At 40.6% G+C, this 72089-nt stretch overlaps 2 protein-coding genes across 3 annotated transcripts; one reads left to right on the top strand and one right to left on the bottom strand.

Moving 5' to 3' along the window:
• The first annotated feature begins 14606 nt into the window (after positions 1-14606).
• LOC148027107 (pentatricopeptide repeat-containing protein DOT4, chloroplastic-like) lies at positions 14607-29667 on the top strand. The gene is made up of 2 exons (XM_087691642.1): positions 14607-16881; positions 29142-29667. Exon 1 carries the CDS (start codon positions 14954-14956, stop codon positions 16679-16681), a length of 1728 nt encoding a protein of 575 aa, XP_087547768.1. The 5' UTR covers positions 14607-14953; the 3' UTR covers positions 16682-16881; positions 29142-29667.
• Positions 29668-29807: 140 nt separating this feature from the next.
• Positions 29808-38915, bottom strand: LOC148027106 (protein CELLULOSE SYNTHASE INTERACTIVE 1-like). Of its 2 annotated transcripts, none has more exons than XM_087691640.1 (7): positions 38455-38915; positions 38266-38330; positions 34043-37142; positions 31346-33896; positions 30647-31101; positions 30341-30457; positions 29808-30257 (listed from the first exon to the last, which is right to left on the bottom strand). In XM_087691640.1, exons 1-7 carry the CDS (start codon positions 38512-38514, stop codon positions 30114-30116), a joined length of 6492 nt encoding a protein of 2163 aa, XP_087547766.1. In that variant the 5' UTR covers positions 38515-38915; the 3' UTR covers positions 29808-30113. The 2 variants fall into 2 exon arrangements, with proteins under 2 accessions (XP_087547766.1, XP_087547767.1); XM_087691641.1 differs by having other exon boundaries at positions 34043-37136.
• Positions 38916-72089: the final 33174 nt, after the last annotated feature.

Raw genomic sequence — 72089 nt, 5'->3', positions numbered from 1 at the left:
TTTGCTCGATTCTTGCGATTTAATCAATCATAGCAAGCATAAACCTCCAGATCCTATCTAGGGGGATAGAAAAAGGGATTCATATACATGAATATAGCGATAGGCTTGTCGATGGCGTGTTCGGAGTGAATCATGCAATGGCTCTCTCTCTCTCTCTCTCTCTCTCTCTCTCTCTCTCTCTCTCTCTCTCTCTCTCTCTCTCACTGAAATGGTCACAAATGAGCTCTCCCTTGGCCTCTTGGCCCTTATATCCCTTCCCGAGTATGATGTTATGCCCCCAATCACTCACTTGTCGATCTTTGGCATCACAAGCAAGCTTTTTACCATTTTTTGCACAATTTTTGCCCTGTTTTTCCCTGCTTTGCAACAGTAAACCCTACCCTTCTCCGGTGCGATTTCCTAATCCCAACCTACGCTAAATGCAATAAGAATCGAAAGCAAAAAATTGAAATAATTTCTCCATGTTTCCCAATCATCAAACAAACAAAATATCCCAAAATACTTACTTGTTTTGAAGATCAAAAGCACCCAAACTTTCTACCTATCTCAAGCTCTGTTTCGGGGATGAATCCCTTACTTCAATGCTCGATATGAGGCGCGCAAGTGCTCAAGCTTGAATCTGTTGGTCCCGGCAACGAAACCAAAATGTAGTGGGAGCCCAAGCTCAACCGCCAAGACCCACGGACCGCTTATTTCTTCAAGCATTTCAAGCTGAATGCTAATGGCTACCTCTCACATAGCCTATGCGCTCTCATGCCTACCGGGTGTAGTGAGCTTACCTCCATGCCGATGGAGTCACCTCCTCTCCCGTGCACTCCGGTAGCTCCATGATCCAAGTGCAAGCTTCAAGCGAGCTCGATCCTCCCGCTCCAAGCTCCAAGCTCCATAGCCGCGAGCAAGATAAGAGAAGAGAAGACGAGAGGAGAAGATGGAGAGCTTCTCCACCCTACGGTCCCTCACCCTCACAAACTCACTCCCTCACACGCTCACACTCCCTCTCTCAAGCACAAGCTCAAGCAAGCAAGAAGAAGAAGAAGAAGAAGAAGAAGAAGAGAGCTACTTTTGGCCACACACAAGAATGAGCTTCTCATTCACTTTTTAACTTTATATACAAAACCCTAAATCCCTTTTGGGCGGTTATCCCCTTTTCCCCTTTTTTACATGGCCGGCCGTAGCCTAGGCCCTTTTTTCCCATTGTCCTTCTATCTTCCTAGCTTCCTTTCCACCGCCCGTCTACATTTACAAATTGCACGGGTGAGAGCCTGGCGCTCCTTGAATTAAACCATGATACGCTTGCGCTCTTTAACAAAAGTTTTGACTTGCACTTTTCCTTGTGCGTGTTTCTCCCTTATTTAGGACTCTTCTCCTTGTGCGTCTTTGTCTTCCGTTTGTCTTTGCCTTGGCCTTTGTCTTTGTCTTTTGCTTTAGTTTTTCCAGATTTTCCACCTTTGTTCATTTGAGGGTTAACACACAGTATGTGGTTCCCTCTAGAGAAGGTAGATATAAACATATCGAGGATTTGCCATTGCCAAGTCTTTCATCTCTAAATCTGGAGGTTCCTAATAAGGCAATGATGCATAAGTTTATATTCAGAATATGTCAAGACATTCAAAAGTCCATGATAGCTAGAAGGATCTCAAGATAAATACATTTGTCATGGTTTATACCCTTGCATATCTTTGTGGCCTACTTCAAAATATCAAATTTACAAAGGAAAAAGGTATCTTGGCTAAGTGAAAATTTTATAGAAGAGGAACCAGACAACATTATAGGAAGGCTTTGGAAATCTAGAGAGTATAACCATAAGGGCGATACCATGAGGTCTATTATATGCCCCCTATCCTTGTCTTTGTGTTATAACATCACCTGAAAGGCCATGAACTAAGGGGAACGGGAAGCCCAAGTGTAGGACTTCTAAAATGGAGCTTGATGGACAGTCAAGCAATATAGGCATGTAGAGTGCCAATACCACTAATAGGCACCAAAAAAATGTCACCATTAATGAAATGGAATGCTAATTCTAGTGGATCCAAACTGGCGCCCTATTTTGAAAATACAACTAACGAGGGTTCACTTTTGCACATTGCATTGTTTGGTTAGAATAATTGAGAAGCTAATATATGAATATATATGCTTTGCATATAAGATGCAGCCTGTGTCAGAAGTTGATGCTACATGCAAGAAGGTAGAACCAGTCCTCTCTAAAGTTGGATTGCATGAGGACCAAGTAGAAATAAAAAATGACGATAAAAAATCGAAAAAGTGTGGAAATATCCCTTGTAAACCATGCTTTCGTGGACCCAAGACTAGGAAGTTTATATCTCCACCTCAAGATGAGGAAGGAAATATACTTGTAAAACAACCAGAGAAGTATGAAGCATGGAAAAAGTTGCACCTTGTTGTTTCGGATTGGAGCAATGGGGGATGAACGAGGATTGCAAAGGCAGAAGTGTGAATACACCTAGATAGATTAGCAGCTCTCTTACAAAAGTTGAGGTTTAGGGATGGTGATGCCAATATATTTAAAGAGATAGTTGCTAAATTTCATAAGTCCATGGTGGAGGCATGGACTACAAATAGTATAACACATTACATGATCAGTATTGTCACCATTACAAAAAAATATCATCATTTCTAATTATTTTGTGTTTCTAATATCTCTTCTTGTGTTTCTAATCTCTCTTCTTGTGCAGCATATACTTGAAGCACATGGTCCATACTTTGCAGATCAAGGAAGTTTTGCAGTATGGTCAACTCAAGGCATGGAACAATCTCATTGGCAAGCTTGCTGTGCTTTTCAAAAAGGCAATTGATCATGGAGGTAGCATCAATGATTCCAATTCTATAAGGCAATTATTACAATGGTGTAGGAGATTAGAGATACGATACGAGGAAAAAGAAAAGAAGTCCAAAACCTCTCAAGCAGAATTTATAAGTAGGGCAATATATGAAGTGAGAAAAGCAAGACATGAAAACAACATAGCTAGACAACGCCACACAGAATGGTTGGCAACCCAAGAGAGAGATGGCAAGAAATGGAGACCTAGATAAGATAATAATTTTGATGCATTTAAAGTCCACAAGAGAGCATAGGTACCCAGGATATGACACATCAATACTCCTATCTTTAACATGAGATGTCTTGCAAATTTTGTTTAAATTTTGAAGGTTTGTCACTCTGTTTTTCAAAGTTGATTTTAAATTATGTTTTTTAATTTTAAAGTTCATTTACTCACAGTAAGTTTAAAAGTTTCATACTTAAGTCAAGTCTCTCATTTCATTTTTTCCCATTACTCTTCACTCTACCCTACACCTTTCTATCCTTCATTATCACAACCATGGCACATTCCAAGCTTCCTTGTGAGCCTTTCTCCCTTATTTAGGACTCTTCTCCTTGTACGTCTTTGTCTTCCATTTGTCTTTGCCTTGGCCTTTGTCTTTATCTTCTACTTTAGTTTTTCCGGATTTTCCACCTTCATTCATTTGAGGGTTAACATTACCCCCCTCCTAGGCGAGTGCTAGTCCCATGGCACTCACCGTCGTAGGTAGCAGGCGTTAGCATGGACCGAAGACATGGGTGGCAAGGGTGTCTGTGGTGGCCATGGCGGAGTGTTGGTAGTGGTGGGGAGGAAGGTCATTGGGGGCATGTTGGTGGGTTAAGTGGTAGGTGGTAGGGTAATGGGAGGTGGTGGTAGGGCTATTCTTTGGGGGGGGGGTCTGCACTGGTGGAGTGCAAGTGGCGGTTTGTTGGGGAGTCTGTACATGATGATTCTTGGTAGGCTGACAGGGTGATAAGGATAGGAATTCAGAGTTAAGTGTTGATGAAAAGCGAATGACACCTTCGTTTAGTCTTCAATACCTGCAATTGAAAACCTCTCATAGGTGGTTTCTCCCTAGGGGTAGTGCTAGTCTTCTTTATCGTGCATAAGACATAGTTGAATTAGTTTGGGAGATAGGTTGAACTCTAAGCAAGCAAGCTGAGAGTATTGTCCTGCACTTGAGGACCCAAACGGTGTATATACTTCCGTGCAGATATTATGTGAGTGCTCGTGCATACATAGATATTACGTAGGTAGAAGATCGCAGGCTGGTTTCTCATAACGACGTGTGGATGAAGCAAAGTCGTCCATGGTGGAAATAAGTACACGTGAAGATGTATGCGACATCCTATGCATTGTGATTGCACGGCGTAACATAATAGAACACAGGGATACTGCACTATCAGTAGTGGATAGACATTGGGCCTGTGCGATGAGGACAATGTACTTTTCATGGCCATTTGTGCAGTGCTTACCACAATTGATTGCAATGGTATTGAGGCAGAGTGCAAGAGGGAGTTGTGTGAATGGGTCAGGGTGACAGGTCTAACCATAGGCGAGACAAGCTCCCTAGGTCTGTCCTATCCTTGAGGTGCCCTGAACTATTATGGGTGATGCTAGGGGGCTAGGGACTAGGGACGGAGCCAGCCAACCAAGGTCACTAGGTGCACCTAATTTGAGGACCCCTAGGTGCGAGTTCTATTGTCGGTGGATTGAGTGTCGAAAGCAACTGTTGATAGCAACGGCTGCTTTGATTTTTCAGAGCACACGGATGTGTCTGAGGTTTCACTGCTATTAGGAGAGACATCAATGTGTTCATTGGTGGATGGACTTGATGCTTTATTCCCAGCTCTCCAGGGCTCTTGGTCTCAATGCTCTTGGGGTCCACAACCACATGTAGCTGCTGTTGTTTTCGTTGTTTTCTCCTCTTTTTCTTGGTCAGTGAAGGTGCATAACTTAATGACTCAAGACCCTGAACTAGGTTAGCCGTTGATGTGCTTGGTTGGGCCTCAACTTTCCCTTGCTCCGGTGTGTCCTCATGGGACATAGCCATGGTCTACTGAATAGCCTTGCTAGGTTGTGAGGGTACAACTACCTCCCTTTTTGGAGAGTCTAGCTCTTCCCTTCTATTTAACTCCTCCAGTCTAGGCTTTAGGCGCTTTGGAAGTGCTGGAGTTGTTAATGAAGTTGGTTACGACACCTCCACAAGTAAACTACTAAGGACACATTCCGCAAGGGGCATTGTCACGGCCAAGGGCTGTGACTGCTATGATCCCTGATTTAAAGTAGTAGTAGCTAGTTCAGTGGACTTGCTACTATTGGTGGATTGCAGTGTCAAGTCCTTAGGGCACTTGGAAGTGGTCGTGTCTTTTGTTGCCCTTAGAGCATTCACTTGCGTAGATCGAGTATCAGTTGAGTTAGCCACGGTGGATTGCACAGGCACATCCTTAGGTTGAGAGTTAAGGGTGGTGTCGTGTCCTACCTCTTGGACATTTGGAAGCTCTGATGTAGGTAGAGATTGGGATTGAGTAGCTGCACTTGACGAGTGTTGTGCTTCCTATGTCCGTTTAGGGGAAGAGGGTGTAGGAGACTTGGGACTCCTAAGTGGCTTTGACACTGGCTGGGAGATTTGCTCGTGGCTGTTAGATGATTGTGCCATTTGCTTTGTTGAGAGATCAGCCTTGCCATGAGCAATGTTGTGCCTATGATGCCTGTTATCCTCTTGGAAAATCAAAGTCTCTTTGGGCACTAATGGTTTTTGTGTACGCTCAATGGCTACATATGACATATGCTTATTAAGCATGCTAGGCTGAGGCTCTTTCTTTTGAACACTCATGTCTGGTTTCTTGCCTCGAGACCTAGAGTTTCTCTTAGATTTCCTCCTGTGCTTCGTTGCTTTTGATGCAATCTTGCCTTCAGCTGATAGAGATGGTTTAGCAGGGGATTTTGGTACCCAAATCCATCGGTTACCTGTGTAATACCCCTGAGCACGTAGCAACGCTTTGGATATCCATCATGGCATTGTGCTGACCCTCCATCGATGCCTTCATCTATAAGGCTTGGGCTTCTTTTGGGGTCTTCTACGATATTTGTAAGTCCAAAGCCCATCCTTGGCATTGTCTCTTGACCTTCTTGTTTCAAGCATGGCCTCACTCACTGGTTCTCGTTGTTCGACCTGTGCTTGTATCAATTCTTCCAACAAGTTTTTGCTCTCGTTAGTAGGCTCAACTGTTACGTCAGCACCTTCCTTGCCTTTCCCTCACGGTTTGATGAGGTCACCCTTGCTAAAGGTTGTGACTATCCTCACACCCAATAGTGTCAGGCGTATCCTCTGTGCTACATAGTCAGCCTCACATTTGGTTGCCCTTTTGAAGGGTCTTCCCAGGAGGGTTTCCTTACCATATTTAGCACTATTCGGAGGAACACGGAATAGGATGGGCAAGCTTCCAGTTTCAATTGTTGCAAGGACATTGCACTTCCCTATGAGTGCTTGTGGAGGTCCCCCATAAGGGCTAAGAGTTGCATTAGTCGGTGTCAAATCTGGTTGGCCTAGTAGGGTTCATGCCTCATAGGTCAAGACATTAAAATCTGCTCCTTCATCAATCAGAGCATCGATAGTATGCTCTCTTTTCGCGGTGAGTTTGACCCTAAGATAAGCAGGTGGTACTATGTCTTCATCTTCTGGGTCTTGGCTTGTAAATTTAAGCCTTCTGACAAGTACCCTTGAGTCCCCAACTGCACGACCAGATGTGGATTCTCCACTGATGTCTTGGCTCGTTAATGTAGTGCTATTCAGGGAGCCTCTATTGTCAGGATTGTCATATCTAGTCATTCCCGCTATTGTAGCTTGATATTGTTGCTTTCCGCTTTGACTAGATGCAGTTCGAATGCAACACGTATGTGTTTTTGCAGTGTGACCTTTTTGCCCTTATTGGCTAGATTGGCCCATTGAGGTCCCAGGGTCTCTGTTTCTCTCGGTTCGGGTATGGGCTTTTGGTTGCTCTTTTGTCAGTGAGAATCCATGTTCGTGTAGAGCCATTACTACACTAGGGTCTAATTTGGAGGACCTGTCACGGCACGCGTTTTCTCTCCAACCTACTTGGGGGAGGTGTGGAGGGGGCAGAGCCCCCTCTAAGGGGGTCCGGGGGGGGAGGGCAGTCCCCCCCCGGCCCGAAGGGCCGTTACGGTAAACACCATGCGCAATTTGGAGGACCGTTTAGCCAAATTTTGAATTACTTGCCCTAAGTTTCAGCCCAGTGACGGATCTGTGATGTGCCTTTAGCTCTATGTAGCCCTTGGGGTCAATTTCGAGGTTCAGGGTTTTTCTAATATGTTGCCTCATTTGTTTTTGGCCAATCAGGTCTTAACTGCTCAGCGCTCTGCGTCTAGGTCTCTGGGTCTTGCTGCTGCCTACTTCAAGCTGCTAAGCGGCTGCTCCCTACGATTTCGTCTATTCCGTGTGCCAGAATCAAGTTCTGAGCGTCAAAAGGACTTTCGACCGTTCGCGCTGCTGAGATCTAGCAGGGTCACGCCAAATTTCTGAGAATTTGATAAAAATTTACACTTGGCCTAGCTAGTCCGAATTGCAGGGTTTGAGTGGGTCACTCGGACGGGCCAAGGTTCATGGGCCGAGGGCCGAATTGGTGACTCGGATAGGTTAGCTCAGATGGGCCGAATGGTCAATTCGAACGAGGTCACTCGGACGGGCACTTGGGCACTTGGGCCAAGGGCCGAATATGACATGTGGCCGAGGGCCAAATTAGTCGATGGTCTGAATGGTTGACTCGGACGGGCCGAGTAGGTCAGGGCCGAGCGCCGAATAGGGTTTTGGGCCGAGTGGGCCGAATGAAAGAGAACCAAGGTCCAATTCTAGGACTCGGCCCAGAAGCGACTGCTCGGACGGGCCGAACGCGGCACGACGATGACAGCGCGAGGTCAATTTTGCTCGATTCTTGCGATTTAATCAATCATAGCAAGCATAAACCTCCAGATCCTATCTAGGGGGATAGGGAAAGGGATTCATATACATGAATAGAGCGATAGGCTTGTCGATGGCGCGTTCGGAGTGAATCGTGCGATGGCTCTCTCTCTCTCTCTCTCTCTCTCTCTCTCTCTCTCACTGAAATGGTCACAAATGAGCTCTCCCTTGGCCTCTTGGCCCTTATATCCCTTCCCGAGTATGTTGTTGATGCCCCCAATCACTCACTTGTCGATCTTAGGCATCACAAGCAAGCTTTTTACCATTTTTTGCACGATTTTTGCCCTGCTTTGCAACAGTAAACCCTACCCTTCTCCGGTGCGATTTCCTAATCCCAACCTACACTAAATGCAACAAGAATCGAAAGCAAAAAATTGAAATAATTTCTCCATGTTTCCCAATCGTCAAACAAACAAAATATCCTAAAATACTTACTTATTTTAAAGATCAAAAGCACCCAAACTTTCTACCTATCTCAAGCTCTGTTTCGGGGATGAATTCCTTACTTCAATGCTCGATATGAGGCGTGCAAGTGCTCAAGCTTGAATCCGTTGGTCCCGGCAACGAAACCAAAATGTAGTGGGAGCCCAAGCTCAACTGCCAAGACCCACGGACCGCTTATTGCTTCAAGCATTTCAAGCTGAATGCTAATGGCTACCTCTCACATAGCCTACGCGCTCTCATGCCTACCGGGTGTAGTGAGCTTATCTCCATGCCGATCGAGTCACCTCCTCTCCCGCGCACTCCGGTAGCTTCATGATCCAAGTGCAAGCTTCAAGCGAGCTCGATCCTCCCGCTCCAAGCTCCAAGCTCCATAGCCGCGAGCAAGATAAGAGAAGAGAAGACAAGAGGAGAAGATGGAGAGCTTCTCCACCCCACGGTCCCTCACCCTCACAAACTCATTCCCTCACACTCTCACACTCCCTCTCTCAAGCGCAAGCTTAAGCAAGCAAGCAAGAAGAAGAAGAAGAAGAAGAAGAAGAAGAAGAAGAAGAAGAAGAGAGCTAATTTTGGCCACACACAAGAATGAGCTTTTCATTCACTTTTTAACTTTATATACAAAACCCTAAATCCCTTTTGGGCGGTTATCCCCTTTTTCCCTTTTTACATGGCCGGCCATAGCCTAGGCCCTTTTTTCCCATTGTCCTTCTATCTTCCTAGCTTCCTTTCCACCGCCCATCTACATTTACAAATTGCACGGGTGAGAGCCCGGCACTCCTTGAATTAAACCATGATGCGCTTGTGTTCTTTTACAAAAGTTTTGACTTGCACTTTTCCTTGTGCGCCTTTCTCCCTTATTTAGGACTCTTCTCCTTGTGCGTCTTTGTCTTCCGTTTGTCTTTGCCTTGGCCTTTGTCTTTGTCTTCTACTTTAGTTTTTCCGGATTTTCCACCTTTGTTCATTTGAGGGTTAACACACAGTATGTGGTTCCCTCTAGAGAAGGTACATATAAACATATCGAGGATTTGCTCATCTCTAAATCTGGAGGTTCCTAATAAGGCAATGATGCATAAGTTTATATTCAGAATATGTCAAGACATTCAAAAGTCCATGATAGCTAGAAGGATCTCAAGATAAATACACTTGTCATGGTTTATACCCTTGCATATCTTTGTGGCCTACTTCAAAATATCAAATTTACAAAGGAAAAATGTATATTGGCTAAGTGAAAATTTTATAGAAGAGGAACCAGACAACATTATAGGAAGGCTTTGGAAATCTAGAGAGTATGACCATAAGGGCGATACCATGAGGTGTATTATATGCCCCCTATCCTTGTCTTTGTGTTATAACATCACCTGAAAGGCCATGAACTAAGGGGAATGGGAAGCCCAAGTGTAGGACTTCTAAAATGGAGCTTGATGGACAGTCAAGCAATATAGGCATGTAGAGTGCCAATACCACTAATAGGCACCAAAAAAATGTCACCATTAATGAAATGGAATGCTAGTTCTAGTGGATCCAAACTGGCGCCCTATTTTGAAAATACAACTAACGAGGGTTCACTTTTGCACATTGCATTGTTTGGTTAGAATAATTGAGAAGCTAATATATGAATATATATGCTTTGCATATAAGATGCAGCCTGTGTCAGAAGTTGATGCTACATGCAAGAAGGTAGAACCAGTCCTCTCTAAAGTTGGATTGCATGAGGACCAAGTAGAAATAAAAAAGGACGATAAAAAATCGAAAAAGAGTGGAAACATCCCTTGTAAACCATGCTTTGGTGGACCCAAGACTAGGAAGTTTATATCTCCACCTCAAGATGATGAAGGAAATATACTTGTAAAACAACCAGAGAAGTATGAAGGATGGAAAAAGTTGCACCTTGTTGTTTCGGATTGGAGCAATGGGGGATGAACGAGGATTGCAAAGACAGAAGTGTGAATACACCTAGATAGATTAGCAGCTCTCTTACAAAAGTTGAGGTTTAGGGATGGTGATGCCAATATATTTAAAGAGATAGTTGCTAAATTTCATAAGTCCATGGTGGAGGCATGGACTGCAAATAGTATAACACATTACATGGTCAGTATTATGGAGTGTGGTAAATATATATACATCGGATTTGTATCAAAATTTACTAGTAGGGCCTCTAGGGCATCGAAAGTGTGCACATCAAATTTTTCCGGGATCAGGCCCCCAGATGCGAGTCTCCGGCGAGGGCAGCTCTGGGGGCCCGATCCTAGCAAAATTTGATGTGCACACTCCCGATGCCCTAGAGGCCCTACTGGTAAATTTTGATGCAAATCCGATAACGTTACCTTCTCTGCATCATCTATCTATTGTTGTAATGGAGCATCCATGTCTGCTCCTGCAAACTGGGCCACCCTCGTCTCTCTCTTGGGAAGGTACTGCGTAGTCGAGTTGAGGTCCAAAAATACTTTCTTGCAACCGCTCGGACTCCTAATCTAAGATCTCATACTTAGGCGCATGGCTTGATCCAACATGTAAACTGTATATGAAATCTATGGAGACCCATCTGAGAGCAGAGTTCGGAATAGAGTAGGTGAGAGGGTTTGCCGCAACACAAAACCATGCCAGTATACTAGAGCTAGGGTTTATAGCGGAAAGTGAGCTCTCTAGACTCAAGGTCACGCAAAACCTAGGGTATATCTAGTCTCCTATGTGTGCGTAGCATGTGGAGCTAATCCATACAGCGAAGGTAGGAGTGGTAGCCATGGCACACAAAGAGAAAAGGGAGGAGAGCACAAGTGTAGGGAAGTAGAGAATGAAAGTGAAAATGAATTTGGAGTTATAGCTTTTATGTATCTAGGGTTTTAAATAAAGGTTCTTTTTTAACCCTTAAGTTTCAAATTAAAAATCTTACCTTAGTTTCTTTATTTCAATACTTTAAAGTAACTGTTAAAATTACTCATACAGACAAATGCTTCGTTCTACATTATTATATCCTCGAATATACTTGGATCATTGAGTATATTCAAGTCCAACTACATATAATACACAAAATTTTTAAGAAAAGAAAACTAAAAGACCTTCAAAATCCCTTGGATCCAATTTAATATTTAATTTTAAGAAATAAGTAGAAGAGATGAGCTATAATATATCATTATGCAAAGACAATATTGCATAGATTATAGAACTCCAGCCTGCAATTTAATTATGATTTTAGCCAGCACGATTGACTAATTATAGTATGTATTTTTACACGCTTGGATCATAGTAAACTAAGATTATCTAAATCGAAAGTATTCAAAAGTTTAAAAAAACTTTATATTCATTCTTTATTTAAAAAAATTTACAAGGGTTCCACTATCTCAAGGATATGTGGAGAAGCACATTGTTTACATGTCATGGATTGCTCACTACGAATCCTGACTTTTCTATTATCTAACTTGAAATAGAAGTTGTAGAGGGGCTCATTGGACATTAACTGGATTTCTTGTCTCAGAAAAGAAATGGGCCAATGGCTCTTTGCACTAACCACAAAAGGATTATGACCATTCCACAAGATAATCACATCTATAAGAGCTGTATGTGTCTCATCTCGGGTATCTTGATCCAAGCTGATCCACTCCCCTCGCAAAAGTCGCCATCTTCTATATCAAAAGCGAATGCATAGAGTTTGTCTAATGATGAAATACCTGTAATAAAAACAAAAATAATGGTAAGTAAATGTGAATAACACAACAATTAATCTAAGCAAGACCTATATCAATTAAATCAAGGCATTCAAAGTAGTAAAAATGATTTACTTGAATGTGAGATCAGATTGGTTGACCATGCATTCAATCGTCTCATCAAAATGTGTTCTTTTGACTTGCCAATAGCTAACTTATCCATTCCTCGAATGGACACTTGCATTAATAAGTAATCTTTGTTTTCTTTAGAACGTCACATGAACCAAACAAATGTGCAAACAATGAGAATGGAATAAACCAACTAAGATGCACATCTTTGGAGCCTATGGTGGATTTCATAGCACTATTGATGCCAGATTTTATCTTGGACTCCAAGCTACCAATCAACCATTCACCACTAGATAGTGGCGGCAATGGGACATGCTGCAATCTTTGGCTTTCTACTATATACAATGAATTATAAAAATATATATTTTGAGTTGCAAGTTGACTTGCAGAGTTATTATCATAGATCAAAGAACCTATGTCTTCATGCCAAACATGTATCTTGCTGCTAAAAAATTCCACATTTTTCCATTCATGCAAAGTTGATGGATATGAAGCTGTCAGTAAAACAAGATTGAATTAGAACACCGCAAAGATTTTTAAAAACAATTCTGATGCAAAAGAATAAACAATGATAAAAATTAAAAACTTAATGTTTTGTTTACAATTTGCAATGTAGTTCTTGTCATGTACAAAGATTTGTTTGTGGGTATGAACATGTTGGATCAACACTTCTGTTACTGTACTTGTTTCATTGAACACTTTTCTGAACTCTAAAATTCTACCTTTCCAATGTTTGCTAGGGTTTGCAACATCCTTATGCCTGACCTTGAAACTCCCTCGAGTACTTGGGTGCATCAAAATCCAATCTAACTTATAGTACTTATCACAAATCCAATTACCGCTACTATCTTTCCTATTGAAGACCTCCACTACAAGTATGTTATTGATATTTTTCCTCCATGACGACATCTATGATAGCCAAATAGAAACGTTACCTATCAGCATGTGTATAATTTGCAAATGTTCTCTCCAAATGAAATGAAATTTAAATGGAGCAATTAAAAAAAAACATTGTACTTGCAATTCTTTTCACAAAGAAGCCCAGAGATGTTGAACAATAAGTTGACTTATAACAAGACCATTGTTCCTTCACTGACAAATTCCTAGAGTATAAAAATAAAAGAAATATTGAGCCAAAGCATACATATGACTTACATAGACTTTGTCCAAATGAGTTGAAACTTAACCATGGAGCAACAGAAAAAAGTGGCAATATACATGTGACTCTCTTTGCAAAGAAGCCCAAAGATGTTGACGAAGTTGAATTTTAAAAAATCATTGTTCTCCACCCTCGAAGGCTCTATGAGTAAAAAAACAAAGGAAAACTCAATATGCATATAGCTTGCATATATTTTGTCCAAACGAGATAAAATTTAACCATGGAGCAGCAAAAAAACAAGACAACATAACTCTAACTTTGTTTACAAAGAAACAGTAAGATGTTGAAGAAGAAGTTGAGTGTTCCAAAAGATCATTGTTTTTGACTGTAAGAGACTCCTAGAGTACCAAAACAAAAGAAATTACATGTCAGAGAATGCACATAACTTGCACAGGTTTTGTCCAAACGAGATAAAACTTTACCATAGAATATCCATGGAAGAGAACAATATACCTATAAAGTTTTGTGAAGAAAATCATAGGGCTTTGGTAGAACAAGCTTTGCTCTCATAAAACGTGTGAAACTCACTCTGTGTTTGTGTAGAGGAAATGAAATTTCACAGGGTTATAGATAGGGCAAGCAACAATGAGGCTGTAAGATTTCGTCAAGAAAGAAGAAGCGGGGAAAGATATATGATAAATTTGAGATCCGCCTAAGAAAGAGGGGGAAACTGAAAAGGGGAGAAATGAAAAGTCAAACATAAAAAAATAAGAAAATGAAAATTCGAGTCACAAACTTCTAGGAAGTGTCAGCATTGTATTCCTCATATTTCCCCTTATTTTATTGCTGAGGGAAGATTTGGGCCAAGATATGGCTAGAAGATTCATGTTACATGAATCTAAAATCTCAGCTCTCTCATTGGTTAGGCCTATGTTTCTTTATTCACTCCTTAAGGGGCAAAAAAGAGAGTCCATATGTCTCCTAATGGTGTATACACTCTCCAAGTAACTAGCATACCATAAATGATACAGACCATAACAAAGAAATTGCAAGCTCCTTGATGATGGTTTTTTTGGTATTCAAATAGTAATTATTGTGCTATATAAGAAGAGTAGATGTAAGGCTCATGCGTTTAAGGTACTTCACGAAAGCTATTGAAGTGAGTTTAGTTCTCTTGTGGAGCAAGTGACTTGACCTTTACGAGACAAATTTTCTATGAACATACCTTCGATTATTCTACTACAATTGTGTATGAGAGTTTCCACTGTGCTTTTCACTGATATACGTGCCTAGATTAGAAAAAAGGCATCAAACTTATTGTTAGATATATTTTCATGGGGGTTTTGAAAAACCCCCATGTGATCTAACATGTTTTTTGGAAATAGTTTTCGTGATGAGAACGATTTCCCCCTCGAAGCCATGGTAGGAACAACTCCTATGTAAGCTCAAGAAAAATGTTTCATACACCTTCTTCCTATCCTTGCAATTATATAGTTCACTTTAAAGAAACCAACTGACTATCCACCCTCAAGGACACAAGCTGCACTCGACACCCGATTACGTTCAAGCTTCTACCTTACAATCTCTCTCTCTTCTTCTACATGTCATCAACTTCCATATTGGAATCTCTCTCTGGGTCATTGATTTTTGCAAGATACAGTCTCTGTTAATCGAGCTTTTGCTTTACTTTCGGGATTACCTTCTTCGCTTGGATACCGAACTCAATCAGTCTCGCGGATGCTCCCAATTCTGGTTGTGTTGCTGTGTCAGTTGACGCCACGTGAATCAATTCACCATTGCTTAATCAAGTCATGGCTGGTCGCCTGAGGACGAGCTCCAGCTCCCCATGATGCCTGCTGTTTTTGCTTATCAGGTGCCATTGCAGTGTGGCTTATCGTCTGAAATCTCCAGTCAGAGCAGGAGATATGAAAATGACATCTCAGTTTCTGATGAACCCAGAAGGAAACTGAAGGCCAAGGTCTCTGGGCTCTCTCTCACTCAAGAGGCTCTGGAGAAAGCAGACAGACAGGGCATCATCGACTTCTTGCAGGACTACCCCAGCCTGTCGCAAGGGGAGCGCATTCATAACCATATTGATAAGATAGGGCTCGCGGATGACACCCTCCTTGGGAATCTCCTCCTGCGCATGTACGACAGCCATGGCTTGCTTGATATGGTCCACAGTGTCTTCGACCGTATCCTGCAACCCTCCACTGTCTCGTGGAATTCTATCATTGGTGCGTACTCAAAACGAGCGCTCCACTCTGAGACTTACGAGTTGTACTGTAGGATGCTACAGTGTGGCATGCAGCCCAATGAAGTTACCTTCCTGTCCTTGCTCTCTGCCTGCATGTCACCCTCGGACTTAGAACATGGTAAGATGATCCATGCCTCTATTTTTGGCAGTGGATATAGATTGGAGGTCCGTCTAGGGAATGCTCTCATTAACATGTATGCGAAATGTGGGCAAATGGACATGGCACGCTCCTCTTTTGATAAGATGCAGCAGCGCAGCACTGTGTCGTGGAATGCCATGATTTCTAGATACAGTGAATGTGGTTATACTGGGGAGGCCCATAAAATATACAAAGAAATGCAGCAGCGTGGTGTTCAACCATCGAAATCTACCTTCATTAGCATACTTGGTGCTTGCTCCACTTCATTTGCTTTAGTAGAGGGCAGAGCAATCCATGCTAGCATAATTGAGAGTGGATTTGAGTCAGATGTTGTCATTGGAACTGCCCTTGTGAATCTGTATGCTAAATGTGGATGCCCATTAGATGCATGGTTAGTTTTTGACAAAGTGCAGGAGCAAGATGTGGCCTTGTGGAGTGCCATAATTTCTGCATTTTCTCAGCAAGCGGAGGAGGCGCTTTATCTTTTTGTTGAAATGCAGAAGCAAGGGATAGAGCCTGACAAGGTCTCTTTTATCAATGTGCTGAATGCTTGCGAATGTTCAACAGCACTAGAAGAGGGGAAGTTGGTGCATGCACACATTACTCACTGTGGGTTTGAGTCGGACATTATCATAGGGAATGCTCTCGTGAATATGTATGGAAAATGTGGAGCTTTGGAGAAGGCATCTTTTGTGTTTGGGAAGATGAAGCAGCACAATGCTGTATCATGGAACGCTCTGGTGGCTGCTCACTCCCTGTATGGAGATGCCATCAAAGTTTTCCAACTTGTTCAGGAGATGCAGCAAGGGACTGTGGAACTAGATGCTCTGACATTTGTTTCTCTGCTCTCTGCATATAGCCGTGCAGGTTTAGTGGAGGAAGGCCAACAACTTTTTTGCGACATGTGTCTCAGAGAGCAGAAAATTAAACCAGAGCTGGAACACTACAACTGTATAGTTGATCTGTTGGGACGGGCTGGTAATCTGGATGCAGCAGAGGGTGTTATACATAAAATGCCAGTTGAACCTGATATACAGATTTGGATGACATTGCTTGGGGCTTGCAGGTTGCATGGGGATTCAGATCATGGTGAACAGGCTGCCAAACAATTGCTCTACTTGACTCCTGACAGCTCAGCAGCCCATATGCTTCTTTTTAACATCCATGCAGCAACATGAGATATAAATTGAGAATTGAACGTATGAGCAAATGTGTGGACACAGATTTTCTTCTACATGACTCTATCACTTCTGCCGTTTTCAGTGAGCTTTCCAGCTGTATTCATGGGGGCAACTATAAAATGAATGAAGTTCTCCAAGTCATGGCCCATTCCTTCTCACCACTTAGTGGAGGATCGGAGCTGGTTAAATTGAATATGGTAGGCACTTCTCTTCCTGCTTAACTTTGAGAAGTGGTTCCAAGTCTCTTACTTCAGTTGAGAAACTCTGATGTCAATTTGTGAAGCAGGAAAGATTACTGAGACATAACAAGTGACTGATTTGCTTAAGTGTGACAACTGTCTCGTTTGTGCAAAAGAGTAGTTTGCTGGCTTGTTGCTAATCAATCTGTACAGAAAGTCAAACATGAGTGAGTTGATGGTCCCTGTTGAGCTAGATGATTTTCTAGTGCAGTCTGTAATAGTGAAAGACAGGCAAATTTACTTAGTCAATTGACATTGAATATCTTGTAGTTTCTCGGGACCATAGTGACATGGAATGGCCATTTTCTAGCTTCCCATCCTGTCCCTGTTCCATCCCACTCCCATCCCCATGTTACAGTCCCTTCTCATCATGACAGGGGATGGCAATTCCTGTCCCCAGTCCTATTCTTGTCCCCATTCCCAAAACCTGTCCCATGTTACTATGCCTGGGAGATCTCATTTCTCGTTTGGATATGCTCAACTTGCTCAAGCTGAAAAGAACCATGGAAAGCCTACTGTAAACAGCAGCTTATTTGTTGCCTGCATATAACAAAAGGAGTGCACAATGGTATGTTTGTGAGCCTGTGGTTTGAGGAGTGCAAGCTGGTTTGTTTGTGCTAAGCAAGAACCTAGCAAAGGCTGACCATGGCTGATTGAGGTACTGTCTCGGGGATTGGTCAGGGACATGGTTTGCATATACAGAGTCCAGTAGTGTGCCAGAAGCATATGGGGCTAGAGCACAGTGTAGATACACTGTCAGTGCCTATACTTTGTATACACCCATATTACTGCTGTAATATAAGTTCTGAGCATTGTCTTTGCCTTTGGATTCTCTTGTCTTTTCTTGATTATGTATTTAGAATCTTGTGGCTAACAGTTGATACCCAGCCAATTCTCGACTGAAGTTGAAGGATTTCAGAAAATTTGCTTCGTCTTCACAGCAGTAGCACAAGGATTTCTTTTTCTGACCACAGAGGCTTTCCTGGAAGAGCTCACAATGCGAGTGGAGGTAGCATGCATGGAGGTGATAGTGCTTTGGTAGGAGCTTACTATTCTTCAAAGCTAGATGAATTCTTCTTAATTGATGGTCTCCCCACTTCGAGGGGAGGTCAGTAGCATGAGCTGACAAAATGAAGCTAAGGTTGGATTGATTGGAGTGACTGGTGGTCCTAGATTCAATAGATGAGGACTTCAGTGCTGTAGGCACTCATCCCCACACTAGGCAACCCGATAGTAAGAAGGCTAGCACTACTCACTAAGCATTCGTGGGAGAGTGAGTGCTTTCCTATCCCTTCTCATGTGTTGACTTTCTCATTTTTCTCCTCTCTGCAGGGTGCCTTGGGCCACTCCAAGCCCTGTATGTCTTTGTACAACCACTCTAACCTTCTTGCTGAGAAAGAAAAAGCAACGATGTTGAAAATACTAATCGTTACGAACTACAATGGCAAGCAGGATGGGAAGCTTGTCTACACTTGGGTGAAGGAGGTGGAACCATGGATAGTGCTCTGTTCTCCATGCGGCAAATAGAGGGTTTCAAGATTCTTCATGCGAAGAAGAGTCTTTAGGATGAAGGGTGTCTATGCGTGGGAGTAGTATCTCATGGTCCATACAGTGAGTCCGAGATGTGTTTGACTATTCTTCAACACTTTCACTTTGATGGACTACAAGTTGCAGCAATGGACAGGTGCAAATCCTTACTGTAGACACACATGGAGGATGTGGACACTTCATGTGTTTTGCCAAATTTGTACTCTTATATCCTCTCTCTCTCTCTCTCTCTCATGGTGAGGTGGTTTCTAAACTATTGTGGAGGCATAGTGTCTGGATTCCTTGAAGCGGGCCATATCGTTGGCCACCATCTTTGAGAGGTGAGAGAAGCATAGAGGCCGTGCAGGCTAATGAGTGTGTTGCTTCAAAGGCCAAAGAGAAGGGCAAGTTGAATGGGCCACCTAGGCTGTCATATCTCTGCCCTGCCCTAATGGGCTACCCAACAACAAAATGGGCTAAACAGTAGCGAGAACCCTAAAAGGCAAAGAAGAGAACTGCTGCCCGAAAGGATTGACCAACCAGCAAAAGAGAAGAGCCACAAAAAGGCAAAGCTGCCACAAAATGCAAAAGTGGGCAGCATGCATGCTGGACAGGCAGATCTATGGAAGGTGCCCGTGCCCAAGAGGCTTCCTGAGATCGACATGAGAATGATGAAAAATATGAGACATAAGTGGTGTTAGAGGTCTGAATGCCCTTGTATACTCAGACTGAGGCTCACAACCAGGGATGGGCAGGGGAGAGACAGGAGATAACATGACTGCTAATAATTGGCTGGTATGATTGTCCTCCTTTTAGCTACTTCCACTTTGTGCTCTTTGCTATCTCTGCTTTTCTTTGTGTTGTTACTTCAGCCTGATTTTCTCTCTTTTTCCTCATGGGTTTTTTAGTTCTTTTATTTCATCCTCTAACTGTTTCTCCAACTGTTTTTTATTATGGCCTCCTTTGATCCTCTAACTGTTTCTTATATAGTGGCCTCCTTTTTTGCTCCTCTTAACTGTTTTTTATATTTATCCAATGCATTTTTGAGCTTGCTAATCATGGTGCCTTTAGCTACCATGCATTTATCCAGTCATTTCCCAAGCTTTCTCATCAGCTAATGCTTCATCAATATTCTTGTTTGCCTTGACTTCCAGTACATGAGCCTGTGCCCTAGTAAAACCTGTATTTCAACTTTCAAAGTTTTATGCATTTTTGGTCTGTAGAAGGGTTAGCATATCTGATGTGTATTTTTCAACAATTTACATACATGTCAGTGTCTATGTTTTTAATCTCTTCAGACATCTCCTTTTTATGTTGTGCCTCAGGCTATCAATTTGTGCTTTTATCATCAGTTGCACTTCCTCATACATTGCAGCATCTTTAGTTTTAAGCAGTCTTCCCACCCTTATTGAGCTCGGGGAAAGTGTGATTTCTCACATTCTTCTGTGAAAATGGAGGTGCAGTTTGGATGGTGTTTGCTAGATGCCTTGTTTTTCAGTGTTGCCAGCTTCTCAGCATTTTCAATATGGTCTCCCATTTCAGAGTTTCCCACATTGCCTCCCATTTCACAATTGCATACACCCAAAGTCCACACTTCTCTCAATGAAATCAATAGCCTCCAAAGTCAGTTCCGTAATCACAGTTTACACCCTGCACAACAATACAGTAGCTAACAGGAATTCCACATGTGTATTAGAATGTTTTCAACTGCATTAGAGTAATTTCTGCATCAGTTTTGCAGTATCAAGACTGCATTGCTGTGCAGCAAAGTTCATGACTGCACATATCAATGCATAAGAGTTCATGATTGCAAGGTGTGCATCAGAGCATCAGAGATCACAGATTTCTCAGAGCACCAGGGTTCACAACTGCCGTTTGGCAGAATTGTCACACAATTGCACCTATATGGAGCCTCTACTGCAGTGGCATCAAAACAGTAGCAGCAAAGTCAGTGAACCTTCTGGTCATGCTAGTCACTGGTTACACAGGGCACTGATCACACTAGTTGCTGGTCATTCAGTCATGCCAGTAACTAGTCATTCAGTCTGGCCAGTTGCTGGTCATTTGAAAGAGAGCGAGAGAGAGAGAGAGGAACCAGGATGGTCTAGGAGGTCTGCATTTTGGCTGCCAACTGCTCCATGACATCATCTACTGCATCTAATGGCCCTTGGCTGCTGTGTTTAGTCACCCTCAACTCTAGTTTACTGCATCAATATTATATTGGTGTTTTTCCTGCATTTGGGATCCATTATTGGAGGATGAGGATGACACTCTCTGACACACTTCCCAGTTTGCTTCCATGAGAGACTGTTTGACAGTCCAAAATGTGCCTCCTAAATTGTCATCATTTTTCTGGTTTATTAAACAGCCCCAGAAAGGCATTTTTGCTTTTTTGTACGACACTAGATATTTTGTATGACAACAAGAGATTTTGTATGACACTTAAGATTCTTTCTGGCTTAAGTATGTTCTATATAAAGGGCTCAGTGTGCACATGATTTTTCAACTTCCTCCCCAAACGATGTCTGCATCTTTAGAAACACTCATGGAGGAGACGTTTCTAAGTCTGTCTGCCTGAAGTGAGCCCTCAGACCCCTAGGTTGCCTTGTAGGGCCTACCTTTGAATGGTGCATGGGAGTCCTTTGACTCTTTTGGGCTGGACAGTAGGAAATCCTGGTCTAAGTGGTGTAATTGAGTAACACATGATGGCAAGAAACACCAATAGGAAGCTATATACCAAACTACAGTCAATAGGACCTAGTTAACCACTAGAGCATGAAGAGGTGGGCTGTGCTCCAGTAGGTCAGCTTCCGCTGAATGGAGTGCAGCATTGGTACAAACCATTGAGCTGTTGTGATGTCTAGTGTCACTTGGACCCAAGGTACTCCACTATCTGTCCCTTGCTCACCCACCTGAATTCCAAGTGGAACCTGTTTGCTATGTTGGGTCCACTCTGTAGCCTAGAAGAAGGTGAATTTGTTGTCTAGCATACTCCTACCCTAGACAAAGCTTGTTTGTGTGTCATCAATGATGCCTGGAAGGATGGTTCAAAGTCAGCTGCCAATTATCTTTGCCAGTTCCTTGCAGGCCACTGAAAGTAAGGTGATTGGAGGCCATTGTGTAAGGTCCAGGTGATCTCCCCTTTTGTGAAGGAGACAAATGGATTGATAGACTGACAGCTTTGTGCCCTCCTTGAGTTGAAGATCTCTTTGATGGCCTGTAGCAAGGGAACCTTCATCTCTCCTAGTAGGTGAAGAACAAAGCCTCGGATAGGCCATCCTCTCTTGGGCAGTTTTGCCCATCCTGTGACTGGGAAACATGAAAGATTTGCTCGATAAAAGGGGTGAGGAGTGACTGTCCCATCTCCTTTGTCAAAAGGGATGGGATGCAATGCCACCCTTGCTCCTGCAATGGATTACTCAAGCCGAGACTGCTGTTTCCTGCTGAAAGAGCTGTTTATAGAAGCTAGTAGCAAGCTCCATCACCTCCTTAGGACATGGTCTCACTCTTTCATTTTGCTCACAGAAGCTGTGGTTTTGGGCCTCCTGAGATACTAGGCTGGTGCACCTGGAAGAACTCTGTGCAGATGGTGGTCCCATTGCGCCCCTAGAATGCTGCAGAAGTGCAGAAAGAGAACTTTGTCTCTTGTCCTCTAAGCTTGCTAGAGCTGCCCATGCCCTCTCCTAATGCATTGAGGGTGCAGGACTCCTCTAGCAGCCTCTGGATGGATGCTGAATCTCATTGTAGGTTCCTTTCCTCCCAACCTTGCTATTTCGATGAAGGGCTGCTCTTGAAAAATCTTGCCTAACTTTGCTAGGGTCTGTGCCACCTCCTCTTCAATCCCTCCATCATGTGCTCAATTTGTGGTCAACATATTTGATCTGTCTCTGCACCTCCTTGCACTTGCAAGCCAAATCGGGAATCCGACATAGGTGTGGGTTGAGGGCTGAAACAGATGGGTCAAGAGAAAGGACCAGAGCATGATCTGACAATGTAATCCCTGCCAACTGTCCTGTTTGTCTACCTTGTGAATTGCCCACTCCACATAGAATCTATCCAGCCAATAGTCCTATTTTTATACATGGGGTTTGGAGCTTGGGCTTTCACTTAAGTTGGGTGCTTGTCTCTCCTATTTGGTTCTTGGCCGTCTTTCCCGGTTTATGCATACATATCTAGATTATACTGATTGTCAGGAAAGTGAATGAAAGCTAGATCCGGCACCCTTCTCGAGTTGTGGGTCTTTCTTGTAGAAAATATTACAACCTGCACAGCCTTTGTCCGCTGTCTTTCCGATTTGCTCTACTATTCTGCTGCCTTTTGTCTTATGGTTAACATTACCTCCGTTTTACCGCTAACACGTTTGTTGATAGAGTACTCCTAGAAGGTGTGAGAACTTCTTGGGATTACCTTCCTAAATTTGCTAGCTTGGGAGGGGAGAGCTTATGGTCTTGAAGAAGAAGGTTGTTGATGTGGCTTGGAAGAATTGGCTATAGCTCTTGTTGAACAACCAACTTCTTTGGGCTCTATGCTCCATTGAAGTGGAAATTGCTCACGTCCTAGGATGCTAAGTGTATGCCCATGGGGATACTTAAGATTTTCCAAACAAGCTCTTGCTTTGGTGTGGTTGAAGACAAAGAAGATGGAGAATCGGGGGACATGTGGGCGCTTGGCAGCTGCTTTAGAGGGGCAAATTCCACTCTTCCATACTAGCCCATGGGTGTAGAAGGGGGGTAGTGGACCTTAGACCATCCACCAAGTGGGAAGTCTAGAGGAAGGAGTAGTTTGGCTTATTCAGAGAAGCTAAGAGATGTGCCTTGCCATCCTGAGACTTACGAATCACAAAGCTTCCCACTTCGAGTGGAAGTGGGAACTCCCCATGACCCCCAACTCTCATACATAACAGAGGCCTGCAATGATAAAAACCTTGTGGCAAGAGTTGGGCATGGCGGGGCAAGGCACGACATGTCATGGGGGGACTACAATTCTTACTTGGGAGGGGGAAGGGCCATTCTACTATTTTCAAGAAGTTACAAGGGTGTGGGGCTCATCATGGTGTGTAGGGGGGGACTAAAGGTGGGTTGGTGGGTTGGGGGGGGGGGGGGGGGGGGGGGCGATGGGGGAGTGGCATAGGGAGTAGTATTAGGGGGTGGGAATGGGCGTAAGGTGTCTAGCATATGATAAGGTGGTTCTCTTTGTTGGCTGGTCTATGGGAAAGTTGGGCAAGGGGGGTGGGTTGGGATGGCTGAGTTGAGGGCTTTTGGGGGGGGGGGAGGTGGTGGTGTTGGTGGTGGGCGAGGTAGGGGCTATGATACTCTTGGTAGAGGGAGGCTGCCATCATGGGGGGCCACACTGATGGCAGGGTCAGATGCACTTGCTCTTGGCTACGGCTGCTATGGATCTGGCTGGCCCCTCAATGATGCCTTCACCCCAAAGCATGTGTGCTCTGAAGTATACTGTGTGAAAGCTTGACATCTAAGGCATTACCTAGGTTGTCTTGTGACTATGATATGATGACTAATAAGTAAATTTCCGGTCTCAATCTCGAGGACCTAATGTATTTTCTTGACATCCACCACTGCCATGTGTAACTTTAGCACCTCTGCTCCCCTTACTGCATCAGCAAACAAAACAAGGAGTGTGTCAAAGAGTTGCTCAAAGTCCTCCACTAGTTGGCATTACTTGGCTGCAAGACCAAGGAAGAAGAGGGTGACAAGATACACAGCCTATACGGAATTTGTGGATAATTCCAAAGGAGGGGATTGTGAAGTCATTGTACCATGGAACCATGTATATAACCCCCTAGAGAGCTGCAGATGAGCTCTTGTGCAGCGTCTGTTGAGGTTGGTCAAACCATTAATATGCTTGGCCCATCATCATGCCTTTGCTATGCATGAAATGCCAATGCACAAGGTGGAATGAAGCCAATCCTAGAGTTGTGCTCTGGAGGGAGAGTGACCTACAACCTGTCCAAAGACCATAGTCTTCTCTTGTTCCTTCGTTGTAGTGCAGACCATTTGAAGCTAGGGAAGGCTTCTCACAAGGTGTATGTCTGGGAAGCATTTGTGGGTTGCACTAGGGTCAGAGCAGAGGTTTCCATTGCATGCATTCTTTGAAGACCTCCCAAGTGAGCTACTAGTTGACCAATGGGGGGGAACACTGCTACAAAGAAAGGGATGAGTGGATATTCGGCCAAGGGTGGAGGGGAAGTGGCAGGGTAGGACTTGAGGAGAGGGTGGTAGGGTGGGCATTGAGGCTAGATAGTGGCGAAGCGTGATAGGTGTTGCCCCAGTTAGCAAGTTGTGTTGGCAGCTAGCAACAGGTGCAGTAGTAGCACAACTGGAGCTGGCAAGCAGTGGCAATGGGGGCGATAGAGAGAGGGGGCCATGGCAAACAATATATGTTGAGAAACCAAGTCATTCAATACTTTTCTCTCCTTCATTTCTATTTTGGTTTCCATTTATAGCCCCAAAAAGGCTTTCTAGGCACCACGAGAGAGAGCTGAGAGACTTCAGTGGGTGCTACTCGAGACAGTCTATGCCTATAAATACGGCACTGACTTCCCTCATTTGTCATCCCACACATTCATTCCTATCGACACAGTGTCACTCTCTTTCACATTCTCCTCTCCTCTCTCCATCCATCCACCACTGGCATTCACATCCTGTGAAGAGGACATTACATTTCGTGGCTTTTGTATCCATCTCCCACCTAGTGTTTTGCACCTGCATCCTTTGGCGTCAACCCACCTCACTTGGCCTCATCATCAGGCTTGCGTTTGCAATAGTTTTAGGCCATCTACAATAGTTGCCTATATGTAGCCACTTACACAAAGTGATCTTCATCAAATACTCTTATGTTTTCTTCTCTAGTTGGCTGCTCAGCAGTCGCCTTGATAACAGCCATCATCTTGGAGAGATTTCAACATATCCTTCATCTCTGACAGCTCTTGAGGACTGCATTTCACTTCCTCTACAAGTGGCTGTCCTTTCCTTCACCATTGAACATTACCTTCGATATCCTACTGTTGGAGGATTGCGTTTTGCTTCCTTCACTGTGCAGATTCCCTTCATGTACTACTGCATGATCAAACATGACAATGCAGTCATCTTCAAAGCTTCGGCTCCACTGTATCAGCTTGATTCACTGAGCATGATTCAATGATTCATCAAATAGAAGGACCAACCATTGGGTGCACTCCTTGTGGCAAGAACGGTCATACCACCGAAGATAGTTGACATCAACCTTTGCTCCCTACCCACTAGAGTATATGCATTTTGGGTGGAGTGGCTTTCCTAGCCACCGTTGCTACATGCTACTACATTGAGAGACAATGGCTGTTGGGTACCATCTCGTTAGTCTGCTCCACCATGAGATAGTGGTTGTTTGGCTCCTTCCTCTCCTTTTGCTTTGCATTCGGCTCCATTGAGAGATAGTGGCTATTGCCCACCCATGGCTCCTCACGAGCTACCTATCTCCTCACCTCCCTTGTTTTTCTCCATGGATATTGCTTCCGATGTGGGCATTGAGGAGATTCTGTGTGATACCCCTTCCTCCACTCACTCCTCTACTCAAGTTCAAGAGGCCACCTCTGGGAGTTGCCTAGCTTCTATTCCATTGGAGCCCTAGATACCTTCTTCGGCAATGCCAACGACACTTCCTTCGTCATCTGACTCTTTGAAGGTTATGATATATGAGTTTGTTGGATCCCTATCTCATAGCACGGGGGATTCAAAGGGGGACTCATCCTTCTTCTGCTTCAGAAGGGGATCCCATTCCTTCAACTTCAGAGGAGATCCCAACTCATCCTACAGCTCTTCACACACCTTGTCAATGACCCTTTACCTTCTTGTGGTGGTTGACGTCTCCATGCCATCCCACCCATTGATTCCTCACCCATCACTTCCTAGTGATACCCAGGATCTAGAGGTTCTTTCTAGTTCGGGGCTTTGGATGTTTCAGCCATGACTTGGTGGCTAGGCCTTCATATACCTTCTAGCATGGAGAAATAGAGCTTGTGGCTTCTCCCCTGAGGTTGAGTTTCAAATACTATCAACTCATCATGTCTAGTGTTCTTCACTAGGCCATCTTACATGTGGAATATTGGGATTTCCAGGTTGATTTTCTTCTCTTTCTCACTCCTTGTTTTTGCTTCTTTTTGGGCCCGAGAGGAGGTGTTGAGAAACCAAGTCATTCAATAATTTTCTCTCCTTCATTCCTATTTTGGTTTCCATTTACAACCCCAAAAAGGCTTTGTTGGCCTATAAATACGGCATTGACTTCCCTCATTCATCATCTCACACATTCATTCCTTCTAACACTATATCACTCTCTTTCACATTCTTCTCTCCTCTCTCCATCCTCTCCACTGCCGTTGATACTCTACAAGGAGGACATTAGGGTTCGTGGCTTTTGCAACCATCTCCACTTGGCGTTTTGCAACCTACATCATATGGCATTAGCCCTTCTCACGTGGCATCATCATTAGGCTTGTGTTTGCAGTAGTTTTAGGCCATCTCTAGCAATCACTCGTCTACAACCACTTACACAAAGAGATCTTCATTAGATATTCTTACATATTTTTCTCCAGCTGGCTGCCTTGATAGCAGAAATCATCTTGGAGAGATTTCAGCATATCCTTCATCTTTGACAACTCTTTAGGACCATAGTTTTTATCATACACGGATGATTGCTGATGCAGACATATGAAATCTGAAGTATATCCTGCTTCAGACTTGACCTTTTTTCTTTGGGGGAGGGGGAGGGGGAGGATGACTAAAGAAAGCACAAAACTTGACCATTTTATCAAAAAAGATATTGCCTACCTATGATAGCATCATATGGTAGTCACCTACCATTAGTGCTCATAAGTCTTGACTCAAATAATCGAAAATCAAAGTCTTAAATTTTCTTTGACAAATCAATCTTGTGCCTTGATCATTGAATGCCTTACTGGTAGTGACTATTTTGTAAAATCAAAAGTTGCTGGAATACTGAAATTCTAATTTTTCGTTTAGCTTATTATCTTAGTTACTTTAGATACACTTTTTACAATTTTTTAAAATTGAAATTAGGGCAATGTATGATTCAGCGCCAGGGCCTAAATCATACTCCAATCATACATTCATACCCATCTGCGTATGATGTGTGATTGCCATATGCAAAAACTATATTGAGGACTGCGTTTCACTCCCTCTATAGCTGGCTATCCTTTCCTTCACCATTTAGCATTACCTTTTGATATCCTATTGCTGGAGAATTGCATTTCGCTCCCTTCATTGTGCACCTTACCTTTAGTTGCTGCCACCATTTATCTTCTTCTTCTTCTTCTTCTATGTTTTCTTTGAGTTTCTTCTGTTAGTGTTTGCCATACATTATGTGTTTCCCCCGCAACCCTACTATCTCTTTGATATGGTATGAGTGCATACCATTTCACACTATTTTGACAATATAGGCAAGGCCTAGGTAGGTGTCAAGAGGTTGGTAGTGGCAAAGCAAGCAGTAGAGCAAGTAGCAAATGCAGGTAGGTGGTGACAGTGTAGGAGCCAATGGCAAGGCAGGAAGATGGCATTGACAAGAAATGGCTGTATTGTGGTGGCAATGGTAGCAAACAGGGAGGTGGTTGTCACTCTAGATATACATGAGGAGTGTAGGGACATCTTGCATCCAAATGACATATAATTTCCTACTTGAGACAACTTCTTCCAATCCCCTTGGGACAATTGTGCTCTCTCATAGCTAACAAGCGGCCGTCGATGGCATCTTGCCCAAAATCTAGGAACAAACGATTGCATGCTGCTATGTCCATGAAGCGCTGCTCAAGAAATGAAACCCCAAACCTGTCTAGCCTCCTCTTGATGGGAAATGAATTGATGAGCGGGAGTCTCATCACATATGGTGGAGAAGATGTATCTACCAAAGGGACATGCTACGGAGTCACAACATACCACTAGTAGGGAGAAACCCCATGAGAACCCTCTAGATAAAGGCTTTTCCTTGTAGGGAAGTTTAAACCTTCACAATTGAAGTAGGTGATTGGCACCACTTACCTGTGCACGTGTGTGTGAAGTTCAGGCCTTGACAATTGAAGTAGGTGATCGGTGCCACTTACCATGCACGTGTGCACGTGCGCGCGCGTGCGCGCACACACACTCTCTCTCTCTCTCTCTCTCTCTCTCTCTCTCTCTCTCTCTCTCTCTCTCTCTCTTGCATGTGCTTGCTTCTGCATTAAGATTGCTTGACATTAAAAAGAAGTCACCATAGACCAATTGTGCTAGTCCCAAGTACTAAAGTGTGTCAAAGAGCAAACTTGTGATGCCTTTGAGTAGACTTCCAAGAGGTTAGAATTGTCAAATTTAACATGAATAGGCTATAGGCTGCAAAAAAGATAGGTTGCATATTATGGTTTACCAAAACATTTATACCTGGTATAAGGGTATAAGCAATCAACAAGAATGCACAAAGATGCTTTTTGGAGCCAATGCATTGTCTTTCAAACTTGCGGTGGGAAGAGGTGGTTGTTTCAAAAAGTGAAAATGTAACTATTATGGAATGATTTTTCATTCTATTATTTTGTTGTGGGCTTTGCATATATGAAAAGACTGTGTTTTCCCCATTTTGTGCATTGCTGTTTCTTACTAGGACCGAACTCTGCTTTGACAAAATTTTCAGCCATTTCCCTTGTTTTCTTTCAGAGATTCCAATCAACTATAAAGTCTATTCAAACAATCGTGGCCAGTGTAGTTTGTCTGAAATCCTTGTATCCCCAGCTTCAGAACGAGGGAGAGCAACAGCATGTTTGTGCAGGCCTGAGAGCAGTGCAGTATTATATACCTCAGATCCTGAACATTAGAGCTTTTGTTGCCTTCATTGCTGCAGTCCTCTGAGCTTAATGTGGCTGTCCAACATAACAGACCATTCTCACCCATAAAGAAAAGACCATGTTTAGTTTTTCCTTCCAGCACCCACTCAACACTAGCAAGGAATTTGCTTATTAAGTTTGCAAACAAAAGCCTTTCGTTTGATTGTGATCAAAGTGGTTACAAAATTTTGGTAAGGGTTCTGTGGCTATACTTTGGCGAGTTATCTTGTCATCTGATGCTTAGTACTTCTGTTGTCCATTACATCACTTAAATAGCTTTGTTGAGTTATGGTCTGTCTAACATACCCCAGGTCTCACCCAGATGGACTTCCCATCCAATACAAAATGTGTCGTGGTATTTTATGTTGATTCTTTCATGCACTGTGTCTTGTGTCTGGAGTCTGTGAAAAATAGTTTCTGCATCTATTTTTGCTTTTATAAGCTTTGTCTATGAGTTGGTATATTCAAGAGGTGTCAAAATCATCTAGAGCGTGACATATTAATGTTGATCTTGACTTTAAGAGATAAAAGGAGACAGTACAACTGAGCATCTTGAATTTCAGCTTCTGTTGTTTTACACATGCTCGTTTATAACATGGAAGAGTCATCATATTTAATGGCACCGAGAAGTTTGTCAAGACTTGGGGATAGAATATGACACATGTTAACTTGCATGTGAAATGATGTGGCTTATGGCGCAATGCTCAGTGATTCCTCCACTAGTTCTCTGCTCCTGTCCAAACAGAACACCTTGATGCAGACAGCCATAGAATCTTAACTTCATATTGAGTCCACATCTTCCAGATCATTCATGTGACCATGCTATCTCAATCTCCAGCAATCTTGGTGTCCCATCACGATTTTTGTCAGGTTGCAGTGTGTAAGTCCCACTTATAGTTCCGAGTGCAATTACTCTATCTACTTGAATTGTCACTTTCCCGAGAGTTCCCTGGCACAACCAGCAAACATCATTAGTCATACCACAAATGTAACTCTCCCTTGATGAGATGAACTTTGTTGTTCCTTTCATACCTTACTGAATGTGCCCTTGTTTTTGCAGACAATGTGAACTTTCTGGCCTTTGGGAGCATATTCAAAAGGCCAAGCAAATCCTTGATTCCATTCTGGAGATGTGCTGTGGGAGATGACCTGCAGAAAAGAAACAAATGTGTGTGTGTGTGTCTGAGAGAGAGAGAGAGAGAGATTCCCGCACGTTGGCCTATGGCCCTCGTGCCTCTTGTACTCGTGTAATCATGTAATCTTGTACTTTCTTCGTAATTAAAGAGAGAGAGGATCTCTTTTTACAAAAAAAAAAAAGAGAGAGAGAGAGAGAGAGACCTTTGTTTCTTTTGTTGGTCCATTTCCCAATGTAAGCTTGCAAAATGCATTGGTGCTTCCAACCTTCTGTTTCAGGTTCTTTCCCTGCTTGATTGTAACAACCAGGCTCCCAGGTAGACATAATAATAAATTGCTTGCTCTTTCTTGGAATCTTGGTATACCTGCTTTAATGAGTCCCTGTAGAACAGGAATAGCTGTTGCCATGGCCGAAGCTTGTGCTTTAGTAATATCTGCTGTGCTGCCTGACCAGCCTTGTCTCAACAGGTATAAGGTCTCGAGAGCTGCATCTTGCACTGTTTCAGGGCCTGCTTTTAATGCTGTAATAAGCTGAGGTATGCAGAGAGTTGCTGCATCTGCTGCACGCAGCTTAGGAAAATTGTTGAAAAGCACAGATATGGCATGTACAATGTCCTCATTTATCAAAGCATCATGGTTCAACTCGTTCTGTAAAGCAACTGTGAACACCATATAATAAAAACTGTCAGAATCAGTCAAATCTCTACATTTTCATTCGTGCATTTGAACTGAGAGATGGGTAAAACATTAAAAAAGAAACAACAAGGGAATTTCCTAAGAGACTAAGATCCCCCATAGTCTTCAAATTTCAATTTACATTCAGGACCTTTAGAACTCAAATTTTTATGAGATGATGGCAAAATCTTGTTTGGAATGGAGAGCATGTTGAGAATAGGATTTGACCTGAAAGTGCTCGGATTATTTCAGTTGATGCATGCTCTGGAACATTCTGACTGGAAAACAGAAGTTTTATTATTGCTGCTGCTTGCCCTGCTGTCTCCTTGCTGCTTGAACAGAGGAGATTGCGAACAAGATCAACTGCCCCGGACTCTGCCAAAGCATGTTTGTTTACCCTACCATTGGCAACCACATTTTGGAAAGCACACAGTGCAACTGTTCTCAAATCCTCAGGTGTATGTGCCTCCAGAATAATCATGAGGGCCTGACAAGCCAGCATCACATCTGAGGCTAATGCTGAACCTCCTGCCTGTTGGAAAAGGTCACCAAGTGCGAGTGCTGATAAAAGCCGAGCAGGCTGGTTCTTAGATTCTGGATCCAGCAAGTATTGAGCAAGTGGAGCAACTGCATCATAGGCTGTTTTCATGCTTCTCACCTTTTTGTCATTCAACAGACTTTCCAAGACTTGTGCTGTGGCTTCTTCACATTGATGGCATCTCAATAACTCAACAAGTGCATCTATTGCTCCACTCCTTGCATATGCCTCTGCATAGCTAGGGTTTTCTTTCACCAAGGCAAGCATTCCTTGCAGGGCAACCACAATTGTGTCTTTCTTATCTGATTGCAGCATTCTTACAAAGGCTTCCACAGGCACTTGCCAGTAGTAAACGGGATTATGATGCAAGATGTTACATAGCACTGAACAAGCTGATTCCCAGAGTTCATGAGGTGGCAGAGGTTCTAGCTGCATTATTACTTTTGAAACTTCAGGGATTCCACCTGCTTCGGCAACAGCTTGTGGCAGAACATGAGATGCTGTTTCTAAAGCAAAAATTGATTTTTGCTGCATGTTTTCTGATCCAGTGGCTGCAAGCTGCACAAGAGAACTGACAACCTTCTTAGAAATCATACTCTGGTCCAAACGCCTTTCCACCAGAAGGTGGGAAAACAATTCTGATGCAAGCTGCTGTACTGGTTTTGAAGGAGAATCCAGAAGCAAGATTAGAGGTTTTATAGGCTGACTAGGACTCAGCTTATAGCTCGCAAGTTGCTCAGATTTACCAAGAATGTTAACTAGAACCTGCATGCTGCTGTATTGACCAGCAACACTCAAGCCTGGCCGGGACAAGGTCAATAAGAGAGGATCCACAATCTTTGGGGCGGAAACCTCCGTAGCTACGCTACCAGTGTCTGTTAAAATTTGCAATAGCTGACATGCTGAAGCACATGATAAGTCTGACAGAGATGGCATAAGATGGAGTACTTTGTCAAAAACACCAAAAGTCACCATATCAAGTTTACATTGCAGTCGGTCCTTTCCTAGTTTGATGAGTGAACTGAGTGTAACTTCATGAATAGATTGGTCTACCTCTGCTAGCATGGCCACTGTGTAACGTATTGCCCCATGTGTAATGGCAATGTCTGCTAAAGATATACTGTCGAGCAGACTGTTAAGAGCATAGAGAACTGCAAGCCATGTGGGCCTTGCAGTTTCATCACCAAGAAGCATTACAAGTGGTTCAACACAACCAGCAGCTGTAGGATAGGCCCGAACACGTGAATAACTGAACAAGACAAAGCACAATGCTGCAGCTTCCTCTTTAAGCTCCAAAGAGCAGTCATCCCATAAAATTCTGCTCAAGATTTCTAAACATTCGGATTCAGGATCTGCGATAACCATTGCTTTTGGAGGGTTGTCATCAGACAATCGTGAAAGGGATTTAAGTGCTAATCTCTGCTCTTTTTCTGATCCTGTACGTAACATATCTAAAAATGGTGGTATAGCTTGCCTGGCAGCATCGTTGTTTTTAATATGATCTGCCACAAATAACTCTTGAAGAGCTCTTCCTGCACTGTATCTTGCACTCTTCCTGCCGAGTCTTAAAACAGCAACCAGTTGGTTCAAAGCTCCAACAGCTGATTCATGGCATCTGAGTTCAGTAGCACTAAAAAGGATTCTTAGCAAGTCAGCAGTACATTCTTCCATGTTATCTTGAGGTCCTAATGAGAGGTATCTTGTCAGTGCTTCTAAAACTCCTGCTTCTGCCATGGCTAATTTGTTAGCATGACTGCCTGTTGCAACCAGTGCTAGCAAACCTTGGGCAAAAAGTGGTGCACCTGGTTTCTCTGCACTAGGCTTCAAAAGCTCGACTAAAGCTGGAATCACCTTCCTTGCTGTAGAACCAAATTTAATGTCATCATTCCTAAATAGGTGTTCCAGAGCTGTCTGCACAGGATTTGGCACGAGGGCAAACTCTTTTGTCAAGTCCAGAAAGTTAGGATTGTCTGACTCCGAGCTTCCAAGAAGTGCAATGAGACCTCCTGGAGCACCTGAGTTAGTGAGGGCAAGGATAGTGCTTCGGTTTCCATTCAAGACAAGGCTTGCCACAGACTGTGCAGCAAAGTACTTCTCAGCAGAATCCCCTATCTTCAGTAAAGAGGCAAGTAGGGGGATTGTTCGACTGACTTCTGGCACTGACAGGACATCCTTTTCTTGATATAGAATGGCAAGGAGGAGAGCACTTACCCATGCACCCTCATTGTTTCCTGTGGCATCCTGTCAAATGGGAACGAAACTTAGTCCATAGCATTGGTGAAATTCTGCAATTTTTCAAGCTGAACGAACTATTGATACTTAAATCACCATATGATGTAGTATCATGTAGTTTTAAAGAATATGGAGCTTTCTCTAACAGACCTTACCTGTGCTCCATATGGAGAATAGCTTCCTAGCTCTCTGCTGATGGCTTCAATGGCACCAGCCTCTGAAACCAGGCACTTGGTCCTGCTATCATATGCAGCTGTTATTGCCAGCAACCACAAAGCCACTGTCTTGCCAAGATGGTTAGAATGGTCTGCTTGGGGGGAGCTTTCACTCCTATTTGTTACTTCAGTTTGCAAGTTCTGTGTTTTAAGAGCTAAACTCATGAAACTTTCAAGACCTATTCCAGTGCTTTTGTTATCATCAAAAGGTGGAAGATCATCATCTGAATCACTCCCAAGCATTTGCACAAGTGATTGAATCATTGCAAGCAAACACTTTGCTTCCAGTAGGGCATTCATTGTTTGTTGCCGGTGCTCCTTTGCTGTGCAAATCAGAAGGGCAGCTGCATCTACCTGCACTTCTGTGCTTGGAGGTGTGATCACCCTATCTACAAGAGCAGTGATGCATCTTGATGTACCTGCAATGTGATCTCCTAGCAGGACTGGATGATCTTTACACAGCTTAGAAAGAACTTCTACTGCCTTGTTCTGAACAGCTGGGGGTCCAAAAGCTAAACAGTTAACAAGAGAACTGATACTTTCGGTTGATTTAACAAGGGCTTCCCACAAAGGTCGGCTGGAAGACCCACCCTTGTTACATTTGGTTAATATGGCTAAGGCTTCTAATGCTTCTTCCGTTGCTTCGTCTTCTACCCTAGCTATGGCAAGCAGGGTCACAAGTGACAGGATAGTACCAAAGCGATGAAACTTTTCTACCAGAGTGTCTTTGATATTTTGTGAATGAAGTAACCTTGACAGTGCTCGTGCTGCATGTGCTTTTCCTTCCAAGGTGCCTTCTTGCAGAACCCTTGTTAATGGCTTAATAAGATCTTCTGCTGGTACTTTCTCTGCAGCCTCTGAATCCTGAAATAGATTTGCAAGTGCTGATAAGGCTCTCTCAATCACTTCCAAGGCAGTGGACCGACAGAGCCTTAGAAGGGGCACCAATGTCTGCCTTGCATCCTCTGTCAGATCAGGATTCTGCTGGATAGACATGAAGAGTGATGCGAGACATTCAGCAGCATGCTTAGCAACTTGTTCATGTCTACTAATCAGAATCTTATGCAGAGGTGATATGATGTCTGCAACCATGGAACTCTCACGAAGGTCCTTTCGGTCTTTGAGTAGTTTGGCAAGGACTTTAGCTGCTTGCTGTTGTGTCTCCTCTTTGAATGAACCAAGCATCCTTATCAATGCAAGGTATGACTCATTAGCTGCTGAACCTTCGAGCACCAAGTCGGACATCGGTGAAATGGATAAAAAATGTACTAGTGTGTCCAAAACATACAATTTCGATTCTTGTACATCACTTGACAGCATGACATTTAGTTGGCTGATGGTGGTTGCATCAGTTTTGCTCACCAGATTTTTCAAACATCTTGCAGCTATCTCTTGTCCTTTAGTTCCAGTATTCTTTAGCAGCCACAAGAGGGCTGGCACAGCACCTGCTTTCTCAACACATGACCGGATATCTTCACTATGATTGCAGAGGTTTGCCAGAATAATAGCAGAATCCTCTTTTGCTTTCAGTGAACCAGATTCCAGTAGTTGTACAAGAGGAGGGATGCCTCCGGCAGCTGTTATAGCCCATTTACTCTCCTCACACTCCTGAGATAATGTTGAGAGCAATGCAACAGCACATTCCTGCTGCTCCTCTGTTGAAACACCCAGCAGGGAAATGAGAAATTGGACACCTTGTCGACCCTGAAGTGCATACCACAGGTCTGAATCGGTGTCACAAAGCCTTATGAATGACTTAAGAAATTCCTCCTGGACATCCAAGGATGTCATGGTTATCAAACCTACAAGCATTTTTTTCACTTCTGAGTTCATCAAAGAAGCAGCTAAATGCTTGTTTCCATACAGGCTAGCCAAAGCTTCAATTGATCTCTCCTGGATCAATCCTGATGCATGCTTTTTGATCTGTCTTACTAGGACTTGTTCCATAGCCACTGGGTCTATTGATGAGAGGGACCCTTCTTTTTCATCCAAAACCATGAGAGCAGATGCAAGTGCACCCAGGGTGTCTGCAACATGAAGATCTGATTTAGTGGTTTCAAGACTTTCAGCCATGCTGTGTATAACTGAATGCAGGCCACCTGCAACATTTGCCAGAGCACCCATTGCATTTTCTTGTAGAGATTGTGCAACCTCTCCACCCATAGCTTCCTTACAAGGAGCTACAGTAGCATTGACGAGTGCAGAAATCCCATTTGAGTCAATTATCCACCTTCTAGATTCTCTACTTTGATGAGAGAGGGATTTCAATGCACCTGCTGACTCAGCTCGAACAGCAAAGTCATTACCTGGAGACAATAATCGAAGCAATCGGTCAACAAGGCCGACTTGCATGACCTTGGCACAAGTAGACTCGTCTTCCATCATCATTTTTGCAAGAAGGTAGCAGGAGTGGCCTTGAGCCTCAGAGCTGCCTGATGTTATGAGCCTTAGAAGGATTTCAAGGCCCCCAGCCTTCATGGTCTCTTCCCAGAAACCATCCGTATCTCTACTCAAGTTCCTGAGCGCTCCGATGAGGATTCCATCAAGTGGCTTGATTACCTTATGTGTTGGCTTGAGTTGCTCCCACAGGTAAGGAACAGCACCCTCAGTCGCAAATATCTTTGGACCGACTTTGTCCTCGATGCTTCCCTTCGATGCAGTGTAGATTGCTCTTGCTGCTGCCACTTGCGATTCAAAGGAGTTGGATTTCAGCAAAGCCAATAGAGTGGGGATGGATCCACCTAGGAGGACTTTAATCCTTGTGTCTTCATCTTTGCTCAATATTTCAAGAATCATTGCAGAAATGTTTTTTGTTGAGGTAAAGTTTGATCTGAGCATTGTAACCAGCACTGGGATGGATTGTGGATGGCAGCTAACAGCAGTCCGAGCATCCCTATTAGTATTCATGAGATCCAACAGCTTTCTCAAAAGTGATTCCTTGTGCTGAGGTGTGGATGCGGCATTTCGTAGCTGTTCGAGGCATTGAGCAACACTGGTCCAGATACCATCTTGACCTTCCATGGGTGATGCATACCTGCTCCTTTCAATCAAAACGAGATATGAGTTACATAAATGCCTGCAGTTTTTGCTAAGAAGCTTTCCAATCTTTATAGCTAGGCTGCTTACATGCATGCAAATTCCATTCATCCCAACCAGGAATAACAATTTGACAATGCTGGTTGGTGCAATTCACATTACATGTATAATTGTAAAATTTTGGCTGTGATGATTATGATATTAATGATGTTAACCAAGTTAATGATGACCATGAGTCTACTGATGATAATTGATGTTAATTATAATGATAATGATACGAGAAGACACGGGTGATCATGATGACACTTTTGACGACTTAGTTCTTGAGGATGTAGCTGTTGATGGTTATACTGTTGTTGATAAAATAGTTCTTGATAATGATCATGATGCTGTTGAGAGAAAGGAAGTAGGAGGGGAAGGTGAGGGATGCAAGCAGAAGAAGAAGCAGCAGCTTCAGAAGGTGATAAAGAGAATGATAATGATGATGATAAGATTGATGATAGAGAAGTAGAAGGTTACACTAACATTTCTCTGGTGTCGCCTATTCTGAGCAAAAAGATTTGCTGATCAAAAATGTTTGTATAATCTTGTCTGCATAAGGACGATGACGATATTGATGATAGAGAAGGGGAAGGAAGAGAGTTTTGGGTGTCTTAAAAGTAGGGCCTAGCACATCAGAAAATGGGATGTTAACAGAAAATTGGAGCATTGTTTTTCCTGAGTTCATAAACACACAGATGTTATCAAACTAGTAGACGTGAAAATCATTGACAGAGGCTGATCAGCATCTGATGCATCGTGTCAACGTTGGAACATTGCAACTAGATCTAGCTGGGGGCAATTTGAGAAGCACATTGAAGTATTTGAGAAAATGCCCCGAGATTTGGTTTGCAGTCCTAACTTCTAATAACATGAGGATGAGACCCCCAATATTGAGGCCTTATCAGAGAATGGTGATGAGGCCATAGTTGAAAAGAGCGAAGATTTGGCCGGCATTACATGTTAAGGCCTTATCAGGGAACGATGATGAGGCCATAGTTAATAAGAACGACAATTTGGCCGATTAGTTGCATGTTAATGCTGCGGATTTGTGCTCTCTCATGGTGGGACAAAAGAATTTGAGGTACCTCGATCCAGCGAGCATCATTGGCCGGGCATCACCTTCCAGCTTTGTGGAAGAGTCTAATCTTTCCTGTTGAGTGTCAAGAGCGCAAGGAAGAGTAAAACAAACAATTGAATGAAGGGTGAGATTCGTTCCTTAATCAGATTAAGATTGCATTATATCGACTAGATGATTACAAATGAGGAAATGTTACCGGTGCAAAAGGTTCAGAAGGGCGGATTTGAGACATCAAAGAGGTCTCTACAGATGCCATATTGGGAAGGGATCAATCAATCCGAGAAGGGATCAGTCAATCCGAGAGCACAGAAGGGCTCTCTGGTACTCAATATACCGCCCAGTTGCAGAGGGGCATGAGGGCTCGACAAAGAGTGGTTTCTTTCAATGAATTTGTGTGGAGCTGTTTTAGAGAGGGTGCAAGATACCTACGAGAATTGTAGCTGTGCTGGCGCCACAGCTGGATTGAGGAGGAGGAAGAAGAAGAAGAAGAAGATTCATTGGAGCTGCCATTAGTTTGTTGTTGGGGCTTTAGTATTGATTAGGCGAGATGCTTAGCAAGGAAGGAAGGAAGATGGTGGGTGTTTAAGCAGTTGCAGAGGGCATGTCATGGGGCCTCAAACAATAGAGACCAGCTACTTGCACACACCTCCAGGCTCCCCTTCTCTCTCTCTCTCTCTCTCTCTCTCTCTCTCTCTCTCAAAGTTCCATGGTGTCCAAGAATGCAACAAACGTTTTCAAACGTGGAAAATACACACACACACAGTGTGCACACATAGGTGTGTGTGTGTGTGTGTGTGTGTGTGTGTTTTAAAGTTATCCCAATAGTAAGCCATTGGGCTAGCAACCCTCATATCTGGGTTCTAGTTTTACCCTTTGAATTCCTATTTCAAGATGACTAGACAATGTAGGAATTGAACTCTACATAATTTTTGGTCACCATGTGTTCAACCAAGAAATTGAGTTACATCCTTTTGATCTCTCTCTCTCTCTCTCTCTCTCTCTCTCTCTCTCTCTCCTACTGCGCCTAGTAATTGTGGCAAGTGTGGGACACCATGCCACTTGGACTCACACACTCTCCTCACTATATTGCATCACTAGATTGAGGACATTATTGGTTGATTTATATGAGACCAAGGTAGAACCTCTCTCTTTTCTTGTTGTATCCTTTATGTTAGGATTATTACTCTCAACTTTTTGCTATCAAAAATAGAGTTGCTAGGTTCACTTCTTCTTTTTGATAGCCTATCATGTTATGCACTTATGGATAAAGAATTTAATGGAACAAATAGAATATTTTGCACACAATTCTAGAAAATTGAGCAAGCCAAGGCATAGAATTGCTAGACGATGAAGATCTCTCTTTGCCCTTTCTCTACACATGCATGTGCATGCGTGCATATGCACCCATACATTTGTGTATATGCACACACATTTTGTTGACATATATTCACACTAGTGGTGCATGTTTGTGTTATATCTTTTTGATCTTCAAATATTATCAGTCCACATATCAAGCACAATGATTGATGGTGTTGCTAGAGCATTTCACCAAACCACATTGAATTAGTATGAGGGACTATATGTTAGTGTGTGGCCACATGGTTCTCCTTAGGTTAAGATAACAAGTGATATATCTTTGATTTTTTCTTAGGATCATTGTTTTTGTCATGTGGAGGGGCTTTTGAAAAGAGGACTACTTTTGTTGTACACATGATCAAAGGAACTAGAAAGTGAGTTGGTAGAATGGAATTTTGGTTACACCTAATTTTAGAAGAGCAACCAATTCTATATACACTCCAAGGACTATGTAGCCTTTGTTGTTAATTTTTAATGCTTCATATCCATTGCAAGGTACATAGTTAGAGGGTAAGTAGATTCACTTGAAAGCATGGCTTCATTAAACTCCCACTTAAAGAAAGCTAGCATATAACAATAGTGAGGTAGTAAAATCCAATTAATAGAATTGTGCCATTTAAATGTGGAAGCAATATGAAGTATAGCATGAAATTTGAAGTATTTATGCACCTCCTTCAAAGATTTTGATATAATTCGCATTATTGTATGGCATCATTTTCTTACATAGATAATTCCACAAGTTTTAGAGTCCCTCATATACCACAGTACTAAGAAGCTCTTAGATCTCAGATCACTTTTAATAATATAATCAATGATTCCTCTTGTCTTGGTATATGGATTCAATACCTTTAGGTAGATGCAAACTAAAATTATTATAGCTAATTGTGCATACAACTATGTAGGAGAAGTGGAAGGATCAATGTTGAGGGAAATTTCTTACAACTCAAGGACAAATATAAGGTCAACTCTTGAAAAACACTTACAAGATACATGTATAATACTTAGAAATTTAAAATACAATTTGCTTCAATTCACATCATTAGAAAACTATTATTATGTGTTTGATTAGACCATTTATCAATTTGCTAGTGGATATAACTAATAAACTTTTCCTACTCATAGATTGTATTTTGAAATGTGGCAAGAAGAATTTCCCAGTTAGATGCTCTTGAGAGCTCAAGTCCAATTCCTTTGTAACTATGACTATTCATTTAGTAGCTTTGCATTATTATTTGAGTTCAAATTAGTATACCTTTTTCTTAAAGATTCAACATTTATGATGGTCGTTTAAAATTACTCCTACATGGAGAGTGACGAAAGGGATTTTAATAAGTGCCTTTCTTCATGTGGATTCATACAAATGCATTTACAAAGCACAAAAAATGACATGATGAATCATGTCAATTAAGTCAAGGCAATCACTCTAGCTTTTAGCATAATTATCGTTTTCATTAAACTAGAATTGGCATTTCACCATAAAAGGTTGCAAGAGTCCAATCTAGCATATTGTAGCATCGATATTTAAAATCACATGCTTTACAATTGTTTCTTGTATAAAGTTGTGACTTTTAACATGTGATCAAACATACATGAAGTATCCATAGTTTCAAAGAAATGTTGTCTTCAAGGTGGAATGCATCTTAGGTAAAGTAGAACTACATAGTTGTGCTTATTTTGGTCTTATTGAGAAGACATTAGTTTATGCTTGTTATTCTTCTTAAAACCACAATGGACATTTAGTTTTCTAAAGGATTTGAGAAATTTGGCTACCTACTAGCATTCCTGTTTTAGTCTATCCTACATGTGTTTATATCGCTCGGACTCACTAATAAGAGTTGAACGTGGGCTCCAATGATAGGAGAAGTATGGCTATTTTGCTCATTTATTTTTTCACTCACACCCTACCTATGATAGGGAGAACTTGTACAATTGTCTTGTTATCTAATTCTTGGTTCTGCCTTGCATTCTTTTTTATAAACCCAAAAACTTTTTTGTTGGATTTGTAATGAAGCAAGAAATATAGACTCTCATTAGTAATTTTGGCTCATTAGTGAAACATGGATTTGCAATGAAGCAATAAATGTAGAGTTTCATTATGAATGGTGGCTCAATTTGTTAGCTTACACTTAGATGATAATGAAGAAAGCTACCCCATATAGTTTTATAGCTATCATTCTACTTTCATTATTATCACGTTAGATTTCACGTTGTTGTCATGGGTAAAGTTGTTTGTAAGAAAGAAAATAGAAGGATACATTTTTCCTTTCGTGTTGCATCTGGGCTCACTTTGAATTGAACAAAAGCTAACATTACTCCACTTAGATGAGGTCACTTTGAACATATATTTTTTGCATACGAGCAAAGCTAAGGATGAGAAACTCGAGGAAAGACATGCTACTTATTAGACAAAAAATGATTGCTTTGGTTTAAGATACATGTCAACAAATAAAGGGGTAACTAAATTAGTTGTCTTTCTTGGGAAAGTGGTTGCTTGGATCAGATGGTGTGGGAGTTGGAGAGGGGATGTCAGTGGGACCGAAGAAGATTGCATATTTGAAGTATTCCTTAGCCATGAACAAGCGAAGGAGCCCATCATGAGGTTGAAAAGGATGGCAAGGTTAATGAAAGGTTTTACTTAACAAAGACCTTAGAAAAGGGAAAGAGGGAGATGATGTGAGGCGAGGGGCCATGTCTTATGAGTACTTTGAGGTAGATTAGTGGAATGGAAGGTCAATGCATGCAAGGGATCTCTCTTTAGCTTTTTGAAGGGTGGCTCCACTGGTTTGGGGGGGGGGGGGGGGGGGGGGTGTTTATATGAGTGTGATACACTTCTTGCTAGGTGAATACCCCATGCAAGCCTTTGGTGGTGATATACCGAAAGAGGAGGTGTTGATGGCTTGTCTATTTGCTCTAGTTTGATGGTCGCTCTTACGTCTCATTTTCCACCACCTATGCTATCGTCTCCGCTAACATAATAAAATTTAATCGCCCCCATTAAGCCCCCCACGTTCTCGCAATACACTTAATGATGATGCTATTTTGACCATGCCTCGCAATTTGTTTATGTATAGCATCTCCCTTGATGCCTACCTTCAACCTTCTCCCCCCCCCCATCCCATTCTTTCTCCCTCAAGCGCGCCTTGTTTGTGGCTCTGATGTTAAGGGCGACCCACTCCTCCTTATTAGTAAAATAAGATTATGCTTAGTGATTATCTAAGCACACCCTCTCTCTAGTTTAGCTTAGAATGGTAAGAAGCATAGTGACCTCTTCTTCTCTAAGCATATTCCCAAAATGGCTAAGGTGAGAAATGTCACATGACCTTCTCAAAGGTGGAAGCTTAATAGCATAGCATACCTCTCCACACGCATAACTTTCTTTTGGGCAACAATCTAGTCTTTCCTCTCATCTTAAGTCAAAATACTTGTGTGATCACTTTCTTGTATGGGAGAAATTTTTCCTCTTCACAACTGGTTAATGAATCCTCTTGAGCCTCGTGATGGATCGTAATCAAACATAGGCATGTCTCTATGTCGTTGACACTTGAAGGAATTGCTTAGATATTTAAGTTTTGATGTAATGATGAGACTAACTAAATGGCATCAAAAGTGTATAAAAATACATGCAACAAATTTAAAGAGTATTTGGAAAGCTTCTAGAAGTGAAGCTTGCATAATTGTTCAGAAGTCCATATTTGTAACATTGGATGTGTGGTAAGGCTTTAGTTTTTTTGTTTTGGGGATGGTATTTTAAGGTTCTTATTGACATTTTGTAATATTAAGGCGAACAAGGAATATGAAAAAGTGTTGAGGATTTGGTTTGCACCTCAAACATATGTGCGTAAAAGCTTTGAGACCAAGGTGCACTTTGGTTTGAATGTTATAATGAACTTAACTCAACATTAGCTTACATCATGGAAGAATTTTCAAAATACATCCAATATGAAAGACTAGTATAACGACAAAGATATATGTAGTTCCAATAGACAACATCTATCAATTCAATGGGACAAATGTTTATACAATAGAGCTACAAATTCTAGAAGATTAAAAAAATCAACTTAGTAGCATAGAAGGAACTCCTATGGACAAATGTATTGAAAACTATATGGATCATTGCCTTTGAAAAAGCTAAATATACCCTTGATGAAAATACTAAATCTCTTGCTGATTTAATTGATCACTAGCTTTTCCTTTCAAGAAACACTATGTATCTCATCTTCCAAAAATTTTCCATTGTAGTAACTTGACATTCCATAAATTGAAGTTAGTTGGATTTCATACATAACTATTAATGTTATCTTCTACTTTCTCACAAACATGCAACATGAATAATGAGAGAACAAAAGAGAGATGTGCAGTCACATAGGTAGGCAACCATGCACGAGAGAATGAGAACCAAGAGAGCACTCGCTTGGGGGTACTCTCCTCCTCTACTACCACTCAATACAATAATACAACACAATGCAGCTCTTTAATAGTATTGATAGGTTCACACACTCTACACCAATACTTGAAGATCAAAGAATGCTAATACACAAAAGAAAACATGACAAGAAGATAAACAACACACTTGGGGATTCGAGGAATGCTTTGAAAGGAGAGAGATTAAAGAGCAGAATGGGTAATGAGGATGTTGCAATCAAAAGGTTGAGTGCTTGTAGGGGAAGAAAGATTGTGGGTTGCATTTTGTACAAAAAAAGAACTCCCACTTATGAGTGGTAGGTGATATCATGCTGAACCGCTTTGTCCATTGCTTTCAAAAAATCCCTCTAGATTTTCGATACTTTTGTACATTCCCAAAAAAGGCAAAATCCATCTTTAGCTCTTGTCTTACACAAAAAGAGTTTTTGGAGAGAGAAATGCTCCTTTGGTTTCCTAGCTAGTCCGTTGTAGGTAGTTTTCTCATTAAGGCCCTCCATAGGAAGAGCTTAAGCTTGTGTGAGGGAGCAGCCTTCTAACATATTCTTACCCTTTTCTTCTAGATTGCTAAGATGTTGTTAGGGAACCTCTTTCTTCAACTTTGTGTGCTTTTTCAATAAAAAATGGACCTCTTTGACAAGGACAATCTCTTCTTGTTTAACTCAAGCCTTTGCCCCTAGAGATTTCCAGTAATTAAAAGGTTGACCACACACTATACGTGATGATGTGCGCCAATCCTTTTACTTCGCATACATGACTATTCTCATCCATTCTTCTTCCCTTCTTTTCAACTCTAACTCCTGAGCTCCTTCACTAGCATGATTCCTCTTAAGAGAACTTGGGTCCCACACAAAGAGTCAAGCATAGTGTTCCAACTTAGAAATGACACATCAATATTTATCTTCTCACATTCAATCTCAAAACTTTTGAGAATTAGTTACATACCTCCAAAAGGGCCTTATAAGAGGCCTCATCCTCCTCTGTAAAATTTGTGTTTCCATGGGTACACATTGTGTTCCAAGATGTGACCATTTGGTAATTATATGCCTTTGATATCACCCTCATTAGCTTTCATTTACAAATTATGAAGCAAGGATTTAGTGACTACATCAAATAATCAAGGAGCTCATGTGCACCCTATCTCAACGAGTACTTTAATTCAAAGCAATTAGACAAGTAGGCATTAATACATACCTTGGTAGAAACATTGCCAAAAGGGCTCTTATATTAAAGAATCTAGAATTTAATCTTGAGGATCAAGACCTTAGCCATAGTCTTGTACTCGACGTTCAACATGGTTAAAGGTCTTCAATGGCTTGGCCTCAACCTATTAGTACCTGACTTCGGAATGAACTTGCTAAAATCTTTGTTGACCTCCTTAGTTAGGAAACCTTTGTTTATGAACAATTGAACATTTGCTATAGATTGTTAGCTAGATCCCCCCATAAGGTTTGAAGAATTTGATGAGCCCCATCTAGTCATAATGACTTCTACTTTCATTCATGTCTTTCCCAATGTTGGGGGTAAAGACGTATGTGTCTAACCGCCTATGTATTCATTACACTAATAGTATCCACACACTTGTACACTACATGTGTGGTAGGTGCCCATCACTATCACTTCATTCTTTATTCTTTCAGTAACATTTGAATAAGGGAAGGCCGGTCACACATTGTGATGATGACTATTGGAGTTCCCACATGATGTCTCTCTCTCTTGCTCTCTTGCTCCGTCCACCATAGCTCTTGCTTCTACTTGTGTGTTTCTAGTTAGGATCTACCTTTCAACTGTTGGTATCAAAGCCAACCATCTGATGAGCTTCTTCATCCTTTGCTTCAGTCTGGATTCAAAGCTTCAACTTAAGGTTTCATGGTAGTCATTATTTATTCCTCTTGAGGTATGCATTGAGTCTTTCTTCTTCCAGTTTGTTTCAGTTTGCTCTATGCTTATTGACGAGTTTCCCAAGGCTTAGTTAAGCCTTGATGAGTGTTTATTGAGCTGAGGAGCAACCATTTTATCCATTTTGAGTGGATATAGAGCATGTTGTAGAAGTTTTGGACAATTATGATAGCTTGACAATACTCTTGTATTTTGGCCATAACTTTTGCATATGGTATTGGATTTAGATGTTTTATGGCTAGAAACTAAGAGCACAACGAGAGATACATATATAGGTACTCATAAAGTTAATTATATGTAGTTTTCTATTCGCTGTTTCAAATAGAACAAAATAGTTTTGGGTTGGACAACAAATAGTGAATTCCATAATGCATGTTTGATGCTTTGGGATGATATTTTGGTGCCTGGATGGTATGATTATGATTTTGGGACTAATTTGAGATCAAAATAGCTTAGATTTTACTGACATTTCAGTATTGTAATAATAGGGTGGCAAGCATTTATTAGTGAAAAGCTTATGCCTAATGCTCATTGATGATACTCAGCGGGTGTACTGCTACTTTGGTTGTTATGTATACTTCCCGATGTGCTATGGCATGCTTTTGGGTTGAGATTTGGACTTTGTTACGTTGATCTTGGCTGTGGTTATATGGCTTGATTACTTTAGTGGCTTATGCAATTTACGGGCTTGAAGAATTGATTCGTTTTTATGCTCCTAACTTATGCTTCATGTATCTTGGATACTCAGATGTCATGTAGTTGATGTTTTTTAGCTTGCATTGCTAATTTGACATTCAATTTTGTTTAGGCGGGAATTAACTTTGCTACTTTGGATGCTACATAGAGCTTTGGATTTATGCCATTGAGCTGAGCTTACTTTCACCGAGATCATGGGACACTTACTTCATTTACATGCTCTCTTGATATTTATTGGATGTAGTTATCCTATAGTGGGCTAATTTGATCACTTACTTTGGACCTAGTACTTAGAGCTTTGGATTTATGCCATTGAGCTGAGCTTACTTTCACCGAGATCATGGGGCACTTACTTCATTTACATGCTCTCTTGATATGTATTGGATGTAGTTATCCTATAGTGGGCTAATTTGATCACTTACTTTGGACCTAGTACTTAGGTTTGTTAGTGTGTTATCAATGATATTTATATGCTTCTAAGTAATGTATTGAGCTTTTCTTAGTGGGTTATGCATTTGGTATTTCTTGCTCCTGGTCGTTTTTTTCTTGCTTGCTCACAGTTGTTTGCTGGCATACTCTTGCAATTTATTACAACAACCTATCATTTCAGTTTTATACATTCTTTTTGAGAGCAATGACTTGGATTTGACAGCTACTTGATTATAGTTTGTGGATAGCTCACCATTTTGGCAATTTCTCCTACTTAGCCCTTGATTTGGCTATGATTTTGGGGTTGTTTTGCTATCATTTATAGTAGCATGTTTATCTTGGATTGTGCTTTTATATCTTGCATTATGTTGGTGGATCGAATGACAATACTATCTTTAACATTGATAAGTTGGATGGCACAAATTACAACTATTAGAAGGCACAAATCTGGTAAGTTCTAGTGCAAAAATGGTAGATTATGCCATTGATACATGAGGATGTAAAATCCAAATGCTTTGATTTAGAGAATTGGGTTGAACTGGATGAGTTATGTAAATCTACAATCATTTTGTCACTCTTTAAGCAAGTCTACTATAATGTTGTCTCTGAGACAAGAGATCGCTTGGTAGTTATGGGATAAGATTCATAATGTCTTTGATAAGAAAAGCCATGGACCTTTGTATGAAGGAGGGGACCTCCATGTCCACCCACTTGAATGAGTTTCATTCTATTTTTAGCCACTTGTGTTCGTAGAGAATTGAATTTTAGAACAATTTTCCTCCCTTGTTCTTGCTAGTTACATTGCTTGAGTCATGGGACACATTTTGTGCTGCTATGTGTGGAAATTTGCTTGATGGGTTGAAATTGTAGGAGTAGAGGTGCACTCTTGAATGAAGAGGTTAACAAAAAGGATGTGTATGTTTCTCACACCTCTCATGGTTTGATAGTGAGAGGTAATAATGGTAGGAGCAATAATGACAATCATGCCAAGAGACTCTCAAAAGTCTCATTGGTCATGTGGATAATTTCGTAATATGTCCCATGGCTATAAGTTTGCATTGACTTGTCGCTATTGTGGGAAGCAGGGTTTTTGGCCACAACGTCATAAAATGCATGATGACAAGCACAAGGAAAAGGGAAAGGATAAAATGCAAGAAAAGAATGATCATTGCAGCATTGTCCCTAGCAAGTCCAGTGTCAAGATTGAAGAGATTAATATCATCCAGACTAATTTAGATGATGATTATACACTTGCAGCTTCTTCTCTTGATGTTTCACACTTGATTGATGCCTCATCTATCTATGCTCAATATTGGTTGCTTTATTTAGGGGCTTCATTTCATGTCACCCCTTATCAAGGAGTGGTTCCACTCCTATGGTAGCATGACATGATCTGTTAGATTGGGTAATGACTTGGCATTGGATATTGTTGGTATTGGAGATGTCCCAGCTACAACTTCCTTTATGTAGTATGTTTAATTTGCATTATGTATGCCATATTTTGACTTTGACTAAAAGTCTACTTTCAGCTAGATAGTTGGATGATGTAGGTTATGTTGTCTCTTTTGGTGATTCCTCATGGAAGCTTACTTGTGGGAATCAAGTCTTGGCACGAAGTGCCAAGTCTGGCACTCTTTACCCCTTACTTGTATCTAGGTCTATTGACCATGTTTTGGCAGTGGTTGTATTGTTATGGCATTGTTGCCTTGGGCACATGCCATTAAAGGAAATGAAAATGCTTATCCATTTGTAGTATCTTCCACCCCTTGACTATAAGTGTTTTGATTCTTGTCATCATTGTCTTTATGGTAGGTAGACTCATAACTCGCATAAGAAGTCTAACATTGTGCGCATGGGTGAGCCTTTGGCTCTTGTTCATTCTGATGTTTATGGACCTATACCTTGTAAGTCTTTAGATGGTGCAAAGTATTTTGTTACTTTCATTGATGATTACTCTCATAAGGTTTGGGCATACCCCATAAAGCAAAAATCGGAAGTCTTGGCTACATTTTAGTGTTGGCTTGCTTTTGTTGAGAACCAGTTTGCATATAGGTTGAAATGCCTACGATCTAACAGTGGGGGTGAGTATGTATCTAAATCCTTTGAGAAATTTTGTGATGAGAGGAGTATTAAGCATCAGTTGATTGCTCCTTACACCCAACATCAAAATGGTATGGCTTAGCATATGAATAGGATAATTCAAGAGTGAGTTAGTAGTATACTTAGCCAAGTAGGTTTATCGCAACACCTTTGGGATGAGGGAGTTACTATTGTCGTACATTTGATTAATCGATCTCCATGCACTACTCTTGACTATCAAGTTGCAGAGGAGATATGGTTTGGAAAACCTCCATCATATGCTCATTTGCATGTCTTTGATTGTGAGGCTTTCTACTATATTTTCAAGGACAAGTGCAATAAGCTGGATCCTAAGTATGTAAAATGCATTTGTCTTTGGTTATGGGGATGCAAGTGAGATGGGATATTGCCTATGGGATCCACAAGCTCAGAAAGTCATCCAGAGCAATGATGTTGTTTTTCATGAGGAGAAAATGCATAAGTAGCTTGAGCAGGTCGTTGAGGTACGTAGGGTGATATTTCAGGAGGAGTCTCCTATTACTATACAGCTGGCTAGATAGCTTGTAGTAGCTCATGCTCTAGTGGCCCAAGATCTTGATGTTAGACAGGATATACATTGCCCATAGCCTATTTTGTGGTTGTCTATTAGAGATAGAAAATTGCCTAATCAGTTTGTGCCCTCTATGGATTATGTTATGGTGATAGATGTTGGTGAGCCTCTTACCTATGATGAGGCCATGCACAGAGGTGGCAGTCACTCTTGGGAGAGGACTATGCAGTCAGAGTATGACTCATTGTAGAGAAATCATAAATGGAATTTGGTTCCTTTGCCTAGAGAAAAATGTGCTTTTCCATGCAAGTTGGTATACAAGTTGAAGAGTACCCCTAGATACCCCAAGCCAGTCTATAAGGCCAGATTGGTTACTAAGGGTTTTAAGCAGAAGCATCATGTTGACTTTGATAAAATCTTCTCTCCTATCATTAAGAGGACTACTCTACACTTGGTTTTGGCTTTGGTTGTGCAACTCGATTTGGACCTCTATCAGATGGATGTTCAAATAGCTTTCTTATGTGGGGACTTACATGATGAGATTTATAAGTAGCAACTTAAAGGCCTTGAGGAAAAAGGCAAGGAACACCTAGTGTGCAAGTTGAGAAAGAGCCTTTATGGCTTTAACCAGGCCCCTCAATAATGGTACCATAAGTTTGATGCCTTCATGCACTCATAGAGATATATCTACAGTGATATGGATTTGTATTTATACACAAAGAAGGCTTGTGATGGCAGCCTTATGATTTTGGTACTCCATGTGGATGATATGTTGATTTTTTTGGGAGTACTCATGATGAGTTGGATACCTTGAAAGGTCAGCAGCATAAGAAGAGCTTTGAGATGAAGGACATGGGACATGCCTTGCATATTCTTGGGAGTACTCATGATGAGTTGGATGCCTTAGATATTATTGGGATGCACATTAGGTACGATTGCTTTAAGGGGCTCCTTTACTTGTCACAAAAGGAGGACATCTAGAAGGTCCTTGAAGTGATTTCATATGCAGGATATTAAGCCTATTGGATGTCCTTTACTTTCTCATGTAAATGTTAGTCAAGCCGACTATCCACAATCTGATGAGCAAAAGGCCGAGATGGCCAAGATCCCTTATGTATCCATAGTGGGCAATTTGATGTATACCATGATAGCCACTCATCTTGTCATAGCATTTGTAGTGGGAGTTGTGGTACTCTATATGGCTACACTTGGCAGACATCATTGGGATACTGTGAAGGGTATCATGAGGTACCTTAAGAGCATTACACATATGTGCATATGTTATGGTGGCCAGAATACAAGAGTCATCATTAGGGCCAAAAACGCTTCAAAAAATGCACTTTTGTTTATCACGGAATTAAGGAAAGGGCCAAAGAGAGCAATCAATCGGGATGCAATAGGCATCAAACCAATTATGTAGTCATGCCCAAACAAGCATAGATATACAAATACATGCTGTCTCAGATCTGAAATCTGTTGTAGAAGATTCTATCATCAAAATTTGGCAAATCCAATATCACCATTGCGTCCAGAGTATGCCAAAACCCCAACTTAGACTCTTACCTTGCCTGAATTGGGTTTCGAATGCGCGAGATATGACAAAAAGAGTGATTTTTGGGCCAGATTTTGAAACAGGCGCAAAAAAAAACGTGAGTTGGCTGGGGGGTCTACTGTCCCACGTGTCAACAATGGGGTCCAAAGGGGGCACAAACGAGGACCAAAGAAGGCCTACACCAAGCCTTAGCAAGCCTTGATAGGTTGGAAGCAAGATCCAGGTGAAGAAAGCTTCAAGAGGTGTGAGCTATGGCTGCCCACAACTTGTTTACAGCCTATGAGACCTGAGAATTGAAGTAAACCCTGAAGAAAATGATCAAATACCTCTGATGTAATGCCTTGAAGGTGCCCAACAATGCCGAGAAGGTGCTCGGGAAGCCGGGCAGTGACGGGAGCTCGAAGGAGTCGGATATGGCTACCGGGAAGGAGACCCAATGCAAGTAGGGAGTCGATGGAATGCTGAGAATACCACAAACCAAGCTCAAGAGTCGGGAAGCCAAGCTCTGATACCAGTTGAAAGGGAGAGAAGGACCGAAGCTTGGACTCGAGAGCTATGGTGGGAGAGCAAGAGCTAGAGAGAGAGAGAGACAAGAAATGGGAACTCCAATAGTCACAATGTGTGACCGGGCCTTCCTTTATTCAAACTATCACTAAAAGAATAAAGAATAAAGTGATGGTGACGGGCGTCTGCCACGTGCAGTATGCAGTGGCGGTGACTGTCAGTGTAGTAATACAGGGGCGGCTAGGCAGAGGCGCCTTTACCCCCAACAATACTAAGATAGTCTTCTGAAGAAGTGCAAGAGACATTCACAACCATTTGCCCGTATACCTCATCCATTCTCTTTAGATTGACAGGACCAAGGACATCGATTTTTCTCTTGCAAACGTCATCCTCTGACTCTATAGTCTCTTGTGGTCGTTCTTGATGGGCGCCTTCTTTAGGTTCTTGATAGGCAGACACTTGTTCGGAGGTGGTCTTTGCAAGGTGTAAATGTGTCACATCCTCAATCACTGGCCGTTTCGCTCTCCTAGACAATTTTGGAGGAACGTTAAGGATCTCAAATGCTTTTTTATCATAGTGGGCAAGGGCCTCAATACCTTGTCGAACCTATACTTGATTCTGCTAACCATACTAAAGTCTTTGTTCATCAAAGTCATTCTATGAGCATGGGCAGCAACAATGTAAGCATCGTTCATAAAATCAATAACGAAGTCTTTAGCAGCCTCCTGAAGGCAAAGAATGGCTGCAAGATGCCTTTTTTTTTGCATGCTAACTTCAGTGGACACCCTTGATAATCTAAAAGAAATATCTTTGACAATCCTAATAAATGCTGTCTTTGGAATCACATGTTGTGTAGCTCTTTGTGCCTTCCTTATCTCACTAAAACATTTCTGAACATTAAAAAATTTAGACTTTCTCTTTCTCTTCGGCTTGGAAGGGTCTTCTTCTCCATGGGCATAAGAGGGTCTAGGTTGCTCTGTCTGTTGAATAGGGGCTCTAAGGGAGGTTGGAAACTTAGCAGTTGTTGTAGGGTAGGACTGTACATGATGAAGCTTACTCTAGGCAGGAGAAGACACTGTCTCTGCACTAGATTGTTTAGATTCCATGGCAGGAGACTGAGGGAAACCAGGGGTAGGTGGGATCTGAGGGCAACAAGAGGTAGGTGGGATCTGAGGGCAACCAGGGGTAGGTGGGATCTCAGGTGGGATCTCAGGATGGAAAGATTGAGAAGCTGAAAGCCTTGTCTCCTCCTCACTCTCTTTGTTGTCTATATACACCTTCCTTGCAGTTTGCTTTGTCCTAGCCATGAACCTGCAGAAAAATGAGACTTGTTAGAACATTTAAAAACTATGAGTAAAAAATAAGACTAGTTAGAATATTAGAAAACCATAAGTAACCCAAACAGAAATAACAAATATGATGTGATAGGAGAAAAAGCTTGGGTTTGAAGTGAAGCTCCTCGCGCCGTATTTGCGGATGACCGATACAGCGCAATAGGAAAAAACCGTGGGTCAAAAGTGTAACTCCTCGCATCGTATTCGCGATAGGCTAAAGCACGGTTTAACTGATACGACGCGAATGCAGTGAAACAAAGTTTTAAAAAGCAACCTCTCGCGCCGTATTTGTGGTGAACGATACGACGTGAAAACATCGAAAATAGTGAAGTATGGATTTGTAGTGTTCGATATGGCACGAAAACAATGGAGCGCATGTTTAAAAAGCACCTGCTCACACCGTATTTGTGGTGACTGATATGGCGCGACTATGTTTAAGCGTAGGTTAAAAAAACAACTGCTCGCGCCGTAATTGCGGTGACCGATATAGGGCAAAGTTGATCTCAATGTGGCTGTGTATTCGCGCACTGGATTTGAAAAGTGAGCCACGTAAGCTACAATCGATCTTTTATAACTGCAGGGTCAGTGACACGTGGTAGTGTTTAATTGGCTAGGTTTTGTGCAGGCCATCCACGTGGCTGTCTACATGGCATCGCACGTGGCAAATATTTTTCCCTCTATATAAACACGGTGGTCAGGCATTTATAACTTTTTTTGTAAATTTACAAGCTTGTTTAGAGTTGAGGTCCACTTTTAGTGTTTTGTTATCTGAATTTGCGTGATTTTGTTTACCCCTTGATACAAAGCGAGGAGATATTGTTCTTGAGGTCGCTTGACCAAGTTCACATCGTATCGTCGATTAGCAAATACGAAGCGAGAAGGCATTACTCATGAAATGGTTGCACACTTTCGCGCAGTATCGTACTTTCACTCATGTCTGAACCTAAGGATGTTGTAGGCTCCAAAGAGCAGGTAATCCCTTCTAAAAAAAGAAGAAGATTGTCATCAGGGTCAACAAGAGCTTCTGGTTGTGCTGCCTTCTCCCCTGAAATTCCCACAAATTCCTCCCCTTGTTCAACAACAAGTGTGGGGATGCCTAAGAAGTCTCCAATCAAAGGCAAGTCACCATTGAGGGTTTCTGGATTGTCTCAGATCACAAAGGTTTCTCCATCTGAAAGGCTCCTAGACTTTCTTCTTCAGAATGGCATAGAGTTATCTTAATACGGAACTGCAAAGGATATTTTCAACCCTGACTGGGATATTGACCATGTATTGAACTCATGTAAGAAGTTTTTCTTGGAGGAGTTTGCCGAGTTTGAAAGTCTTGCATTTCCAGTGGTTGAAAAGGATGCAAAGAAATATGTTCAGATACCTATTGGGAGCTCACCTTCAGAGAAGGCTTCGTTTTCAAGAAAGTGTACATCTCATTCTCTTGACCGGTTTTGTACCTCAGATTTGTTTTGTTCTGCTCATTCTAGGAAATGCAGGCTTATGTCCAAAACAGCTGCATTCATTACGTTTTCTCTTGTTAAATATCCTGTGAAATTTGATGAAAAACAATTAGAAGGTCCAAAATGTTCCAGCTTTTGCCTTTTGGACGAGGTAGCAAATGATAAGGATGCAGAGGAATGTTTGGACCCTGAGCAAGAAGAAAATATTGCTAGCAAACTAGATGTTACCCAATTCAAAGTTGAGACCATTATTTAAGAAAACCATGCAAATGCAGATCTTGTTTGTGACTCTTCTTTTTATACTGTTGCTTCACTTCCAACTTTCCCTATCAAGGACAAAGAATACATACTGCTAGCAGACATTCAAAGGCTCTTCAATCTTAGGGAGGATTATTGTTTAGCCATCATTGCAGAGACTTCTGATGCTGTAAATCGCATTGTTGACGTCAAAAATGAATCGAAAGAAAAGTTACTTAAACTTGACACTGAAATTACGGACGACAAGTTTATTGAAGCAAGGGATGCCCTTTCTCTTTGTTTTCGTAGGCAAAGAATGCTGAGAAAGAGTATGGGATTACTGAAGAGGAATTCCACGGCCTTCAAGACCGACTTGGAATTCTCCATTTTGGAAGAGAAGAGTCGCAATATGTTAAAGAATTGGAAGATACCAATGAGGCACAATCATCAATTAACATATGGAATCCAACTAAGCTAGAAAATGATGAAAATCAATTGGTACTATTATCTCAAATTTTGTAAGATCTATATACATTAATATGTTTGATTTCAACATTCATTTGAAATTTATCTTTTTTTACAGTTGGAGATTGAAGATTTTGATAACTTCTTGGGACGGGGTAAAGGGACAAGAGTTGGTATTAGTTCACATAAAGATGTTGCACTTGGCCATTACTTAGCAAGGATTGATCCGCATGTTTTCTTGGTATTTCATAACATCTTCTCAGAGGAAGCAACATGGCCTATACTATGTATTAAGGCACTTACAAGGCTACTTGGTTTCTCTGGGTTATAATACAATGCACACAAGGTGATGCTTTTGGAGAAAACTGCGGCAATTAGGATTTTTGGTTATGGTCCTGGTTTCTCTGCTTCTAGAGCAGGATACTTTCTGGCCCTCTCATCTTATGATTTGGTAGCAAATCGAACTGATATAAAATCATTAGTTGGCTACAAGAGAAGAAAATTTCTGCATTATAGAGGAAATATCCCGGAAAGGGAGGATGATGTAAAGGCTCATGAGAGCTAGCTTTGTACTTTCCTTTCTTGAATTCTCAAGTTGAAGTATTCATTCTTTGAAGTTGTCGTCAAAAAATACTATGAATTCTTAAGTTGAAGTATTCATTCTTTGAAGCTGTCGTCGAAAAAACCAATTGAATAGCTCCTCAAGAGCATTGCTTTTTGTAACTCCACCTCCATGTCTTGTGCTTCGAAAAAAACTTGTACGTGCTTGATAGTGAGATTTTTCCATGCCTTGGCCGCTATAAGTTGCGAGGGGGCCTTGCTCCTCCACAAAGTAAGGCCCATGGATATGAAGGATATGCTACAAATTCATAAGAGTAACAATCAGTTTCTGCCAATGGAAATTTTATCGAATAAAGCTTGGATTAAATATTCTCTCTTACCAAATAAAAAGTGATATCTTTTTCTCCCCATGCCTCCTTTATTGCCTGAACAAGATTTGTAATCGAACATTTGAAATCTTTTGGATACGTGTACATTTTCGTTTGTTGCTTGAGGAGCTTTAGGAAGACATCAACATGTCTCCAAACCTCCATCCTTAGAAATGCAAGTCGTGGTGTGGTTGCAACGTTTGTCATTATCCCACACAGCTCTCTCCAATGCTCCCAAGTAATGCTCACTTGTTTTCCTGTATGGTTACCTAAAAAGCATCTAGCTTTTGAGCCTCTCATTGAGACATCAGCCCAAGACATCTCTTGTTTTCCCTGAAAGTGTTGGATCTATTCTCTTAAACGACGGTTGTGACAACGAATACCGCAAATGTAAAAGAGAAAGACTACAAAAGTCAAACAAAATTTACAAGCCTTGTATACCCGCCTTTGAGCTACACTCATCCCGCTAATAAGATTTCGAGAGCGTGAGGTCTTTTGGATTTTACAGGATGACTAAACAAAACATGGACGATTTTATGGCTGAAGGTGATTTACCCGAACCAACGATGGACCAAAAGTTGGATTTGATTATGATGCAGCTCGAAGAAGAATGAAGAGCCCGACAAGCTTTGCAAGTTCAATTGGCCATCTGCAACGATCTACCACCGACCAAGATGGAACGCATCCCGAAGATCCTATACGACGTACCATCGACACAACACTTGAAGCCCAATCCATTCGCAAAGAAACAAAGATAAGTAAAAGAAACTTCAAATTTCGTACTTTCAATGGATGCGATGGAAAGACTGTACTTGCTTTTATCAGTCAATTTGATGATTACTTTCATGAAGAAACATATGCTGAGAAAGACAAAATTAAATGTGTCACTAACCACTTAGTTGATCGAGCATCCTTATGGTGGACTGTGGTCCGCAAGAGCGTTGATTGCCCCACTACATGGGAGACTTTCCAAAAGAAATTTTTGCAGAATTTCCTTCCTCCTCAATTCCATGAAAAAGCCATCAAGAAATGGGATCTTTTACAACAAAGAGATCACGAACCTATTTCCCAATACACTGAACGTTTCTGGAATGCCCTATTGCAACTACGTATGCTCAAAGATGTACCTGAAGCAACTCATAAACGCGAGTTTATGTCTGGTCTACTTGGACATTTCTATGCTGAAGTCAATATGTTCAAGCCAACAACCCTTGAAGATGCAATTTCCTTGGCTCATGACACTAAAGACAAGATTTGAGGATGAGACAAGCGACCACAACAATTTCCAACTAATGGTAACTATGGTTCCAAACAATTCAATTCAAATTTTTGAAGATTCAATCAAAGTCGTTTTCTTCCATCTTCATTCCGTAAATCTTGGACACGACCACCTGCCTTGCCATCAAACACCAATCCAAACCCTAAGCCATCCTCACAGTCAAATCCCAACATTCCTAAACTTCCTGCCACTACCAATAATGTATCTAAAGCAAAACCCATAGTTTGTTACAAATGCCATCAACCTGGACATCTAGCAGCCAATTGTCAATCGAAAAAGCCACCTGTCCATATCAATTATCTTGGAGCCATAGAAGAAGAAGAACGTGAGGAAATGCCAGACTTTACGGAAGATGACGACATTGGTACTACTTCGGATACTTTGCCAGGTATGCCAACTCCCCATTCTTTGTTAACAATGAAATGTTTTGTGCATGGTAAAGAAAAGTCTATTTTACATGATGATGGGAGCACACATGACTTTATTTTTGCAAAATTAGTCAAAGAATTGAATTTACAAACTGTTTCTACACATTATCGCATCAAGGCTGCATTCCTAGGTACGAGATATAATGGAACACAAAATGTGCATAATTTAGAAATTAAAATTGGTGAATATACTGAACGAAGAAATTTCATAGTTGTACCTTTGCAGTCTAGTGACATTATCTTAGGAATGCCTTGGCATTATCAATACAATCCTGACATAGATTATTCTACGCATTCAATTAAAATTTATTTTCAAGGAAAACAAATCACACTACATGGTATGCACGCTTCCAATAAATTTTCACTGCTTACTCATACTCAAGCTAAACGTGCATTACGTAAAAGTAGCAAATCTTATTTAATAGGGGTGAATGAAATTCAAGCTAAACAAAAACAGATGCATTCTAGGCATACACAATTTCTTGCCCAATTTCAAGATTGTTTTGCTGCTGATTTACCACCTGGATTACCACCTTCACGTCCTAAAGATCACAAAATAGATTTCATTCCTAGAACACAACCACCATGTAAAGCACCATATAGACATAACCAAATTGAACAGAAAGAAATTCAAAATCAAATAGAAGAATTGCTTAACAGAGGATTAATTCGACCTAGTAGTTCTCCATTTGGTGCACCTATTTTATTAGTAAAGAAGAAAAATAATACTTATCACATGTGCATTGATTATCGTGTCTTAAATAAAATTACTGTTAAGAATAGATATCCGATTCCTAGGGTAGATGATCTTATGGATAAGCTACAAGGATCTGCCATATTCAGTAAGATAGATCTTAGATCTGGTTATCATCAAGTAAGATTGGACAAATCTGATATATTCAAAACTGCATTTAGAACACAATTTGGACGCTATGAATTTCTAGTTATGCCTTTCGGTTTAACTAATGCACCAGCTACATTTAGTCGTATGATGAATCACATATTTTTGAAACATCAGTATTGTGTCATAGTTTTCTTTGATGACATATCAGTATTCAGTAAAAATGAGAATGAGCATTATGAACATTTGTCTTTAGTTTTTAAGTTGTTAAAAGACAATCAATTATATGCTAATCCAGAAAAGAGTGAATTCTTCCAAACAGAAATTGAATATCTAGGACATATTATTTCATCAGAAGGTATTAAAGTCGACCCTAAAAATATAGAAGCAATTTTAAATTGGCCCATACCCAAAAATGTGCATGAATTATGTTCTTTTCTAGGTCTTGCTAGCTTTTACAGAAAGTTTGTGAGGAATTTTTCATTACTTGCATTACCTTTGACAAAACTTTTAAAGAAGGGTATTGTGTATAACTGGTCTGACAATCAACAAAAATCCTTTGATTTATTGAAACATGCTTTAACTCATGCTCCTGTATTACAACTACCTGACTTCAATAGACCATTCTTCTTAGTAGTTACTGATGCTAGTGGATCTGGAATAGGAGCAGTCCTTATGCAAGATAATCATCCCATAGCCTACTCTAGCTGTAAACTCAAACCATCTGAACTTAAATATTCTATCTATGACAAAGAATTGCTAGCTGTAGTACAAGCCTTACGTCAATGGAAACATTATTTAATAGGATCTGAATTTATGATCAAAACTGACCAACAAAGCATTAGACATCTTCTTAGTCAACCACAAATATCTGATCGACACATAAAATGGGCCGCTTTTATTCAAAGTTTTCATCCCCTTATACAATATCAACCTGGAAAAGAGAATGTTGTAGCTGATGCTTTGAGTAGAAGACCGACAATTCATAATATTTTTGTGATATCATTTGATTCCCTTATCCCTATGAAAGATACTTATCATCAAGATCTTACTTTTCATGCTGATTGGAATAAACTAGTTGCAAATAATTGGATTCCTATTGATTCACTGTCTTACAATAATGGATTCATGTTTTATGAAAAAAAGATTATGTGTGACTGTTCCATTTCGATCATTTGTTTTGCATGAAATTCATTGCCCTCCATATCAAGGTCATAGAGAAATTATATCTACTTTGCGTACATTGACTAAAGATTTTTATTGGCCACATATGGACATTGATGTATCTAACTTTGTATCTGAATGTTTAGTTTGTCAACGAGTTAAAAGACACCATGGTAAACAATATGGTTTACTAATGCCATTATCTATTCCATCACGACCATGGGAACAGATTTCAATGGATTTTATCACTGGTTTACCTAACACTAAAGCTAACCATGATATGATTTGGACTGTTGTAGACAGGTTTAGTAAACAAGCATATTTTATTCCATGCAAGAAAACTTTAACCGCATCTCAAGCTGCTCAATTGTTTTTGAAAACTATTTTCACTAACCATGGTTTACCAAAATTTATTATATCTGATCGTGATTCTAGATTTTGTAATAATTTTTGGATTACTTTGTTTGCTAACTTAGGAACAAAGATTGATTTTTCATCTGCATTTCATCTTGAAACAAACGGCCAAACAGAAGCTACTAATAGTACTATTTTAGATCTTTTGCGTGCTTATACTATTTCAAAACCACACACATGGGATACACATCTACATTTACTTCAGTTTGCATATAATAATACACCACATACAGCTACAAAGAAAGCACCATTTGAAGTTATTGATGGATATCGATTGCCTACACCTGTTGCATCATTATCAAACAAAATTCAAACTACTGATGATATTGCTAACATGCATGCTACTATTTTTGATGAAGTTAAAGATATGATTGCCAAAGCCCAGCAATCATACACAAAACAAGCAAACAAGAAAAGACAGGCTATGAATTTTAAAGTTGATGATTATGTTTGGTTACGAATAGAAAAACGAAGATTACGAAGTGTAGATAAACACCCTATTGTCAAATTAGCACCTAGATTTTATGGACCATTCAAGATCATACACAAAATCAATGACAATGCATTTAAACTAGAACTACCACAACATTGGAAAATCCACAATACCTTCCATATCAGTTTATTACGACCCTTTAGAGGCCAATTACCTGTACACCATGTCTATGAAAACCCTCCTTTGCTAGATGATGAAACTGAAATCCTTGAGCCTGAAACTATTATAGATACTGACTTTATGACCACTAGAACTGGCCGTAGATATTCTAGATATTTGGTCAAGTTTAAAAACCATCTTGTTGAAGAGGCCCAATGGATGCACGCTAGAGACTTAAATGCTTTCCCCACACTGTTAGCTCCACATTGAGCTAATAGCAATTGAGGACAATTGCTATCCCACCCTGGGGATATGATGCCAGGAGGCATATTCCATAGTAGATTCCGTGAGGTTTTGCGGTGGATTTCGTAAAATTTTATTATTACCGGGGCTCATACACAAAGTGGATTCTTTATGTGAGAAGTCGATGGGGACGCCTATCCTTTTCGGGCGTTTTGTTAATTTTATGTGTACATGGGTGATTCCATAGCGGGTGATTCCGCAAAATACATATTTAAATTAATAAACGTTTATGAGTTTAGAGTGCGCACTCGTAATAAATTAAGGTTAGGATTGATTTCTAACCAATTTATTTATGTAGCTGAAGACTGCTAGGTATTCACTTTTGTCGGTTTAATTGTATTATTTTTCTAACAATTGTGAATGCTTCAGTTGAAGTGTAGAGCAAGCAGCAGTGGCATTGGGAAGCATTGGAGGATAGTGTGTATTCAAGTTATCGTCAATATTTTTGATGGGCGTGTATCTTAGGCATGGCGCCTGTATTTTGTCGCGCTTATTTATCAAGGCGTTTGATATTTATTTATTATTTTTGTATGCGCATGGGCGCACGATTTAAATACTTGTATTGGACATTGTATTTGGGTACCACCTAACTTCTTGGGCGCCCATTAGCTTTAATTCTTTATTGACGCAAAAGCAAACTCAAACGCTAAAGCATGCTATTTTGTAATTTGGGCTATTATTTGAGCTTGAAGATGAATAATATACGAAATGCATGCTTTGTGGAACACTCACATAAGGCATGGGGGGAGATTGCACCTAATTGGTCTCTTGTTCATGTCGTGCAAGCTTTCTTCATTGATTTGTGTGCAAAAAGTAGAGTTCTTTTGTTCTTGGGAACCTTCTTACGCTCACTACGCGCGCATACGGCGATCGATCTGTGCACCATTAACAATGAAAACTGAACCTCGCTATTAATAATCCTCAATTAACATTAGAATTCAAGTTATGCTAAAATAGAAAAAATAAAAATTTTAGATGTAAAATTAGTTATAGCTTACATAAATAGAAATAATTATAAATAATTATGAAAAAATAAAAAATACTTGAATAATTAGAATAACCTAAGAGAAAATGAGGTTAGGGGTTAATTTCAAGTTTATCCAAAGTTATCAATGAAAATTCTAATGGAAATCTTGAAAAACAATGAAAATTTAGTTTCTAATCCCATGAATTAAAAAAAAACCCAAAGATTTTCCTTGGGATTATAAAACTCCTAATAAGATTTTTATTAAAAAATCATTCAAATAATTAAAAACTATTAGTAACATTAATATGACAATTAGATGATAATCTGCTAGTATGAAAAAGTTATTAAAAAGTTACATTTTAAACCAGTAATATGTGTTTAAGTCAAAATTTTCATAATTAGTTGATAACAAATATAAAAATAAAAATTTGTCTTTAAGAATTTTTTTCTTACTTTTGAACAATTTAGTTAGTTAAGTTTCATCTTTATTGATATATATGTGTGTATTTATATATACGTATAGATTGGACTGAAACCATGAGTTGATTGTAAATTATTAATTGAAATTATCCATTGGGAAGTTAATACCTTAGCTTATAGTAGACGTTTATTAAAAAGGATTGTTTGGTTAATTTGTATAATTGATTTTGTTTGCCACAAATTCCTCTAAACGATACTAATGATGTCCTTGCCTACGATTTAGCCAAATGGGATTAGGGTATCATGCATTCACACCATGGCCTTGCTCAGTGCTCTTCACCCAAAGCTAAATAAAACTGCCAAAGAAGACCGACCATCACTTAGATATGTGAAGTCTTTTGAATAGAAAGGTTCTTACTTATCGTGGGCGAGGACCAATGGAGCCCTAGTTGGATGATATCATCTCACATCCAACCCTTGGATATGGAAGGAAACCTATACAAGCCCGACAAGGTTTAGTGTTGGAAGGGTCGGGATGAAGGGTAGGGTAGTGGCCTAGGTTTGGGTTGGCTTTTACCCTTTGGAGGGGATATGATGTAAATATTGCAATAATATAAATACCTTATTTGCAAAGGAGTGTTTTTGTATCTATGCATTAAAAAACATGCTAAAGAACCTTGTGACAAGATAATTAAGAAAGTTATTCATAACAGTTTCACACAATGTGAGTAGCATTGCTTGTTTTGAAAAACTAAAGTATGCTATTTTTTATTAAGAAAAGTGGATGGGTGGACTCTTAGATAGACCCTAGGCTAGATCCAATTAGTCAAGTGTCTTCTCACAAAAATTAGGAATCCAATCGTGAATTGTTAGCATCCTAGGTTTGAGTCTTCAAACCTACATATCATTGTTTTAGGGGGCTAGTGTGAGACTATACCTTATGCACATAGGGGTTAGTGTGAGACTATAGCTTATGGGCATAACATCATTTTAGGGGGCTGGTATGCTCAAAAGATTCATGATATATAAATCCTCTATATCACATACATTCAAGGCCTATTTAAAAATACCCTTATCTATAAAAAATGTCTAAATAAAACACATTTTTAAAATTCAATTTGTGACTAACCCTTTTATGTGGCACCCTTTTGTATAAAATATTTGTAAAATTGGTATTTAAAAAATCTATTATTTTGAACTCACATGATATGGTAACATATTTATCAGTGACTCCCTTGGGCCAATGTGAGATAATAACTTTTGGACACATGGGTTGATGCCTTGCTTTTCCTTGTTTATCATACTCATTGAACCAAGTGTGGTGCTCCTCTGCCTCTTTTCAATCTAGCTTTTCTCCGTTCCTTTCATTTCCAAAGGTTACGAAGCTTATTTAAAGAGGGGAAAAAAAACTTATTTCCTACATCAACTTTTTTGTGTTCTATAGAGACATGTTCGCCTCCCCTTTTCAACAAGAGCATGATAAATAAATTCTCATCCACTCATAGAGACCCTCAATCCAAATTTTTATTCATGGGTTTTTGTATGTACGTCTTTTTAAGACTTTTTAATGATATGGATATTCTTTGTAGTTATTCTTTTTGTCATCCTCATACTATTTTTTGCTACAATTCAGTCATTCTAGAAATAAAAAATGTCAATAATTCTCTCTATCCCACAAAACTCACAAAAGATTTTGTAACACATAAATCCATGTCTAACTAGCCGCATGTGTTTTGGAGTTACACGTATCCACAACCTTCTATTATGCTATGTAGTGAGAGTTTGAGTGATCTTATGGTTGAACCATCCTTGGCCCTAGAAATGGGAAAAAATGCTATACTCATGCACTCAAGGTGTGAGACTTAAGAACATAATCTTACTCTTTTAAGAAACACATGTGCATCATTCGACTACATCTCATATAACAACACCACCCACTTCTCTCAAAACTAATCTATCACACAATTGATATTCAAGGTAGTGAAAAATGAATTATCTCTTCATTGTAATTGCAGTCCAACGCTCTTGCTCGCTCCATGATCCATATGATGCTCCTTATGTGAATAAGACTACCACCACCTTCTATATATGTGAAAAGGAGAAGACGCCGTGAAGAAGGGGAGAAGATGGCAAGAAGAGCTTCATTCTTGCACCTCTCTCAACCCCACAGGTACATATTATGCTTTACTTCCCAACTTCTTCACTCCCTCTCACTCTTACTATATTCCTCTTTTTCACTCTCACACAAATCATGCAAGAAGATAGCTGAAAGCAAGAAGACTCACAGTTTGCACACTTTTACTATATTCCTCTTTTTCACTCTCACACAAATCATGCAAGAAGATAGCTGAAAGCAAGAAGACTCATAGTTTGCACACACATGAATGTCTTCTTCCTTTCTTTTTCATCACTTATATGCATGGTTTTTAAGGTTTCCACCCTTATTGTTGGGAACCCTATCCTTTCCTAACCTATGTGCATGCTTCTTATAAGGCATGTCCCCTAAGGTGTGGGTTACTTGTGCACCTTGCCTTGATCTTGTAGATCTATGAAAAGTTGCATAGGAGTGAGGTTGGCTCTCATTGACTATAACTAAATAATGTTGTCCTATGAAAACTACAAGTGTCCCACAAAATAATATTGTTTTAGCTCAAAACTTATGCATCCTTTGGGCAACTTCAGGTACTTTCATTTTATCTTCCTACTAATGGTTATTTCTTCACAAATGTGGTCCATCAAAAAATCTAGTTAACAAAGTCTACACAGCCACGCTTGTTAAATTACGCCTTCTTCTAGATCCCTCTCAACAATTGGAATGAGATTCTTTGTGATGCTAGGTACATATATGAGCTCTCCAAGATCTTACTTAGCTTTTTGACACTTTCAATAGGTAGATTCCTAGCATATGTAATCTCATGCTTTGTGTCATCCCCTCTCTAGACATAAGATAGTTGTGCTACTAGCTTCATGGTATCAAACTAGTCAACATGAGAAGTCATGTGGTCAGATGCACCAATTCGCATACAAAAAATAACACTCCTCATTTGCCTTGTGAATAACACTGAGGACATTGCCAATGGCTCACCACCATGTGACCAATCTTCTAAATCATAGTTACTTTAGGGATCTTCTCCTACATGCTTCATGTTACACTAAAATTCATTATTCCCTACAATACCTTAGTAGTTGCAAAATCTAGTTTCCTTCATTGTACATAGTCTTACCACAACCTTCATTGTTGCCCTACATATTGCACATTTGCCACTATTTTGGTGGTCTTGGAACTAATTTTAGTGGTTGATTTTGTTGTCCCTAGTAGCCTCCACTGCCTTGGCCTCAACCTTAGCCTCTAGTACTACTAGCACAACATTTATTACAGCCACATGCAATTAATGCATGCTCTTTATTCTTACTATAAAGGCACCAATTGAAAGAACAATGACCCTTTTTTAATTTGTTTTCCTTACTAATCAATAGGGAAATAATATCATTGAAGGTCGGGATATTCTCTCTCTTAAGATGTTGGTAACAAATGACTTGTACTCCTTGCCTAGGCCATGTAAGCATACCATAACCAAATCATCATCATGAACACTAACTCTAATGCTAAAAGCTGGTTAATAATGCTACGCATCTTCAACTCACCTCCAACAACTTGGCTATTGCATCCCATAAGACTTTTGCAATTACTTTGTCATGCATATAACCCAATATACTATCCTCAATGATGACGGTCATATGTGGATAGCTTTATGGGTCTTTTCAACTTATGCTTTAACCATTGCATCATCTCCTACTAGCTTGATCTCTATGCTATCTACTATATCCCCCAATTCCTTATCAATGATCCAACTCTTCATACGAAATTTCCATTTAGGATAATTATTTTTGCCTACCTTCTCACCTATAATCACACTTACATTTGTATTATCTGATGACATGTTTGCCACACAAAGCAACCCAACAAAAATTTGATAGACTCTCGCCAACAAAATAGAAAAGATTTAACTTCACACTAATAACAACTAGTGTGAATAAATCAAGTCAATACATTTATATTTAGTATATCCAAGCTCTTTCTCTCTCAAACAATCACAAATGTATCAAAGCAATGAGTAATGGGTGAGTAACAACTACTTACCTTGCAACCAAGCTAAGCTCCATAGTGCACAAGCACAGTGTCTCCAAATATGGCATTCATAGAATCCATGATCAAATCAAGAAATACATCAACCTCAATTGCAACATCCAAAGCAGCACTTGCAACATTTGCTAATAGCATGTATTTTACACATGTAATGTATATCCTACAAATGATATTTTTTGTCAATTCATTTGCAAATCTCCAATCTGATACCAAAAAAATTTGGGACCACCTCAATAGCATATTTCCTACTGTGAATAAGCTCAAAACCAAGAACTTAACCAACTTAAATAAATAGACAATGCATATATAACAAGTAGATTTTAAACTCATATCCCAAATCAAAGCACCTCTATCTTTGCAAAATAGAGAACTATAAGTTGCAACAAAATGAACTTTTTGATTATAAGCATATGTGCCTATATTTGTACTCTTTGATTCAAGCTTTTAAGCTAAGCAATTTGACATCAAATGCAAAAGTTAGGATTGAAATTTTGAAAAGGTGTCAAACTACCATAAATATGCATGACTTTTGAAGGGCACTCTCTGTTCACTAAAAATAGATATAAGGGCTCCCAAAATGAATGCTTCAAAGGTATTATACCTTTTTGCTTTGATTCACATGCATTTGTTTGGAGGAAATTAGAAGGAAGTATCGATTCATCTTCTTTTGCAGAGCTTCAATGGTACTCACTTTCTCTTAACTCACAAATCAACTCAAACCACCCTAATGTGCTTTGATACAATTTCAATAATGCAATATGTATCATGTATGCACATAGTGTAGACAAGATATTGTGGAAGGGAGCTTCTTGGGCTTGTTCTATGTTACTTTTGAGTCTATTACATAGTAAAATGACTAAGTATGAGTTATATATTGGCATCACACACACACACACACACACACACACACACACACACACACACACACACACACACACACACAGAGGTTGTCGAAGCATTTGGGGTCGAAAGTCTACCACGGAGGTAAGAGACACGAGGGTGAAGGGAGATTCAAGGAGAGCGATTGATGAAAGAGAAGTGGTTTGAAGAAATAGAAGATGTAGAAGAATACTCATAGAGGTGAAGCTTGTCAATTTATATTTGCATCGTGAGAAGATAAATCCCTTGTAGACCAAAAACGTGCATCAAACAGTAGCTTCTTCTCTACTACCGAGACTGCGAATTTGATGCTTCCGTTGGATTTGAAAGGGGGTAAAATACCAGGACACCTATTCAGACTTCTCCTAGATCACTCCTTCTTCTCCTAATTTGGAGTGCTATTTGCCACCTATAAAGTGCAATCGCGCATCGCACAATTTCACTAATCCTTCATTTTTCATAAAATCCCCCAAAAATGGTTGAAATCCACTTGCTTTTTTTTTACATGTCATCCTATTCTAGAAGTTGTCTAGAACTTTTGGATATTTACAAGAAATAATATCCAAATTATCAAAAATAGGCTAAACTTGTCTAAAAATCTAGTATTTTTGAACCATCCATACAATGGACACTGACACTAATGACTAATATGGCATTTACTATCTACATCAATAAGAAAGCCGAATGAGGATGCACTCTATAGTTTTTCACACTATGTCTGCGTAGCGACACGACATCCATCCCCTCTTAACTTGTACATCCTCCGGCATGTGCCAAAGTCTTATGGATCTACAATGTCAGAAGAAGTATCCTCTACCATGTCAATGTCTTCATCTTCTACCTCTTCTTCTTCCATATTCTCATGTTCATGCTTCATATCCAACTCTTTCAACTCATATGCTGAAGACTCCCTACATTTAAAGAGCTTGATATGTTTTCCAACCATTAGAATCCTTAGACTTGTCCCATCCATCTCAATTTATTCATAGGTAGCATTGTCAAAAACAAACCTTACCACATATGGACCAAACCACCGCTTTGCCACATTCCGACTGGCACTGTGCTAATTTTCTAAGTTGCTACCACAAACCAACACCCAGCCCCCTTCTTGTATTGTTGAGAAATATGCAATCACACCCATGTGATAGCCTCTTTGTATGGATCAATAGGGCAAGAAACAATCAATTTCCTAGAAAGGATGCTTGAAATACAGGATGCCTGAATCCCATAAGCACAGTGGAGAAATAGGGAACCATCAGAAGCCTATAAAGAGATGTACCTTCTTATCATTCAATGATGGAATATAACTATACTTTGTCCTTTCAGTCATAGCCAATGTAATATTCAAGATTGTGTTAATGAGCCCAAGCTTCCATCTTGGAACCTAATTCACTTGAGTAACAGTTGGTCTCTTTAGTCTATGTCATCATGAGCATTCTCTTTGTGTTCCATCCGCCATAGCCATGCTCTAGATCCACGTATTTCCCAACATGGTATTAGAGCCCAGTCATGCATGGCACTACATCTCCAGCTCTCTTTTACTATCATGTAGCTTGGGTTGAGCTTAGTCCCCAACTTAGGACCTCATCTCCCATTCCTTCTTCTCACTGCCCTGCTCAGCAACCATAACCACCCTGCTTTAAGCTCTTAGATCTCTTCAATTAGAAAAGATCTTTACTTTCTTCCTTCTAGAGATCTCTACTCCTGCTCTTGAAGCTCCCATCTATCATCTCAGAGCTCAATATTAGGCCATATGTAGCTCAGAATTGTCAACTCTCTCAACTTCTGTTCTATGTAACGTCCATAGTCAGACAAAACCTGTTCTACTTGGAGCTTCTTGATCTCCTTCTACAAGCCACATCTTAAGTTGATTTCTTCTAGGAAGTTGTTCCATAGATTAGGGAACCTTAGTCCATCACGATAGATCCCAACATTACGTACATCAGAAGGCAGCATTGTGAAAATTCAAACTTGCTGATGAATCTGCGCATGTCTTCGTCCGTATGCTTTGTACTGATAGTATCCACGATGGTTTACCCTATGGATATAGGGATTTGGATGCTTACTACATTAGCTTCATATTCATCAAATATTTTGTCATAAGATCGTGTGTATGTGGTGCTGCAAGCAGAAATTCAGTCAGCCAAAAATCACAATCCACCATAGCCAAAGTTAACTAAGCTTCATTTCTCACTTCATTTGCTTATCTTTGCTAGTTGGAAGGCTCAAGGGACCCCCTGCAACTCTCCTCTACTCAATGCCATTGATTAATCAACAAGAAGGACAAGTCTTTGAGGATTTTTGAAGATTTCAAGATCTCAAGCTCAACAACGAGCTCAAGGTCTTTTTCAACCTCACTCCTCCCACTCTTCTCATTGGAGATCTTGCCTCTCTCTGAACTGATTTACCATCAAGATTTTACTAGCAAGGAGGGGACTTAAGCATTGAAGGGTTCACATCAAATCATCAAGCAAGAAGAATCATAATCAAACTCAAGCATAGTATCTCTTGATACTATAGTGTGCCTTCACACTACTGTCTTGTGTCCTTTAACACACTCAAGATTAGCTCATTGTTGGTTGCTCTTAGCCTTTTTAAGCTGATCCTCACTAATGAGAGTGCCAAGCATGAAGAATTTTAAATGGATATCTTCTGTGAAGAGTAACATGGCTCTTGTTGCTCATTTGCATTACATAGAAGACTTGATTGACCCACTTGCAGGAGGACATGAAGGTGCCTAGACCAAAGAGCAATCAATGTATTCGTTTGAAGAACTTGAATACATGCATGCTACCTTGGAGATAGTGCAAGATTTTGAAGACATTTCCATTGCCTCAAAGATGATGGTACCTCTACTTGAGGGGAATATGGACATGAAGATTAATGGAAGCAAAGTCAATGAAGACCATAATGATGAAAAAGACCAAACAGACCAGAAAGAAAAAGACCAAGAAAAAGAAGACCATGAAGACAAAAAGAGCATCAAAGAAAGCAAAATGGACTGTGTCAAATAAGCGGACAAAGAAAAGAAGATCTACTATGCCTACCATGACATATCTAATGAAGAAAGACACAAGGGCTTGTCGGTCCTTGTCTCTACTTTTCACTAGAACTTTGTATTGAATGTACTAGCCATTAATGCTTCTGACATATGCCTTGTAAAACTCCACATGTAAGCCTATGCATAACAGCCTCTATACACTTAGTGAGGCCTTGTGAGAGCCCCTCGATGTTAGCCATGTTTTTGGCACCCACACTTAGCCTTTTTCTATGATAGCCTTTGGTGTTTAACATGTTTGTGGCATACCCACACTTAGCAAGGTTCTACTCATGATAGCCTCTATACAGTTAGTGCCTTTTTCATGGTTGTGATTGAGGAGGGGTGTTGAGAAATATGCAATCACACCCATGTGACAGCCTCTTTGTATGGAGCAATAGGGCAAGACACAAGCAATTTTCTAGAAAGGATGAGTGAATCCTAAGCACAGTGGAGAAAAAGTGAACCATCATGAGCCTATAAAGTGATGTACCTTCTTATCATTCAATGATGGAATACAACTATACTTTGTCATTTCAGTCATAGTCAATGTAATACTCAAGATTGTATTTATGAGTCCAAGCTTCCATCTTGAAACCTAATTCACTTGAGTAACAATTGGTTTCTTTAGTCTATGTCATCATGAACATTCTCTTTGTGTTCCATCCGCCATAGCCATGCTCTAGATCCATGTATTTCTCGACATGTTATCAGAGCCTAGTCGGGCATGGCATTGCATCTCCAACTCTCTTTTACTGTCATGTAGCTTGGCTTGAGCTTTGTCCCCAACTTAGGACCTCATCTCCCACTTCTGCTTCTCATTACCCTGCTTGGTAGCCATAGCCACCCTACTTTGAGCTCTTAGATCTCTTCAACCAAAAAAGATCTTGATGTGCTACCCTTGTTCTTGGAGCTCCCCTCTATCATCTCAAAGCTCAACATTAGGCCATGTGTAGCTCAGGATTGTTAACTCTGTCAACTTCTGTTCTATGTAACCTCCATAGCTAGACAAAACCTATTGTACTTGGAGCTTCTTGATCTCCTTCTATGGAAGCAAAGTCAATGAAGACCATAATGAAGAAAAAGACCAAATAGACCAGAAAGAAAAAGACCAAGAAAAAGAAGACCATGAAGAAAAAAAGACCATCAAAGAAAGCAAAATGGACTATGTCAAATAAGCGGACAAAGAAAAGAAGATCTACTATGCTTAACATGACTTATCTAATGAAGAAAGACACAAGGGCTTGTCGGTCCTTGTCTCTACTTTTCACTAGAACTTTGTATTGAATGTACTTTCCATTAATGCTTCTGACATATGCCTTATAAAACTCCACATGTAAGCCTATGCATAACAGCCTCTATACACTTAGTGAGGCCTTGTAATAGCCCCTTGATGTTAGCCATGTTTTTGGTACCCACACTTAGCCTTTTTTTGCGATAGCCTCTGGTGTTTACCATGT

This window comes from Lygodium microphyllum, chromosome 13 (genome assembly GCF_053477565.2).
Source record: "Lygodium microphyllum isolate KBCC chromosome 13, Lygodium_microphyllum_v1.1.10, whole genome shotgun sequence".
NCBI lineage: Eukaryota > Viridiplantae > Streptophyta > Polypodiopsida > Schizaeales > Lygodiaceae > Lygodium > Lygodium microphyllum.
This window is presented reverse-complemented; position numbering and strand designations above follow the sequence as displayed.

What these genes read in the sequence shown, in the direction of transcription:
- LOC148027107 (XM_087691642.1), top strand. Translation starts at nt 14,954, where the DNA reads ATGATGCCTGCTGTTTTTGCTTATCAGGTGCCATTGCAGTGTGGCTTA.
- LOC148027106 (XM_087691640.1), bottom strand. Translation starts at nt 38,514, where the DNA reads ATGGCATCTGTAGAGACCTCTTTGATGTCTCAAATCCGCCCTTCTGAA. An exon ending in ATTCTCCATATGGAGCACAG is followed by an intron (nt 33,897 to 34,042) that starts GTAAGGTCTGTT and finishes CCCATTTGACAG; the next exon opens with GATGCCACAGGAAACAATGA. An exon ending in ACAAGGGCACATTCAGTAAG is followed by an intron (nt 30,258 to 30,340) that starts GTATGAAAGGAA and finishes TGGTTGTGCCAG; the next exon opens with GGAACTCTCGGGAAAGTGAC.